Here is a 60,948-nt window from a genome sequence, read left to right as displayed (position 1 = left end):
TCACTCGAAGCGCTCGCGCTTGTTAAAGAGTGGCGTGCTGTCATAGCAACCATGTTACGTTCCGTTTGTCCTACGAAGGCCGTCTAGTTTAAACGAGATTTGTTTAAAGGAGGACACTCGGTATACTGCAGCCTTCAAAGGACGCTTCCTACCTAGCATGCAGCCTTCCGATCGAGACTCGCAGAGTTCTTTGACTTTTACCGGAAATGGCGCCTTATGGGCGTAGACATCCTGGTGCCAGCCTTACAATGTCATCCCACCCACCCATATTATGTTACAAAATCACAGGTCAGCTTGAGCAACCATCTGCTTAAAGGCGAAGACAGTTGAGTTTTCGTTCTCCTTTCGCCCCACGACAAGAAAGAGCGAACAGCCTGCATTTGCAATATTCAACTTAGATTGAAAAGGTATTTATGGTAATTGCATGCACTGCTATTAAAACTCCCTTGTTTTGCACGATGAATGCATAACTCTCGATCATTCAGTTGCGCACTTTTGCTTACGAAGTGTTTTTGTTATTTGAACAAACTGTAACGGGGTGTTTCGACATTGTGGTAGCCGAGCTGAATCTGTGCATGCATTAACTTAACCTTTGCACTCTCTGCATTGCAGGTTGTCAATTACTATATGTACTATATGGCGTCGATTTGCATGCATGAAGGATCATAAAAGTAAAAAATATTCCTAACATGCACTGACGTTGACCTTATTTTTCCTCAAACTTTTTGTATTTGCAGCAGTAACACAATTTCAAGACAAGCAACCGTAAACAGTCTTGAGAATATGGTTAAAAAAATAAATAAAACAAAAGGGCAAGTTAATGAATTTGAAAAGCAGTTTTCACAAGTCTTGGTTTTCATATTGTCATATTCGAAAGGGTTTTAGTAGTACATCTTAAGATTATGCACTTACTTAACAGGTTCCCATCCAGAACAAAATGGCCCAGAAACTGCTTCTGTCCCTGCCCGAGTTTCAGAACCTATCAACTGGTACTTTTGTGGTGAAGGAGCCACTGAATTTCTGGGGAGGAGCGAGAGTGAAGCCGAAAGATAAGAAGAACTCCGAGCCAGTATACGAACCTGCAACGGGTATGATAATAGAATAAATAATACTTTTTCCATGCATACTAATATTTGAATATATTTGGTGATGTCCAGTGTTGGGTGTAATTGGCTTACAAAAGTAATTAGTTACTGTAATCTAATTACTTTTAGGCACAAATGTAGTGTAACTGATTACATTTTAAATTCTTGTAATCAGATTGTAGTTACTGACTTTCAATGAAAGTAATTACTTTTCAGTACATTACTTGGGTTACAAATATTTATAAAAAATATTATTATGTGTAATAAATAATCACAAATATGTGACAGCTGAAGGGTGTGACAATGAACAAGGAGAAAATAGACATTATTTAGAATTTGTTGAGCAGAAAAACAAAAATTGTTGTGACAAGTGTTTTAGAAAGTAACTTAAATGTAAAGTAATACGTAATGTGATTACTTATATTTCATTGGAAAAAGTAATCTGATTGTAATTTTGGAGAAGTAGTTGGTAATTTCTAGTGGATTACTTTTTTATTTTTTATACTTAATTTTACCACTGGTGTTGTCATCATAACTAAATGCACCCCTATTAATCTTGTTCCACCTTTAACCGTATTTCAGTGCCCTGGTTTTACAAGTTGTGCAAGTTATTGATTTACTAGAATTACCCTGCAGACTATTGCTTCACATCTCATTTAAAAGATTATAAAAACATGGAAGCAAGTATTTTAAGTCTAAACACTTTTAATTTAATTTTGGGACTTAAAACGAGGATGTGCTCAGAAATGAGCCTTCCTCCTTGTAACATGTCAAATGCTTGTACTTCACTCTTGGTTATGTTCAAAGGTCGTGTGTTGTGTGACATGATTCCCTGCGGAGAGGAGGAGGTTGACCAGGCCATTAAAAGTGCTCATTCTGCATATCTCAAGTGGCGTAAACTATCTGGTATGGAGCGGGCCAGGATCATGCTTGAGGCTGCCAGAATTATTAGGGTAAAAACCGTTATAATGCATAATGCTGCTTTTAAAGATAATTTAATAAATTGAGAATCTTATAGATACTGAATCACTGCATTCACACTGACCGTGTGTGACCGTGCATTTTTGTTGCATGTATCGCTTTTAACTCAACAGAGAATACGGCAAAAAATACACTACAAACATATTTAACCACAAAATCTTTTGCAATATAGCCATGTATGAAACAATGTTAAAAACTGGAGCTAACTATTCAGTCATTGTTTGAAACTACACATCTGTTGAACTTGCTTGTTCCACACACACTGACAGGTACACAAACAAAATCTCTGTTCAGTAAGACTGAATTAATCCAGATGACTTAAGCAGTTTATAGTTACACTTTTGTTTTGATTATTCAACATTTGCATGTAATGTGATCCCCTCTAATGTAAATAAGATTTCACAACGATCAAGTTCATAAAAATGTTCAATGGCCAACTCGTAATCATTTTCAAAATGAATGGCTGTTATTGAAGGAATATGTAATATATTTAACCACTTTATTCTATGTATAGATCTGCAGCTCTTTCACAAAAAAGTTTATTATTAGTTATTTAATGAACATTTCTCAGTTACTTTACAATTATAGATTCAGCCTAACATGAGGTTTTGCCCAAACTTGTTTGTTGTACAAATCTTTTAACAACTTGGCTGTGACCACCTCAACTATCTCAAGCAAACATTAAAGGTACACTTAGTATTTTGTTTCTTCTCAAAGGTTTTACACACAAAGAACTGAATATTACTTTTGACAAATACATTAATAATGATGTACACCTTATAATTCGTAACCCACCAGTTCTGGGATGTTTTTGCTTGCATTTTTGAATAAATCATCATTGCTGACCGTGAATAGGGTATTTCCACAATTGCATTGGTAATTGAAAACCTTTGCGGGGCCGATTTCTCTTCCCAGTCAGCATAAGGTCTAGGGATGGGCGATACCACTTATTTTCTTTTTGATCCGATACCAGTAATTTCATGTCCATTATTGTCGATACCGATACCAATAAGATACTTCTATTAAATAGATTTTTTGTGATTTCTTGGGATAAATTGGGCAATTGAAAATATTATTTGTAGTCATAATTTGTCATTATTATTTTTTTAAATGTTTTTTATATTTTGTACAATTGTGAGCCTAAACAGAAAATTATTAGACTACTGTTTTGTTTACCCTTACAAAAATTAACCATGGTTTCACTAAAGTAACTATAGTGTAACCATGGTATTTAGTTAAAACATAGTCACCACACAGTGAACCACTACTACAATATTACTCTAGCAAAACCATGGTTTCAGCACTGATCCTTCTTGTTTGAACAAGCCTTGTGACGGTGCAAGCGCTTGTCTGTTGTGTCTTTCAGCATGCATGTTAAGATGAGCGGAAGAAGAAATAGTTCCCATCCTGCACAATTTGCTAATGTAGCCTAATCCTTTTTATTTAACTTAGAAGCTTATGATTATTGTTCATGGTCATGGTAACCAAATAATAATATCCCTAGTTCAAAAAATTTTTTTAGAATCGATATTTTTGTGTGAGGATCGATATTTTTGATACAACATCAGTATCGGAAGTATCGATACTTTTAAGATCGATCCGCTCATCCCTAATAAGGGATCGTATCGAGTTAAACGTGGACAAAAAATACTGAATGCACCTTTTAAAATGTAACTACCAATTATTGAACTTATCTGTCATCATGTATAGGAGCGCAGAGAGGAAATTGCTAGAGTGGAAGTGATCAACAATGGCAAATCCATTTTTGAAGCTGTAATGGATATTGACATTGCTTGGCAGTGTATTGAGTACTACGCTGGCATCGCACCTACACTGACAGGTAGGCTTTTTTCAATCTGAATATTTGGAACTGGGTTTGTTACCTTTGCAGGTCCATAGCTAGTGGGATGAAAAGTGGTAACAATTCTAGTGGCCCACAACAAATTAGAAACCTTTTTTGTTTTTATGGGAAAGAGGCCCAGAGCAATTCACAGTACAGTCAGGGGGCTCTTAATACCTTGCTACAGCAGAATTTATGTATAAATACTGGTTGATAAACTTTATGAAAAAAGTAGTGGTAGTTGATATTCTCAAATCTGATTGGAAATATTTTATACATTATATCTAATAATGGATTTTGTGTTCTCAGGCCAGCATATACAGCTTCCAGGGGGCTCTTTTGCCTACACCCGAAGGGAGCCACTGGGTGTGTGTGTCGGCATAGGAGCCTGGAACTACCCCTTCCAGATAGCTGCTTGGAAGTCAGCCCCAGCAATGGCCTGCGGTACGTGAAGAATGCTTTATTTATCTGTAATTTAGTGTCTGGATTGTTATACATGCTATTCTTTTTTTCTTCTTTAAGTGGAGTAGTTATTAAGAATCTTGTTTCTATTCGTCTTTTGTTTCTCTCTTTTTTTTTTTCTATCATTTCCCTTACTCCCCATTTCTTTCACAGAGGTTCTGATCCTCTTTTTTTTTTTTTTTCTCAACATTCTTATAAAACCATTGAAATGCATTATCTCTCCCTCTTAGGCAATGCCATGGTGTTTAAACCATCACCCATGACCCCAGTGACAGCAGTCATTTTGGCAGAGATCTATAAAGAGGCAGGTGTTCCAGATGGACTCTTTAACGTGGTACAAGGAGGAGCTGAGACTGGCGGACTGCTGTGTCACCATCCCATGGTGGCCAAAGTGTCCTTCACTGGCAGTGTTCCCACTGGAAAGAAGGTATTGCATGAAAAGAAAGTCAACCTGAAAACAGTTACATTAATGAAAGGTAGCTAACAAGAAAATCCCACATCAGCCACCTTTGTTGAGGTTCCATGTCCTCACTCTAATTTAAATAAACATAGTTCTCTTACTAACATTCGCCTCTGGAAGCAGTGACACCACGTCTCCCAGCCGACAGACCAATCACAGCAGTGATAAATGAGCCCCACCTCCCTATCTAAGACACCGTTCTTGGAAAGGAGGATGCTGGGGCCGGCTTGACAAAACACGTAGACATTTATTGTTGCACTTTTCAGTCACGCACATTAAGGCCGCTTTTCAGTAGTACACAAAAGGTTTGCTTTTCAGCTTCACTACACATAACTCCGTTGGCTTTTCAGCTCAACACTACACATAAACGGCTTCGTTGAGTTTCTCTCTATCCCTGTGTCTCTCCCCGACTGCAGCTCTCGGCGGGTTTATCTTTCGCCCGTTAACGCTGTAATCAGCCACAGCTGCGAGATAATCCACTGCAGGTGTCCAACCCGGCCTCACTCTTCACAGTCACCGCTCGGCCTGCCCCGCTCTCCCCACACCGCCACAGGTCTCTTCTTCATTCTAGTTCTCTTCCCTGTGAAGATTATTGGAAGTTATCCTCAGCAGGACTCGCAAGGTGTGGTCGCTAAACAGTTCGTTAGACGAGTTGTTCAGGTACATCGCAGAGCTCTGCTTTTTTTCTTTTGCAAATATATTCACTCCGGGCGTAAACAGTGCGTCAAGGCAGGTTTACATATTTTTTCGGTAGAGTTAAAAGCGGTTATAGCTTCTACCCTCTCCTGCATGTTGTGGTGGTGTGGCAGATCGGCTGGTTTTATCACATTAAGGAGAGATCTGGGGATTAACACAGAATCGAGTAGAATGTTTTTGTGAACTGGATCTGTGTTCTTAAGCTCAGGTTTCTGTAATGGCGACTGCAAGCTCACGGAGCGGTGGAGCAAAGGGGAAGGATCCCTCCCGTCCATGCGCGTGTTGATCTATGATCTCGCCCAAGGATTCCCACCCGCTCTGTATCGCCTGTCTCAGGGTCAAACATGTGCAGGTTGCACTCGCTAATCCTGAGTGTTGCCCGAACAGTGCAGGTCGCGGTGTTGAATAATGGGGATCCCTGTGAAAGACCCCCCCCCCCCCCGTCCCAGCCGCAAGGACAGCACAGCTGGGGTGATTTTAATGGATGATGTTTCCACCCATCTGCCTCCCATCTTTGAATATGCCCCTTTGGCTGGAGACAGGGAAGATGAGGAAGAGGATTAAGACAGTGATGGCCTTTTGGAGGACAGTGGCGATGAGCGGGGAGAATAGCATCATCCTCATTCTCAACCAGGCAGCGTGATGGATGTGTCCCCCTCTCCTGTCCAGGGAGAGCTGGATCTGGTTGAAATGTGTAGATGGGTGGCAGCCATCAACAGGCGGTCACAGCAGGTGGGCCAGGGTGCAGAGAAAGACCTGAATGACAGTAAATGGCTGCCGTCTCGTGCTGCCCCAGTAAAACAATTGATTCTTGCCGTCCAAGTGTGCATCACGGAGATGCATCGGCTTATTTTGGGACAAGCCGTTTTCTCGCAGAGTGCCTGTTAAAGGTTTCTCTAGGCTGGATGAGCACGGGATGGATGATCTAGGGATGTCCAGCCCCCCTCCGGTCGAGGCATCGGTGGAGAAACACCTCCACCCCAATCATCGGGGGCATTTTCGTCTGCTGCCCCTTCATTGCTGGGAAGGACGGAGAGATTATCGGCCTCCATTTATCAGAAGATCTACCAATCTTCAGCCTTAGCCGTAAGGGCTCTTAATGCCTCCTTGATGCTGGGGCACCAGACGCGGCATTGTGGGAGGAGATCTGCGTCATTGCACTGTTTTGTGAAATGAACGTCTCTCGAACAGACATTCAAAAATCATAATTTTTCATATGAATCTATCAAGGAGGTCTATAATACCTAAAAAATCTATCTAATAATATTTGCGATTTTAAATGTTGCTTGCAATAAATTTTTTGTTTCGTCAGGATACACGGTTGGGCTGCATTCCATTCAAGTTGGATGTGGGATATTACTACTTGATATCTCCGACCATGAATGCATTCCATTCTCCGATATTTGGAAGATGACGTTTAAGGAAACAAAAATGCAACACTCCCGTTAGCTTAGCAGGGGTTTGACTCTCATTAGAGATGTCTCCTAGCAACCCGACTGATAAACAATGCTGCAGCGCGAGCATTTGTGCTTCAGGTGTTCGATTATCAAAAGAGATTATAATGTTTTATACACCTGTTTCTGCAGGCATTTGTTAAGCTTTAATATCATGTAATGTGGAAACGAACTAATTTATCTCCCTGAGTGTCGACATGTTTGTGTGACATCATGCCCCTGCATCTCGGCGAAATCGGAGTTGAGAATTTCTGCATGAGCCTACAAGTTGTAATTCTGACTTCAAGATGCATTCCATTGCACTTTTCCTAGTAGGAAGTTGGAAAATCCGACTTTCCGAGTTGAATGAATGCAGCACTACTTTTCAAAACTTGATCCGACACTGAATGCTCCAGCAGCCTAATTTACATTTAGAAAACTCCTGATGTTGCTATAAGGATCTCTTTCTCAATGGCAATACCAGCAGTGATGACAGCCGACTCGTCAGACAGCTTGATTTTACGCTTTTCGCTCTTGAAGCTTAAAGCATGATTGCATCACTCAAGGCCAGCTAGAAGGCCTCGACCGGGACATATCCTAAAGATCACACTCACCAAGAACAAATAAATCAATCTGATTGGCTGATGAATCTGACAGTCTGACTTTAGTTGCTCATTCATTTGCACTGTTGAGGGATTCTGAAGAAATTCTGAAGGCCTGATGGGGTGGAGCTCAGACTCACGCACTGCTTCGGGCATGCGATTTGTGAAACAGTTGTCACACTTTGCTTGTAAGCATCAAGGCATAAATTCTGACTGGATAAACTTTTCGTTTCTCTCTATTTTTTTGTAGATTAAGAGTGGAAAGCGATTTAAAAAAAATACATGGGCAAAAAGGTGATTGAGAATGAAAGGATTAAAAATATGTTTTTATTTGGCATGTTAGGCCAGCAGAGAAGGCTTTGCTGGCCCTGAGAATTCGCCACTGTCTATGACTGTGCTCAGCTTGTGCAGGGTTCCCAGAAAGCTAGCGAAATAGAGGCTGCCATCTTTGCTCATGGGTGCTCAGTTCCGGGATCGGGTGTCACGTGACTGATCACTCATCAGTGGGAATAGATAAGGAAATTTTTTTTTTTATCAATTTCATGCTTTTAAGAGCCTTTCAAAAACAGTCCATCACCGGATGATGATGTGCCATAATGTAATGAAATAATTTACATTGAAATGGTTCTTGGATTTATTTCATCATAAAACACTGCTTCTTTTGAATGACTGTCTATGGGGAAACATGCTTTTTGCCATCGGGTGGTGTAGTTCCAGCATCTACCAGCAGGTGCTAACAGGGACCTGCTAACCAGCCAATTCCTGACCCCCTGCTCTGCTCACACAAAGTTGGGACATGGTCCACCCCTGGGTTTTATTTACAATAGAATGGGGTTATCGCCTGCAATTCACTGTAAAACCACCTTTCTTCAACAGTGTTAATGTCAACAGCGGAGGGGGAGTCAGCTCAGATTTTGGAGGAAGAAATAGCCAATTTGCTGAGCAAAAGAGCTATAAGGGTGGTGGTGGCGGCGGAGGACAGCCTTCAGGGTTTTTACTCCAGGTATTTCATCATCCCCAAGAGAGGGGGAGGTCTCCGTCCCATTCTGGATTTGTGGAACCTCAACAAACACCTGGTAAAAATTCAAAATGCTCGCGCTCGAAACCCTCTTTCAATTTGTTCGTCCCAGAAACTGGTTTGCCTCAGTCGATCTGAAAGATGCATATTTTCACCTTGGCGTTTACCTGTCACACAGAAAATTCCTAATATTTGCTTATCGGGGAGTAGCCTATGAATTTTTGACGGTGCCTTTCGGACTGTCATTAACACAGTGTTCAGCAAGTGTGTGGAAGCAGTGCTAATGCTGGGTCTCAGAGTGTCTGCTTACCTAGACGATCCACTGCTCTGTGCTCCATCGCAGCAGCAAGCAGAGATACTGTAGATAAGAGAGTGCTGGTGTCTCATTTAGAGAACATGGGTTTCAAAATAAACAAGACAGAGCTGTCTGGTGCCCTCGCAGGAAATAATATATCTGGGTCTCAGATTAAACTCTCATCATCTAATCATTTCTATCATCGAATCGATTCGCAGCTGTTTGTCCCTTTTTCAGAGAGGGGAAAAAGTCTTATTCACACTGTGTCTACGCCTATTGAGTCGTCTGGCCTCGATGGCGTCAGTCATTCCTTTGGTACTATTGCGAAATGAGAGTTTCAGCTCTGGATAGCAGCGCAGCTCTTGTGTCCTCGCAGTCACTGAAATTGCAGGGGGACAGTGACATCAGAGGGGGAATCCCCGCTTTCCTTCACATGGGAATCTCTTTGGGGGCGGTCTCGCTGAGGAAAGTGGTGATGACAGACGCGTCACTCACAAGTTGGGGCGCGGTGTGCAAAGGCAGAATTGTGAATAGGGTTTGGCCCGCATCACTATGCAAAGTGCACAAACTTTCTGGAGTTACTGACAGTGTTTCTAGCATTGAAGCACTTTTGCACTTTGTTCTTTCAAAGCCACAATTTCCTAGTCAGATCGGACAACAGTGGCATACATAAACAGTCAAGGGGTCACACGTTCACAGCGACTTAGCAGCGTTGTGTGGAACAGTGCGTGCTGTCTCATTGCGGGTGACGCACGTTCCGGGAGTGCTGAGTACGGGGGCGGATCTCCTGTCCAGGGGGATTCCTTTGTACGGAGAGTGGAAGCTTCACCCTCAGGTTGTGAGTCAGCTGTGGGAGAGATACGGACGAGCTGCTGCAGATCTCTTCGCATCACACGAAAACACTCATTGCCCTCTGTTCTTCTCTCTGGTGAGAGAAGTTGCTCCTATGGGTGTGGATGCTCTAGCGCAGGGGTGTCAAACTCTGAGTTTAGCTCAAACCTTAATTAAACCCACCTGAAGCAGCTAATCAAGGTCTTCAGGAGTGCTTGAAGATTACAAGGAGGCATTTTAGAGCAGGGCTGGAACTACACTCTGCAGGGCTGCGGCCCTCCTGGAACTGAGTTTGACACCCCTGCTATAGCGCATCCGTGGCCATACGTGCTACTTTACGCTTTTCCCACATTGAGTTTAATCATTCCAACTCTTATTAGTGTAAGAGAATGCGGTCACTTAGTCATACCGATTGCCCCGTACTGCCCAGGCAAACTGTGGCTGGCAGAAATAATAACTCTTGTTTGGCCAGCCTTGGACCCTCCCGCTGCGCAGGGACTTGCTGTCGCAAGCATGGGGTGAAAAATTTCACCCCGACCCGGACCAAGTAGCTTTTGGGCTTGGCCAGTGAGAGGCTAAATTTGAGTGTCACGGGTTTACCCCCGAGGGTGATTGAAATGATTCAGAGCACGAGGGCTGCCTCAACGCGCTCTGCATACCATCAGAAATGGAGTGTGTTTGAGCAGTGGTGTGCACACAGACACATTGTTCCATTTTTATGTTCGGTGGCAAACGTTTTGTGTTTTCTTCAGGAACTGTCAAGTGGGAATTGACTCAAGTACAATAGGTCAACACCCGCTTGTTTGCAGGTTTATGAGGGCCGCTCAGGGTTTGAACGGTGTATCAAAACCGCTAGTTCCGTCATGGGATCTGTCAGTGGTTCTGAACGTGCTTTCACAGCCTCCCTTTGAGCCAGTTGAAAGTATGGAATTGAAGCTCCTTTCGCTAAAGGCAGATTTGTTAATCACCCCGAAGTGAGTTAGAGAACTCCATGATTTGTCGGTACATCACTCTTGTATGCGTTTTGCAGTGGATTTGTCCAGAGTGTCTCTTAAAACGATCCAGCCTTTGTGCCTAAAGTGAGTGACCCCACGCTCAGCTGTAAGCCAGTGGACTTGCTGGCTTTTCACTGCCGTTTTCTTCGGAGTACAAGTGACTTAATTGGGTGTGTCTGTTCGTACTCTGTCTCATTATGTAGTGGAAGCTATTATAATAAGTTATAATAGTCTGAGGTTGTGACCTCCAGAGAGCTTGAGAGCTCAGTCTACCAGAGGCATTGCTACCTCGTGGGTGCTGTTTAAGGGCATATCAGTCCAGGACATTTTGTGTGGCTGCAAATTGGGCGTCGCCTCACACTTTTGTCTGATTTTACAGACTGGATGTTACAGCCGTCATTGGCTCCTTCAGTCCTTGGTGTGGGTAGTCAATATGCCGATGTGTAAACCCTCCCCCCAATCTTTGCAAGTTGGTCAGGTGGGTGTACATTGGACACTTCAAATCGGTTGATGGTCTGCTTCGGACAGCATATCTGCAATACGGGAGTTGGCTGTATCCCATAGTGAGATACCAAACGAATGTTAGAGAACTTTTGGTTACTCAATTAACCCTGGTTCTCTGATAAGGGGAGTGAGGTATCTCACCACACTTCCCTCCTTGCAGTTGCATGGAGAAGAGATATGCAGAGAATGAAGAAGAGACCTGTGGCAGTGTCTTATATAGGGAGATGGGGCTCCCTTATCACTGCTGTGATTGGTCTGTCACCTGACAGATGTGGTGTCATTGCATCCAGTGTCGGATACTCCTGAGGCGAATTCCCATAGTAAAACCTCACTCCTGTTATCGGAGAACTGGGGGTTACATGATTAATCTAAAGATTTGTCTCTAGAAATGCAAGGGTTTTAAATAATGTTTAAATGGATATTTACAAAACTCATAAATAAACATTTTGTTATTATTTACTCACCCTCATGTTGTTCCAATCCAGCATGCTTTTTTTTCTGGGAAAACATAAATTTGAGTTTTTTTTTTGTTTTTTATATATATAATTTTTTCACAGTTCTTTCCATGAACTCCTGTTGTATAGTGACCATATCAGTCAAGCTTCAAAAACACCATAATAGTATTCTTAAATTAGTCCATATGACTTGTGTGCTGTATTACAAATCTTCTGAAGCCATATGATTGCTTTGTGTGAGGAACAGACCAAAATTCATAATTCCGTGATAATCTTCTTTTCTGCAGAAGCTCGCATCTAGCCCACATTCATTTACAAAGTTAGCAGACATATCACCTTATAGCTCAAGACTGGTTGCCCACAGAAGCAAAGCAGGGTTGAGCCTGGTCAGTACCTGGATGGGAGACCTAAAACTAGAAAAAAACTAAGAAAACTAATTAATAACTAACAAATAACCATACATTAATTGGCTCTATATCTGTACTCTCTCCTCTCCACCAATAGCTGGTGTGTGGTGAGCGTACTGGCACACTATGGCTGCCTTCGCATAATCCAGATGGATGCTGCACACTGGTGATGGTTGAGGAGAGTCCCCTGTCCAATGTGTAAAGTGCTTTTGAGTGTAGTGTCAGAAAAGTGCTATATAAATGTAACATTCATTCATTCATTCATTCATAAAAATAAAAAAAGAATATAATGTTTGGTTCTCGCTTGTGTAGTAACCAATGTAATTTTGGTGTCGGTGACGTCAACGCACCATTTTTTTTTTAATCTAAATGTGAAGGCATGTTAGATGCAATCTTCGGTGGCAATAAAGATTATCAGTAAATAACAATTTTGGTTTATTCCTCACCAAAGCTTTCAAATGGCTTAAGGAGACTTGCATTATAGTTCATGAGTTGTACGAACTACTTTTATTGTGATTTTATGGTGTCTTTGTCCTTTTTGGAGCTTGTCAGATATGGTTGCAATGACCTGTTGTTGTAAGAAAAGAGCTGCGTAAAGATTCTTTAAAAATATCTACTTTTGTGTTCCACTGAAAAAATAATGGCACAGGTTTTGAAAGACATGAGGGTGGGGAAAATAATAATAGAATTTAAATTTTGCGGTAAAATATCCCTTAAAAATGCATGCTTGTTTTATTTTATTAACATTTTTAACATGGATTGATATACCTTTCCAATAAAGGTTATGGAGATGGCAGCGAAGGGTGTAAAACAGGTCACTCTAGAGCTTGGAGGCAAGTCACCATTGCTCATCTTTAAGGACTGTGACCTGGAGAATGCAATCAAAGGGGCCCTCATGGCCAACTTCCTCACCCAAGGACAGGTGTGTACTAGGTTATATGTGAATTTACAAAATTGTCAAGCTAGTGGCCTAGCCCATTAGCTCCTGCTGGTAGATGCAATAACTACTCCATAATGCTGCCAAAAAGCCAGTTTTTCTTGAACTGATAAATTCAAAAGCAGCCATGTATTGATTGCAAATATTTCATTATATTATATTGGAGGTTTTGCCAGTCTATTTAAATACAAGATATTAATATTGCTATACATTTCCCTAGGTGTGCTGCAATGGAACACGGGTGTTTGTGCAGAGAGAGATCATGCCACAGTTCCTGGAAGAAGTGGTAAAGAGGACCAAAGCCATCCCTTTGGGAGATCCAATGCTTGACGGGACACGCATGGGTGCTCTTATTAGTAAACCGCAAATGGAAAAAGTGTTAGGCTTCATCAACCAAGCTAAAGAACAGGTATTGCAGTACAGCTAGCTATTAAAAGTGATAGTTTACCCAAAATGGGAAACTCTGTCCTCATTTATTCACCCTCAAATAAATGTCAGGCAGAATGACAGCCACATTCACCATTCACTTTCTTTGTATGGAAGAAATTTTTTTGTAATGAATGTGAATGGTGACCAAGGCTAAGTTATAATTGTTTGGAACAACATGAGGGTGAGTGAATGATGACCAAATTCGTTTTTGGGTGAACCATCCCTTTTAACTTCTTTTTCAACTTTATATTTATGACTGTTTGTGAACATAAAACTTGTTGTCATTGGCTTTAGGGTGCAAAGGTGTTGTGTGGAGGAGAACGATTTGTTCCCAGTGATTCCAAACTGAAAGAAGGATACTTCTTGTCCCCATGTGTGCTTGGTGAGAGGAACCTTATTGTTTGTGTCCTCTTCTTTCTGTTCCTCTTTGTTTTGAACAAATGTTAAACTTATTCTCAAAGTTTGCTTCATTCTAATCCTCCTTTTCTGCATCTATACTCTTTCTTCTACTGATATACACACAGACAACTGCAGGGATGACATGACCTGTGTAAAGGAGGAGATCTTTGGCCCTGTGATGTCTGTTTTGCCTTTTGACACAGAGGAAGAGGTTCTTCAAAGAGCTAACAACACAACATTTGGCCTGGCATCTGGAGTATTCACCAGGTAGCTCTGCCATCACTTATATCATTATTGTATGACTTTGACCTGACTTGTAATAGGTTAATTTTCTCAACTGTAAACACTGTGACTTTGTAGCACTTTAAAAAAATCTCTGTTTTGAGCGACCTGTCCAGCTCTGACAACAACATTGACTCAACCAATGGTGTGAGTTTGGGGAAGGACTCACTTCATCTTTAAAAATATCTGTATTTCTACATATACATCTGTTTACTATTTCAGATTTCTTTGCTTTAACTCCACTAAAACATTTAATATGAGGTTCTCTTACAAGTTGACTTGGATTAGATTTAACATTCTGCTGTACTTTTTGTATTTAGAGATATAGCTCGTGCCCACAGAGTGGCTGAAAACCTTCAGGCCGGAACATGCTTCATCAACAACTACAATGTCAGCCCTGTTGAGGTTCCTTTTGGAGGCTACAAGATGTCAGGTACTCAAAACTTATTGTTACTGTATATCTTTTCTGCCAAGTGTACCAGTTCACATACATACAAGAGAGATCTAACATCTTCCTCTTTCCTTTTAGGCTTTGGAAGAGAGAATGGCCAAGTGACCATTGAGTACTACTCTCAGCTCAAGACTGTAGTGGTGGAAATGGGAGATGTGGAAAGCGTCTTTTAGACAATTGTTGGGCTATCCATCAGCATTCCTTACGGCAATGTGATTTTTGCAGTGTGTTCAGATCTTTAGCTCTTTCTGTGAAGTTTGGGACCTAGCATATTTAAAGTACATTTTGAATTGGGACAACTAATGGGCCTTTACTAGTGTAGCCATTTTAAAATGGCTTTAAAACAAGGATACACCTACAGTATATGCTCATGTTTGAACTGCTAAGCTTAAGAGCTAACTCTTTAGGCAAGAACTTCATTTTTGTAGCAATTGTAGAATGTCATTTTTAATGTTAGCAGTCCCTGTAACCATCCATATTTCTGTCCCTTTCCAGTTCGAGAATGCCATAAACTGAGTTGGTAGATTTCCAATATGTGAGGTTATTTGAATAGGCTTCGCTGTTGTTATCTATGTATGTTTTTCAGTGTTGTGAAACATTTGTGTTTGACAAATGGTGTCACAGATCTATCAGCTAATAAGTGCCTTCCAGTATCTTCCTACAGATAATTACATCTTATGATAGAACACTTTGATGGTTGACAAATTTATAGCATTTCAAATTAAAGTGCCTTGGTTTCCAAGTTGAAAATTGTATTATTTTACTTTTATGTTACGATTGTGTTGTCTACTAGGTGAAATGTTCCAGATGTTTTTGGCATCACAGGCATGAATAACTTAGATATTTTATAATATTAAGAAGTATGCTTATATTATTTGCTTCTCAGCAAAATTGGGATATTAAAACTGAATCCCACATGATGATATTCTTATTAAACATATTCTTCTCCGCCGTCCACATGCTACTTCAGCAGTGGTCTGGGCAATAATTTGCAACAGAATCATGATGGGACACCTTGAAGATCTTGAATGGGATTATGATTATTGAGACCCATCTGCTAAAACCTGTCCATTTTATGTGCACGTGTCCCTATTCAAAAATCAACTCCATAATTCTGTTTGGTTCATGCTTTTGTAAAGTATGAATATAGATTGTGATTCACATAGTTATGCTGAAAAGGCTCTTCCCTCATTTCTGATGCAGGATTAACAAAGAAAGATTTCAGAGTGGCTGTTTAGTCATTTGTTGCACAGAATTGACACAATGTGACAGTTTCTTGTCTGACTCGAGTTTATATATAATCCAAAAATCCTTGACTCTGAAGGCTTATGCTTTCACTGCAAAAAATAATTTTCTTAATTAGTAGATTACTATTTAAATATAGCTGCAAGCAGCGATGATGGGCCCAAGCACTACGGCGCCATCACCACCTGGTGGCTTTAGCAAAACAAAGCATGGTGGCCGCATGTATTTGAGAGGGTAAATATAAGAGGACTTTTTCAAAGTCATACAAAGTGTCACACTTCCTGTTGTCAGTTGGTGGTGCTATGGCTGTGACCCATAATAGCCATATAAATATGATCAGCCCCCATTACCAAACATACAGCTGAATTTTCATTAAAATCATATAATTCACACAGAAGATATAAAGAAATTCCTGTTTCACATTTTTACCCTTAATTTATTGTCACCAAGGCAAAACTGTTCAATATATCAAAAATCCGTTTGCAATTTAGCATCTTCAATGTCTTTGCATAATACTGCCTAAATTTGGTAACAGTCACATGATTCCCCTTGGAGGAGTATTCGAAAGTTCAGGGCCTGCAATTTTCAAAAAATTCACATTCAATCCAAAATGGCCGATTTTCTGTTGGGCAGAGCTAATGACTGTAATTTTGAAAGTTGTGCTGCTTGATGAGAACAATATATGTAGCAAGTTTGGTGATCGTAGAAGAAACTGACCCATACAACTTTTGTCAAAAGGTGGTGCTACAGAGCTCCCCAGCCACACCCATGTGTTAACTTTTTCCCAGGCCTAATGGCTGACAACTCTGATATGTGTGCAAAATATCATGAAAATTCAAGCATGCTAAGTTCCTCAACATGTGAATATACATAAAAAGGAATAATGACATTTAATACATTGCCATGGCAACACTATTTAAGATATCAAGAATACCTTCAGAATTTTAAATCTGCACTGTCTTGACGTTATTCTAAAAATTCTAAAAGCAATTCAGGTTAATATAATAGGGATATTTCAAAGTCTGTTAAAAGTGACACACTTCCTTCCGCCAGTTGGTGGCGCTATGGCCGTGACCCACAATAGCCACATCAATGTGATCAGCCCGCAAGGACAAATATTTGGCTCAATTTTTATGTAAAATCACACCATGCATGCAGAAGATATGACACATTTCCTTATTCCATTTTTTTGACGTTATTTTATCGCTTCACCATGGCAACATTGTTCGATATATCAAAAATCCCTTCGCAATTTAGCATCATCAATGTCTTGGTGTGATGTCACCCACATTTGGTATCTGTAACATGAAATCCCTGGGAGGAGTATATCAAACTCCAGAGCATGCATTTTTCAAACAATCCAAAATGGCCAACTTACTTTTGGGCAGAGCTTATGACTGTCAGAGTGAAAGTTGTCCGGCTTGATGAGATATGCGTACAAAGTTTGGTGACTAGCTCAAAACAAAACAAAAAAGCTGCAGCACCACCTAGAACATGCCTGTCCATGCCATGTTTTTCAAGATACACTACTGTTCTATTTGCGTGTACTAGTTGCACATTAAAATCTCTATCATCAGCAGAACAAAAGTGCTTTTACATCCATAGAGTTATATGCAGTACATGTATAGACATCTATGCAATATTTAGTTTAATCCAGTTAAAAAAAAAAAAAAAAAAGTCCATGACTAACTTAATTGAAAACAATTTGTCTAATTGACTGAAATATTTCAAGCAAGCACATTTAGCCATTGTTTACTACAGGGCATCCAGAATTCACAATGACCCCCCAGGGCAAGGTCCTAAAATATTTTCTTTTTGCTAAGCAAATGCAACAGCCTTAATTCCTCTTTGGTATTTTTTATATAAATTTGGTACTTTCAAATTTGTTTATCAGTACAATCAAGTCTTAAACATATTTCCAGTATGGTTTATTTGTTACACTGTTGTTCAGCAAAATACACCTGAAACATACATTTCGCCCCTTAATCACACACATGCTCAATGTCAGCAGTTCATCGGTTCTCAGTATGTCGGACACCTCCGAAAGAGGCGATTCTCAGTGTCAGTGTACTGTTGACTCGAGAATAGCTGTCCTGGGATCAGTGTGCTGCATGTTGACCCGAGAACTTCTGCGAACGACTCATTGTACTGTTGACTCGAGAGCTGTTGCGACCCGAGCGTTCAGTCCGACTTGTGAACTAGTTGAAGCGGTTAATTGCAAAGAAGAATTGGCAAAAGCAGACATCACCAGTTCTAGGATCATATTGCTCCCTGTTATCGGTCTCATTTCCATTAGGAGTGTCAAGCACATCCGAGAGACAGGTTAAGATAGAGTAACTTGTGGATCAGTGTTGACTCGAGACGCGAACTGTTTCAAAAGATTCAGTCCGATTTGGTGAACTAGTTCAAATCGTTCACTAAAAAGAACCGGTTCTAAAGAACGATTCGTTCACGAGGTGGGCATCACTAATCGCTATGTTTCCCCTTTGTCGAAGTCTGTTCCCCCCTATGTGTAATGTTTTTACGGGGAACACTAACCGGAGAAACATAGGGGAAACAGACTTCGACCCAACATCGGCTCTGCGGATGTAACTGCCCCCACCCCCGTGCAGCGGAAGTGACCGTGCATAGACGCCATTACCTAAATCAAGCGTTCCTAAGTCAACTGTGGTGTCGTGTTTGGACTTGCGACTTTTGATAGCGCTGTCTGACAGGGCAAAATCCAAACTGTTGTCTGTGACTGGTGCCACAGCAATACGGTCGGTGAGTTTGTTTCTCAGACTAGCAACACAGGTTTTAGAGGCGTGTGTTCAACATAGCGAATATAGTAAGTGGTTCGTTGTAGGCCTTATCTTGTCTTTTTATACGTTGCAATGTCATTATACTTCATTTCTGCACGTTTGGCGACGCTAATAGTTATGAATTTGCTTGAAAGTAGAGATTGTCGCATTAGATATATAAGCCTGGATCATTGGTGCGATCTTTCGAATTCTAATGTTGTTTGTAATAATGCAATATACAGGTGCATCTCAATAAATTAGAATGTCGTGGAAAAGTTCATTTATTTCAGTAATTCAACTCAAATTGTGAAACTCGTGTATTAAATAAATTCAATGCACACAGACTGAAGTAGTTTAAGTCTTTGGTTCTTTTAATTGTGATGATTTTGGCTCACATTTAACAAAAACCCACCAATTCACTATCTCAAAAAATTAGAATATGGTGACATGCTAATCAGCTAATCAACTCAAAACACCTGCAAAGGTTTCCTGAGCCTTCAAAATGGTCTCTCAGTTTGGTTCACTAGGCTACACAATCATGGGGAAGACTGCTGATCTGACAGTTGTCCAGAACACAATCATTGACACCCTTCACAAGGAGGGTAAGCCACAAACATTCATTGCCAAAGAAGCTGTCTGTTCACAGAGTGCTGTATCCAAGCATGTTAACAGAAAGTTGAGTGGAAGGAAAAAGTGTGGAAGAAAAAGATGCACAACCAACCGAGAGAACCGCAGCCTTATGATTGTCAAGCAAAATCGATTCAATAATTTGGGTGAACTTCACAAGGAATGGACTGAGGCTGGGATCAAGGCATCAAGAGCCACCACACACAGACGTGTCAAGGAATTTGGCTACAGTTGTCGTATTCCTCTTGTTAAGCCACTCCTGAACCACAGACAACGTCAGAGGCGTCTTACCTGGGCTAAGGAGAAGAAGAACTGGACTGTTGCCCAGTGGTCCAAAGTCCTCTTTTCAGATGAGAGCAAGTTTTGTATTTCATTTGGAAACCAAGGTCCTAGAGTCTGGAGGAAGGGTGGAGAAGCTCATAGCCCAAGTTGCTTGAAGTCCAGTGTTAAGTTTCCACAGTCTGTGATGATTTGGGGTGCAATGTCATCTGCTGGTGTTGATCCATTGTGTTTTTTGAAAACCAAAGTCACTGCACCCGTTTACCAAGAAATTTTGGAGCATTTCAGGCTTCCTTCTGCTGACCAGCTTTTTAAAGATGCTGATTTCATTTTCCAGCAGGATTTGGCACCTGCCCACACTGCCAAAAGCACCAAAAGTTGGTTAAATGACCATGGTGTTGGTGTGCTTGACTGGCCAGCAAACTCACCAGACCTGAACCCCATAGAGAATCTATGGGGTATTGTCAAGAGGAAAATGAGAAACAAGAGACCAAAAAATGCAGATGAGCTGAAGGCCACTGTCAAAGAAACCTGGGCTTCCATACCACCTCAGCAGTGCCACAAACTGATCACCTCCATGCCACGCCGAATTGAGGCAGTAATTAAAGCAAAAGGAGCCCCTACCAAGTATTGAGTACATATACAGTAAATGAACATACTTTCCAGAAGGCCAACAATTCACTAAAAATGTTTTTGTTTATTGGCCTTATAATGTATTCTAATTTTTTGAGATAGTGAATTGGTGGGTTTTTGTTAAATGTGAGCCAAAATTAAATCATCACAATTAAAAGAACCAAAGACTTAAACTACTTCAGTCTGTGTGCACTGAATTTATTTAATACACAAGTTTCACAATTTGAGTTGAATTACTGAAATAAATTAACTTTTCCACGACATTCTAATTTATTGAGATGCACCTGTACTTTTCACCAGGGCACTGATGGTTTAGAGTGCTGTTTGTGTTTACTTTCAGGTCCATCTCAGATGCCCTGCTACACACCACAGGAAGCATAAGAGCTATGGCAGAGATAAAAGTCGACAGTGGTAATAATCCGAAAATGCTTTCTTTTTCTCGTTTTTGTGTTTATGGCTCGCCTTCTATAGTACGTAATTTCTATTATTTCTTAAACTTTCTTTCACAGACAGAAACAAGGATGCTCTTTTAACAACCGTTCAGAGTGCAGAAGGCAGTTCAGACGAGGAAATGCATGAACATGACTCCTCCCTTACAGTTAATGGTAATTATATCACTTGTGATATTATAATATCGTGATCCATGCTTCATGGGTATTGTTCAGTGTTAATATAGATGGAGAAAGGATGATGGTTTATGTAGAATAAGGTCATAATTTTATTTTTGAGACCAATACAGATATAATGTTTATTGAAATGCATTGTAGCTGTGTTTTCACATAACACCATAGACATTTTCTTGTCTGGCAAACAGAGAGGACTCAAGAGCCTATTGACACCCCTCTAAAAAATTGCCCGCATGGGGATGCCCCTCACTCTCACACAAACACAAGAACAGTGGATGATGGAGAGAAGGACAGTGAACAGGGAGAGAAAAAAGAAGGTATTTTCCCAAGACAAAATAGTAATATTGCATTTGTTTGCTTATATAAGCAGTGCTGAGACTGAAATGAGGTGAGAGGAAGTAGAAGCAGCACAAACTACTTAACAACAGCACAATTATCTTAATTTTAACAGCCATCCTCAATAAAATAGCTAAAACTAATCTTCACTTTTTTCAGATGCAAATACAGACTCTACAGCGATTGGGCCATCTGGTGATTCTTTGTCAAGTAAAGAAAAAAAAAGAGAGGATGGTATGTGTAGTATGCATGACTTCAAACTTTTGTTGATTTATTTACAATTAATAATAATCTTACAATTAAATTTACAGAATGATTTGTTCCAGTCCTGGGTGCTGGTTGGTCAATAGCCGTGCTTTATTCATAATAAAGCCAACTCTAACCAAGTTTCAATCCACGTTTTTGGTTTTGTTATCGACAAAGTGGAAATGCATAAAAATAATTTTGCCAAATTTGCTGTCTCCTACGCGTTTTCATTCAAATGGCTTTTGACCAGTAAAATGGTGTGCATCATGAAGTAATTCTTAAAAATAAAAAGCACACTTTGTGGCATACGTTTTGGTTTAGCGCTAAAGAAATCTGCCCTTGAGCCGTTTCTATGCAGAATTTTGTGTATATCACAAATTGTGTACCTTTCGCATTTCAGATTTACCTACATTTGTGTAAAATGGAGAGAGTATTGAGCGCGTTTTTTCTCATTGACCAGCATCCACTTCATACAGTCTGAGAACTTTAACAACCATAAATAATAGACTTATAGGTTGAAGAAGTGCAGATTCACTGTTTTTTACCAGCATGTCATTCGCATGGGATTAGTATAACCTGGGGTTATTTTTACTGGCTGTTTTGGTAAAAGATGCAGTTAAAAGCTTGAAAAACTTCCATCAAGAATAAAGGTAATGTCGTTGTTTTTAATGAAACTGAGGAAAACTCGAGTCTCCTCATCACTCCAAGTGTTCCTCTCTGCTGTGGTGTTTGATGTGAGGACAGATGTGATGTAAATTCATGTGACATTACTTTTGTTGCGTCCCATTTTTCTCAACAAAAAGTGTTTCCAAACTAGTTTTTCATGACATTTGTGGTAACGGAAGAATGACATTTGATAATTTTATTAGAAATCATTTGGGCCCTTAAAATTTTTATTATATGGTAACTATTTTATTAAAGCAAAAAGGCACTCGAGGCTGTGCCATATTGCAAATATAGTCACCGGTGTAACCGTGACTTATTTTACAATGTAGCACGGCCTGTCAAACCTTACTTAAATATTTAATGTAAGATATTTTAATTGTATATTTATTAGTATATACATTTTTTGTAGTTTACACAATATACTTCTCCCTTGTTTGATCAAATGATTACCTTTGTTTGCTTTCCATATTGTCACCCTGAGCTAAAAAGCTAAAACTGCTTTTCCTTCTTTGCATTTGCTGGTGGCCTATCTGGTGATTCTTTGCCAGATCACACTTTCCTAGAAAATAAGGGAGAGGATGGGATGTGTGGCATGAAGTTATGACCATCCTTTCTTTGATTCATAACAGAATTCATTTTTGTCCTGATGGTTTTAGGTGTGATAAAATTAATTATGAATAGAAGGGGTTGAAAAATTGAAACATTTACACAACAATTGCTCTTTCCATCATTGCAGATACAGGATTAACAAAGACAGGCTTGACAATGGCCGACCCAACTGGTGATTTCTTGTCAAGTAGCAAAAGTAAAAGAGAGCACGGTAAGTTTAGCATGCATTAAGTCTTGTATTGTTATGATGATCATAGTTAATGTTTGTTAAAATTATTAATAGTTTTTTTTTACAATCTGTGATTGCACAGAATTGACACAAATTATTATTTTTTTTTCTGGTCTAACACAGAAACAAATCAAGATATTAAAGAGACCCCTCCAGACATTAAACAGCATGGGGACGGCTCTCTTTCTGAGCCAAACTCAAATAATGAAGTGGGCAGAAAGACTGAAAATGAACATGAGAAGAAAAAACAAGGTATTTTCCCCAGAATTTTTTTTATTATTATTATATTTATCAGCCACCCTCAACTAAAACATTTAAACTGCTCTCCACTATTTGCAGATGCAGAGTTAACAAAGGGAGTCTTTATAGCAGTTAATCCATCTCCTGATTCTTTATCAAGTAACAAAAATAGAAGAGAGAATAGTAAGGGTAGCATACATGAAGTTGAATGTGTAATTAATAAAAATATTATTGTTGATGCAATATTTCTTCCTTGACAGACACAGAGAAGACTGAAGAGAGTCCAGATAGACTGCCAGATTCCAAGCAGCACAGTGACATCCTTCCCTCTGAGCCAACCACTGGAACAGAAGAAGACAAAAAGAAGAACAGTGAACACAGAGAGAGTAAAGAAGGTCTTTTTCTCATAAATCATATTATTGCCTGTTTGCTTTCTTGTATATAAGCAGTTTTGAGGTTGGAATCAGGTTGGAGCACAATGCTTTTCAGCAAAGTGAGAGATTTATTAGCCCCACTCAACTAAAAAGCTGAAACTGCTCTTTCTTCTTTGCATTTGCTGGTGAGTTTACAGAAGCTGGCCTATCTGGTGATTCTTTGCCAGATCACACTTTCCTAGAAAATAAGGGAGAGGATGGGATGTGTGGCATGAAGTTATGACCATCCTTTCTTTGATTCATAACAAATTTCATTTTTGTCATGATGGTTTTAGGAGTGATAAAATTAATTATGAATAGAAGGGGTTGAGAAATTGAAACATTTACACAACAATTGCTCTTTCCCCTCATTGCAGATACAGGATTAACAAAGACAGGCTTGACAATGGCCGACCCAACTGGTGATTTCTTGTCAAGTAGCAAAAGTAAAAGAGAGCACGGTAAGTTTAGCATGCATTAAGTCTTGTATTGTTATGATGATCATAGTTAATGTTTGTTAAAATGATTAATAGGGTTGTTTACAATCTGTGATTGCACAGAATTGACACAAATTACTTTTTTTTTTTTTTTTTTTTCTGGTCTAACACAGAAACAAATCAAGATATTAAAGAGACCCCTCCAGACATTAAACAGCATGGGGACGGCTCTCTTTCTGAGCCAAACTCAAATACAGAAGTGGGCGGAAAGACAAAAAAACAAGGTATTTTCCCCAGAAAAAATTATATTATTATATTTATCAGCCACCCTCAACTAAAAAGTTTAAACTGCTCTCCACTATTTGCAGATGCAGAGTTAACAAAGGGAGTCTTTATAGCAGTTAATCCATCTCCTGATTCTTTATCAAGTAACAAAAATAGAAGAGAGAATAGTAAGGGTAACATACATGAAGTTGAATATGTAATTAATAAAAACGATATTGTTGACGCAATATACTTCTTCCATGACAGACACAGAGAAGACTGAAGAGAGTCCAGATAGACTGCCAGATTCCAAGCAGCACAGTGACATCCTTCCCTCTGAGCCAACCACTGGAACAGAAGAAGACAAAAAGAAGAACAGTGAACACAGAGAGAGTAAAGAAGGTCTTTTTCTCATAAATCATATTATTGCCTGTTTGCGTTCTTGTATATAAGCAGTTCTGAGGTTGGAATCAGGTTAGAGTACAATGCTTTTCAGCAAAGTGAGATATTTATTAGCCCCAACTCAAAAGTTAAAACTGCTCTTCACATTTGCATTAAGGCACAGACAGAGGTAGTGACAGAAATAATGTTTTTTTTATTATTGTTTAACCCTTAAATGCAAATTAATTTCACACTCTTACATATTCGGGTCTTTTGAACGGGAATCTTTACTTTCACCACCTTGAGTAAGAAATAGCATGCATAGTATGTATGTGTACACACATATGGCATACTGATAATTCATCGTTGATAATTCATTGTTGCACAGAAAATCAATGTGAAATAGTATTTATTTGTATGAATATAGTACTCATTTCTGTTGTAATAAACAAAGAAATAGATATCCTGTGATGATAAACTTAGATGGATATGAACTAATAAAAAATATATAAAATGTTAAATATATATATATATATATACTTAAAAAAATGTAAGTCTAAAAACAAAACAAAAAACTACATTCTTGGGTAATTAATGACCGTATACACTAAAGCCATAATAATGTACTAAAGCCATAATAACTTGGTACTAAAGTCATAATAGTAATAATAATAATAATTTTTTTATAATATTTGTTTTTGCAATTTTGGCATTTTTTGGGTGTTACACTAAGGACCCTTATTTCGTTTGTGAAGTGGAAGTTGTCATAGTTGGGTCGAGCAGAAAGAACAGTAATAAACGGTGCCACTACAGTGTTGCTATTTTCACAAATTCTGAAAGAAAATGTCCTGATTTCTGTTTCCATGAATTTCCAAAAGAAGCTGAACTTTATACGAGCCCGTTGATTTAATTATGTGCCTGCTGATTTAACGGACTACAGTAATAAAACATTTTTTCGACTTCCCTTTCGTATTCGTGCAGATAACCCTCGAAAAACAACTTGTAACCTTTAAGTTTAGATTTAACTGTTGATGGATGATGCGTTCAACGTTTCAAAACGTAAATGCAGGCAAAACTTTTAAGGACTGTGAAAACGCATACACCTCGGGAGCCAATGCTTCGCAAACACATAATTGTGAAAAGGGTCCATTTATATGAGTGAGATTGAGGAATACTAAAGAGGTGTGGGCACAACTTCAAAAAATGGATTAGGAACAGGGGATGAAATGAGGTCCCGGGTCACTAAAGAACCAAGGTATGCATTTAATGCATTTTAGGGTTAAAAGTTTTGTTTGCAATTTTTTTATTTTTATTTTTATTTTTTTTATCTTGTTGTAATTTGAAGTTTTTAATAGCTGTTTCACTTTCATATTTTAAAAGATATTAACTTTTTTTTTTTTTACATTTAGAGCCACTAAAGGATACTGCCGCCTCTGGACTTCAAGAAAAACAAACACAGAGAACTGTCCCAAAGAATGACAGTTAGTAGTTCTCCTCTCCATTCTGACCATAACTGTATAAACTAAACAAATTACTTGTCATAAAGCAGTCTTTATCATTATGTTTTACAGGGATGATTGTAATGATTTTTTTCAGCGAAGCAGCCAACAACTTTAATTTATTTTCTTACAGAACCCTTATGGATCTATGCTACCTTTGGGGCCCTTCTGCTATCTGTAGTTTGTGCTGTGTTACATCAGTACAATCTTGATTTAACTCCACCTGTACAAAAAGAGTTTGATGTGGTGGATGTGTTCAATAAGGAGATGGAAAAAGTCAAGTCTAGCTTTCCAAATCAGCGCTCAGAGCTCTGGAGAAGGAGTCTTATTCATCTCAGACGCCATCTAAAGTCTGCCCACCACACTGAGCCTGTCAGCCTGATTTTAACATCTGGTTATGGGGCTGAAAGGACACTTGGGTGCCTAGCTCAACGCTTGGCTAAAGCATTTTCCACTGCCCTTAACTCTTCATACCAGGAAATTAATGGAAAAGGCACAGCGTCACAAGACAGTGATCAGGTCAAGCTGGAAGTTGATAGTGAACTGAGAGAAGCCTTTGAGAAAAACAAGAAAGCTGCGGTTATCCACCGCTTTGAGGAGTTTCCTCCTGGATCCACTCTCATCTTTTACCGTTATTGTGACCATGAAAATGCAGCATATAAAAATGTCTTCCTGGCCTTTACTGTTATGCTTGATGCAGAACTGGAAGTCCTAGCCGATGCCTGCCTAGGAAAAGTGGAGGACATGGTACATGAGCAAATAAAACAGAGGTTTATCTCCTCGGACAAGTCAGCTCTGTTTAATCAAATGGATGTAGACAAACTGAGTGGGCTCTGGAGCAGAATCTCTCACCTTATTTTGCCAGTGGCTGCAGAAGAGAAAATTGAACAGCAGGGCTGTGCTGAGAGGCTCAAGGGTGAATCGTTATGAAAGTAGTTTAAGGACAGTGAGACTTTCTGCGCAAGTTATTACTTGGAAATATTAAGCGCTTGCTTTGCCTCTCAAATGAGGGCTCTGTACTTTAAATTAATATGAATATAGGTGAGTATCCAGGTGTGTTACTGTACGAATAATGGGCCTTGCAGTTTTGCGCTCAAAACATCCTCCTGTCACAATTTTTAATCAGGACATGTACCTTTTCTTATATGAATCTGAGCACTTTAAAAAAAAAAATTTAATTTAAATGTGATTGTCATTATTAATCTTGAATAAAAATCGTTCTTAATGTATTCATTTTGTTTGTCAGGGATTATTACATGGTAAACATGTAGGCGATCCATGGTGTACTTTTCTACATTATAGCTTTAATAGAGAAAAAAGGTGCCTTAATAAATACATCTGCTCTACTCCGTTTCCTTTATCGTGTCTTTTTTGGATAACTAAGAAATTTGCGCAATTAAGTCTTTATAAAAGTGAAACTAAAATGTGTTATTGTGAACTGTTTCCGGGAGAGTGTTCCACTAAAAGCGTTCCCCGAGAGACATAATCGGAAGTTCCGTTTTCCGGGTTCAGAAGCGACTGAAAGAAAAGTTTGATAAGAAGTGGCATGGTTTAAAACAAAACAAATGGAATCGGGTGACTCTGAAGAAGATGCATCGCACACTAGGAGAAGTACCAGACAATCGTCCAAGACAGGTTTGTTCAAGTAAAATTTCTTTATATCTTCGTTGAAGTACTAGCTAACTGGACTGAACCGAAACTCACTGGTTAGCTTGAGCATTAGAGCTAAACTGTCAAATTTCGTCCTTAGTAAATGTTACTCATGAAATTATTCACAGTTAATAGTTACCATATCTCATTTAACTGACAGTGATCCTATTAAACCATTCAATCTGCTTAATTCAATCAAGTTATGATCAAGATGCTTTTGTTTTTGCTAGGTAAAACTAACGATATGTAAAGTAATTATTTACTACGTCGTCCTTAGTTTTATTTTATGCAGATCTTAAACCCAGACCCCCCTTGAAAAGAACCAGAAAAGCGAGGGAAGATGATGCGGCATCCAGAGCTGTCAATGGATCCAAAGAGCCCAAGAGCCCCGCAAAGGGAGATGATGATGGTGGTGGGATGTGAAATGAGTGAAAATTTACCTAAAAATCAAAAACAATATCTTGGCTGTGCTTTTGTCCTCATTATCTTGTTATTGCATCAACACAGAATCCCCTGTTAAGATCCAAAAGCTTCAAGAAGCAGAGGGTGGAAAGGAGAGTGGCGATGGATTTAATCACACAGACGAAGCAGATGTGGAAATGGATGAGAATGTAGACCAGGATGAAGATATGAACTCTGAGGAGGAGGCAGAGCAGGACCATGGGCTCAGTGTGAAACGTAAGATCCTGTTTGAGGAAGGAAATGGGTGTTGATCTGTACTACAGAAGTGGTGTATTACTTAAAGGGATAGTTCACCCATAAATGAAAATTCTCTCATCATTTACTCACCCTCATGTCATCTCAGATGTGTATGACTTTCTTCTGCTGAACACAAAGAAGAAATAGAAGAATATCTCAGCTCTGTAGGCCCATACAATGCAAGTGAATGGGAACCAACATTTTGAAGCTCCAAAATACACACAAAGACAGCATAAAATTAATCCATAAGACTCCAGTGGTTAAATCCATATGTTCTGAAGTGATATGATAGGTGTGGGTGAGAAACAGATCAATATTTAAGTCCTTTTTTTATTATCAATCTCCACTTTCACACACTTTTTTTGTTTTTGGCAATTTGCATTCTTCGTACATATCAGCTCCTATCAGGCAGGGATGAGAATTTATGGCAAAAACAAATTTAAAGATTGATCTGTTTCTTACCCACACTTATCATATCGCTTCTGGAAAACATGACCATTCACATTAAAATGAAGACAATCCAGTCATATCAATAACATTATAAAAGCTGTTTTATTGTACATGGAGAGGGTCTGCACATGGGGGCTGCCATGTTAGAATCACATGACCAGCCTAATACTACTCTCTTAATCTCTATAACTGTCCTGTTATTGGACACTAATAAACACTGATTAAAGTAATCATGGCTGACTGTGAATACAACATTTCTACAATGGTATCTGAAACTGAAAACTATTGATTTTAAATTATGCTGTATCCAAGCTGCTATGTGTCAGTGTAAGTCCAAGAAGAGACAAAGACAAAAGATGCTGACTGCACCTTTAACCACTGGAGTCTTTTGGATTACTTTTATGCTGCCTTTATGTCCTTTTTGGAGCTTCAAGGTTCTGGCCACCATTCACTTGCATTGAATGGACCAACAGAGCTGAGATATTCTTCTAAAAATCTTTGTTTTTGTTCAGCAGAAGAAAGCAAATCATACACATCTGGGGTGATATTACGGTGAGTAAATGATGAGAGACTTTTCATTTTTGGGTGAACTTTCCCTTTAAGATGTTTTCTCCATTGGTTCCTCAGCTGGGCCTGTGATAGATGAAAAGCACGCAACCAATGTATGGCAAGTAAATCCGGAAATAAAGCTGATTTTGAGGAGCCGAAGATCCATTCACCCTAAGACTGTTGACCCTGAGCTATACAAACCCAAAACGCAAGCAAATTACAGTTCAAAACCCCCATTTAAAGGTTTGTTATCACTGCTGAAGTCTTCCAGTTTCCGAATAATAATGATTCATAGTGAAATAAATCAAAATACCAGTTTATTTCACTAACATGTAGCTGTCCTTGCAGATCTCAGTAGTTTGGCTGCTGTACCTGTTCAACTCGAATCACTGGAAAACCAGCAAGAGGTCTTGCAAAAGAGGATAGACATAAAATATCAGGATCACAAGGAGGAAAAAGCCAGAGGTTTGCAAAATCTTGTAATTATATGTTACAGTAGTTGTCATTTTACTGATAGAACAACACTTTAAGGTGCTCTTTTTCAAATGTTCCTGTTACATATTTATATTAAATAATTATTTAATAGCATGTTGCATATTTTACATGCATTTTGGTGTTACTTTGAAAAAGTTTATGTCCCATTACTATAGATGCGCTTAGAGTTCCGCTTCTCAGGAGTTCGAACAGGTACCCACCACCATCTGAACCCCACAGCATTCATGGTTACCAAACAAATAACCTTCTTATCAGAAAACAACCCCCATATCCCAAAACTCAAGGTGAGAAAAATATCTAATTTTGTATTCCTACACATGTAAAATAACCCCGGAAACTGATCATTTGGCATCATCACGCTTATTACATGACTACTTATCAAATAAATAAAGAACTGAACATGAAATGATATGAGTGAAATTATTTTAAATGTGAAAAGAAACCACATTAATTGATTTGAGAAGAAACCACAAAGTGATGTGAAACTAGCAGTGTTTGAGATTGGTTGCCAGGGCAATGGTTAATTCCAAAAGTTAGTGATCATTATACAAAAATATTTGATTACAGAATACCACGATTGACCAGTCAGAGTCACGGTAAATATTCCATGTGGGCTGTGATATAGAAATTGGTGGATTGTAATTCCTGCTCTTTCTTTGTCTCTTTTTGAAGAATTAAAGAAACCAGTCATCATCTCAAAAGCAAGTCCAGCTTCCACCTCTAGAGGTATTTTTAATCCCACACCCCATACCACATAATTAAAAATATAGATAAGATGTTAATTTAGAAAATTATGTCCTTTCTAGGGCGTGCATGGTACATTCGCAAGTCGCTTCAGTGGTCTCTGATAGTAATATTATTGTTGGCTTTGGGCTTGCTGGGCTATCAGAAGTTTCAAGACTCCCTTTTGCCTACAACTGATGAGGTCCAAGCTGCTACACTGGAGAAGTTTGAATTGGAGCTAGCTGCACTACAGCTCCTTTTTCCCAGTCAGTGCTCAGTGTTCTGGACAAGGAGTAGAAAACATCTCAAGCGCCACCTGCAGACACTCAACCCCACTGAACCGGTCAGCTTAATTTTGACCTCTGGCTTTAAGGCTGAAAGGACATTGGGCTGCCTTGCTCGAAGGTTAGCCGCAGTTTATTCCACTTCCCTTAATTCCTCGATCATTGAAATCGATGGGACCACCAAAACAGCACAAGACAGTGACCAAGTCAAGCTGGACATTGATACAGTTCTGAGGGTAGCATTTGGAGGTAATAAATCTGCGGCCGTCATCCACCGTTTTGAGGAACTACCTCCTGGATCTACTCTCATTTTCTATCGTTACTGTGACCACGAGAATGCAGCTTACAAGAACGTTTCCTTGGTCTTCACTGTAATGCTCTCTGTGGATACAATAGAGCCAGAGGCCAGTCTGAGTGTTGTGGAAGATATGATATATGAGAAAATAAAAGGCAAGTTTGTCTTAGAAAAGACAGCTCAGTTTAATCAAATGGATGTGGACAAACTGAGCGGCCTCTGGAGCAGAATTTCTCACCTCATCCTGCCAGTGGCAGCAGAGGAGAAGTTTGAACAGCAGGGTTGTGAGGGCTAACCTGATTGGCCTTTACCGAAAACATGAGATTGCGTCACTGTAATGAGCTTTTTTGACTTAAACTGGTCTAGTTATAATGGTTTGATTTGTGGGCCACATAAGTGTACAGAGAGAATCTTTATTCCAAAGAGGTTTTTAAAAGACAAGTGTATTAATATTTGTTTCTAATGTTTTAAATTAAAGAAATGTTTTTGCATTCGTCTCAGTTTTTGTTCTTTCGGTTGTTTTGTTGTTGTTTTGTTAATGTAATATGTACATGTTGTGTGTGAAGGTGAACATTTGATAATATGATAGTAATGCAGAGGCATTTGGCATGCAACATAAATCAGCTTAATCATTTTTTCTTCCCATGTCCAGGTGCGATTAATGACTGATAAGTTTGGCACTGAGTGTTTTTTAAGTTCTCTACTTCTAAGCTTGGCTGCTTTACAAGTCCAAATTCTGTTTTTGGTTCTTTATTGTATCTTTGTGTGACTAAAAATATAAAAATTAAAAGCGAGTCTATATTTGTGAATGAATTTTCAATTAATAGTCCTCTGGTTTGGGCAGTTTTGTCATAAATAGATTATGTCCACAAGCTCTTTAATCTTTCTTGAGGGCTTTGAGTGCCATAATAAATGATATGGCTTACACATTTTCTGTCACAGATGTTTTGTTTAAAATATTGTCTAAGTTTATACCTAGTGAGTATTTGTGTAACGAATTATGTGTAATGACAATTGAAGGAAGTTTTCTTGCTGCAGCTTGTTGCTATAATAAAACGATCTGGTTACAGATTTGTTTTTTCCTTCTAGACTGTGACTGGGAATCAACAGCTGATTGCAAGAAACTCTTTAGGTTAAGATGGAATCTGTGGATTTTTTTTCTCGTATTATCTGTGCTGACTATGGAGTTAATCGGCGGATTTGTGTGGAATGTATTTGAATATGGTAAGATGTGTTAAAGGTGCACTCAGATTTTTATTTTTTTTTTCCTCAAAAAGTTTTACTCATGAAGAAATTAGAATGTATAAAATTATGAGATGAAGACAATAGTCATATCTTATAAAAGCAGTTAGAGTGGGTCCCCTTATGGAGGCAGCCATGTAAGGATCACATGACCAGTCGAATTTACTCAATTTCAGTAACCACCCTGTTGTTAAACACTTTCACTCATGGATTAAAGTAATTATGGCTGACTGTGAGTAGTGAATTTCTAGAATGGCATCAGTAACTGAAAACTATTGATTTTTGAATGATACTACATCCACATCGCTAGGTGTCACTGTAAGTTGAAGATGACGACAAAAAAAAGTAGTTACTGAGTGCACCTTTAAACAGAACTGAGAATACCTCATATTTATGTGTAGTTGAAAACAGTCAGATTAGCCAAAGTAAACAAACATGTAAGGGTAGTGGAATGTGTAGAACTGTGTGAATGATGGGTGTGAATTATGTGGAAATCTGTGGGTCCAAATTCCACGTGGAGTCTGCTCATGAGTCATCATATGACATGACTCGTGTATCTAAGCAATCTCATGAAAATTTCTCAAGTGCCCTAGGAGGAAGTGATCCATTACTAACAGGGGCACAGCAAGGAATTCTGTGCCCACTAACGGCATATTGGTCTGGGCCACTTTCATATTAAAAAATACAGTTTAAAATGTGTTGTTGGCCCCCCGGACCTGTGGACCCCGAGAATAGTTACCACCTCTCACCCCATTAGCTATGGCCCTGATCACCAGACATCTACAGGTTCCAAGTGCTTTCAACAACAATAGCATTGTTTTATTTAAACTGAGTCTTGACAGTAACAGTGAAAACAGGCAGGTAAACAGAGTCTTTTTGCCATAGCAACACAATTTGATAATTGATCTGATAAGAGACACACAAGGAAGTCACATTCAGTAGTACTGAGGTTGTTTTGTATTGTTCTCATGTCAAAACATTGCAGAACCTAGCAGAAAAATTATAGTGGTAAACTTGGTAAGTTTATGTAATTTTTAATGTACTTAATTTACTTATGTGCCACTTACTCATTTGAAAGATGCTCAGTGGGTGTTCAGTTAAATTGATCTACATTTTAATGCTAACTCTGCGTATTAAATGAAATCAGTTCTGAAAAGTTTAGATCCGTTATACAGTAGGCAGGTAAGAGTTTTTAGATCTTGCTAAAAAAGTACTAAGCAGGTTGTTTGGATGGCAACATTGAAAAACATGAACTTGCACACAACCCCCCTAAGGAGGCAGATGCTTTGGGAGAGGTGATTGCAGCTTTTGGAATAGGTCATGAGGCATCGGTGTACTATTCCCCGTTAATTCAGAGTCTGGGGAATGGAGCCTTAACTTCTCTCAAGAGAGTATGGGAGAAAGATTTCAACTTGGCATTGGAGGAAGGAGTGTGGGCTAAAATTCTTAAAAATGTTACGTCTGCATCTAGAGATGCAAGGGTGCGTCTTATACAATTCAACATTTTGCATAGATTTTATTGGACCCCCTCTAGAATGTATAGGCTTGGTCTTAAAGACAAACCCACCTGCTGGAGATGACAGTTGGAGGATGGAGACATGGGCCATGTTTTTTGGTGGTTTGTCGAGATTCAGAAATTCTGGTCGAAAAAAACATGAACTTGATGGAAGACGTGTTCCTTTTGGCAGTCCTCCAAAAACATCAATGACAACCAACTGACTGATAATGACTATGTTAGTGGGCCAAAACAAACTAAAACAAACAAAAAAATATCTTTTTCAGGACTCTGTATTTTAAAGATAATTTTGTAAAAATCCAAATAACTTTACAGATCTTTATTGTAAAGGGTTTATACATTGTTTTCCATGCTTGTTCAATGAATCATAAACAAGTAATGACATGCACCTGTGGAACGGTCGTCGCGGTTTTGTCTCACCAAGGGTGATGGTCGGACTCGTGTTTATCATAGAAGGAATGAGTGTTACACCGAGGCCTGTACTCTGGAGCGGGATCGATTTGGAGGTGGAGGGTCACAGAATCATCGGACTGAGCTTGTTGTCATTGCAGGCAATCTCAACGATGTGCGTTACAGGGAAGACATCCTCCTCCCTCATGTGGTACCCTTCATGCAGACTCATCCTGACATGATCCTCCAGCACGACAATGCCACCAGCCATACTGCTCGTTCTGTGTGTGATTTCCTGCAAGACAGGAATGTCAGTGTTCTGCCATGGCCAGCGAAGTGCCCGGATCTCAATCCCATTGAGCACGTCTGGGACCTGTTGGATCGGAGGGTGAGGGCTAGGGCCATTCCCCCCAGAAATGTCCAGGAACTTGCAAGTGCCTTGGTGGAAGAGTGGGGTAACATCTCACAGCAAGAACTGGCAAATCTGGTGCAGTCCACGAGGAGCAGATGCACTGCAGTACTTAATGCAGCTGGTGGCCACACCAGATACTGACTGTTACTTTTGATTTTGACCCCACCTTTGTTCAGGGACACATTATTCCATTTCTGTTAGTCATGTCTGTGAAACTTGTTCAGTTTATGTCTTAGTTGTTGAATCTTTACTTTAATACAAATATTTACACATGTTAAGTTTGCTGAAAATAAAAGCAGTTGAAAGTGAGAGGACGTTTCTTTTTTGCTGAGTTTAGTTTGCAAATTACATTTCCTCTCACAAAACTTTATTCAAAGGAATACTCACAAGTTTAGCTCAATTGACCGCATTTGTGGCATAATGTTTGATTACCACAAAAATTAATTTTGACTCGCCCCCAATTTTCTTTAAACGCAAAAATTGAGGTGACAGTGAGGCACTTACAATGGACATGGATGGGGGCCAATTTTTAAACGTTAAAGTACTCACCGTTTCAAAAGTATAGACACAAGACATAAACAATATACATGTTAACAAGATTTTAGTGTGATAAAATCACAACCTTTTCTATGTAAAGTTATAGCCAATTTTACAACTTTGTTACCATGACGATGTAATGTCAATGAACCATAAAATGTCTGAAATTACAATTTAATCACTTTCCAGCTCAAATAATACATGAGTTTTTACAGAAGAATTAATGTAAGTGCTTTTATAAAATTATAAGCCTCACATTTACGCCTTTAAACCCTCAACATTTTTTGCCCCATTCACTTCCATTGTAAGTGCCTCACTAACTTTGATATCTGCAGTTTTTTTGTTTGTTTGTTTGTTTTTTTCAAGAAAAAGAGGGACAAGTCAAAATAGTTTTTTTGTGGTAATCAACATTATGCCACAAATGCTGTCGATTGAGCTTAACTTGTTCTTAATCTTACCACCACAGACAGACTCTAAAAATGCTGTTAAAAGCTCGACTATTAGTTTACAAGATCACTGATGTGGATATCTCCACATATCGTAAAGGCTGCAATGACATATGAAAATGAAAAACTGCCAAATCATTCATCATCTTTCTGAGACATGTTATTTTCTGCAAAAATCTCCTGCTCCAACTCTGACACTTAAAAATTTTAAATTAACCAAGACTCTGTAGAATCAAGATGAAGTTTATTATTTACAGATTTTTTACTTTTGATAACATTTTGAAATGATACACGTCTGTTTGCCAGTTTTGCAGTCACACAACTCACAGGTTTTAAAGAAAAGAGAAGGAAATCCCTTTTAAATACTTCAGTTTTCTTTTAAAATACACTATATAAACTTGCAAAAATAAAAAATCCCTCTAAATAAACGCATTTAAACAACACATTTATCTTGTGCAATGAAAAAAGTTAATGTGTAATAAAAAGGCAATAAAGGTCCAGATAAGAAATTGCAAGTAATCTGACAACAAAAACAATGCTAAAACACACAGAATGCTATCATTTTACAAATCTAAAGTATTTCGATCAGCACATTATCATTCTTTCCGAAGAGACTCCTGTAATAAGTGCAATTGTAAACATTAAACTAAGCATGGAGAAGATGATAAACAAAATGATCCATGGGGATATCTGCAAGTTAAAAGACAAGAGATTTGAAGTGTTATGCGTTTAAGGAAGTAAGATGGAACAGTTGAAATTGTTGAGCGAGTCTATGTCTTTGGCCTTATAAATCAACTGATTAAATGTTTGAGGTCAACCCCCTGTGTGGTTATGAAGGGCATTAGGCCATGCAGAGACACCCTGGGGTGTTTGATCATTTAAAGTGTATAATACAGATCTAGGTGCAATGATCTTACATAATCGTGGATTCTGAGAATAGCAGGTTTGGCATGCTGTCTTTCAGTTATTGGTATAAATAAACAAATGTAAAGTTCACTTACCCTCATTTCCAGAATCCGATTTTCTGCAGAGGAAAAAAAAAAATGCAATCAAATAAGACTGTATGGCAGTTAACAGGAAGATTACTGGATCAAATCCAAGCGTTCAGATATCAAAATGTAAAGTAATTAATCATACCTCTCTTTATATTATTTTGTGTAAATGTGAAAATGAAATCTGGGACATGCATGAGGAATTACACAAGACTATTTGTCTTGGTGTGCCTCATTACAGATAGCATTCTTTAAAGTCTGTAGTGTACAATTACAGTATGTGGTTTGTTGGGAATATCTCACTAGTGGCAGTACAACGGTCTTTACCTCTTTTTTTTCTTATCTGGTATTTTTCCATCTGGTCACAGCAAAGTGAGCTGAAGTAAAGCATAATCTCCCAAATGAAATAAACTACCATTAAAATTAACAGCCAGTGCTCTTGAAAGCACCGCAGTCCAACAAATATTGCAACCGCTAAAAGAGAGTATAGGGATGAGAGAAGACAGGATACAAAGAGATGGGGGACATAGAGAGTTATCAACTAAAATTTAGCTTAATTGGGTAGTTTTGGTAGTTAACTCAGAAATAGTTTTCAATAGGAAAAGAATCGTTATAATATAAATTGAATGTACAGTGTGAAAACTGAACCCTTACTTGTAATGCAAGTATTTAGTAGGTCCACAGTTATGAGACTGCACAGCCAGTACTTCCTTCTGTGTGTCAACATTTTCAGACAGTTAAATACAAAAACAGAGGTGCTGTGTAACTCTAAAGTTCAAGTTTCAATTCAAACTTTTTTTTTTTATTTATTTTTGCAATCACATATTGATTTGAAGGTACTTTCAGCCATTTCTGAAAGAAAATAGTTTCTTGATATTTCTAACTAGCATCCTTTTTGTTGGGTGTAGTTAGAATGCCTAATGAAATGTATTTTGCTTCACCTACTCAGTTGTAGATTAACATGTGTTTATGATCATTGCCATGCTACATGATAAACATTCTTACAAACTTCAGTTCATGGATGGGCACCCTGACATTATAATGCATAATTAATTTAGGTCAGAATAGTGAGATTGTAACAGTCTCCTCAAGAAAGATTGTTTATCTTCAATGAGTGTGATTAATTAGGCTTGTAAGTTACAAGTTGTCCAGGTTTATTTGGACTTCAGTGCATGTGCATGTGCATGTGCATTAGTGCATGATTATAGCTAATTCAATTGCAAATGTTCCCTGCTGAAAAGAGCAGCTTTGACAAGCATGTATTTCCTAGCTGGTGAAGCTAGTTTACCGCACAGTCTTTGTGGTGAAGCTGGCTGACCAAGGCAGCCTAGCTAGTTATCTAATCCAGCAAGTTAAGAAACCATGGTGCACAGGGTTTGAATAGTAACGGAAAACATTTCACGGGATTACGTACTTACAATACAAAATATTAGTAACTGTATTCCACTACAGTTACAATTTAAATCATTGGTAATTAGAATACAGTTACATTCAAAAAGTATTTTTATTAAGGAAGAGATTACTTTGAATTTTATTGTCATTTGTTTCATTTAATATTTAGTCTCCTCAGCTGGAAAACATTTATACATATAATGATGCAAAGAGCATTTGAGCAGCGGTGAAACACTTTCTTAAGATGTGTTGTAGACAGAGGAGTAAGTTTAAAGAATGGTGTTGGCGTAGTGGGGTAAAGCACCTAACTGGTAATCAGAATGTTGCTGGTTCAATCCCCACAGCCATCACCATTGTGTCCTAGTGCAAGGCACTTAACTCCAGGTTGCTCCAGGGGGATTGTCCCTATAATAAGTGCACTGTAAGTCGCTTTGGATAAAAGCATCTGCCAAACGCATAAATGTAAAGTAAGTTTGGAGCAGCAGAAATAGAAATAAACCTTGTGTAAATTGTCATGTGACATTTAGCTTTATGCTTAGCTAAAATGCTATTTCTAGCCAATTTACATGCATCTGTTACCAGGCACGATCTTCATTTTTAATCAAGAAAATCCACGTTAGATCATGTATTTTTTTCTTTACTAAGACCTTTGATATTAAGGCAAAAATCTTATTCTTGATGATAATTTTTTAATTGTTTTTCTGTACAAATAAAAAAATCCTTAAAAAAATTGAAAAAAATCCATTTGCTTTATCTTGTTTTAGAAGCAACACTGCATAAGATATTTAGGCTTTTTTTCTGAGAATTTATTTTTAACGTGTATTTTGTCTTACTGTACTGGCAGATTTTTTATAGTCAGAACAAGTGGAAAAAAATCTACCAGTGCTGAAGAAGTAATCCAAAGTATTTAGAATACGTTACTGACCTTGAGTAATCTAACGGAATACGTTACGAATTACATTTTACAGCATTTATTCTGTAATCTGTAGTGGAATACATTTTAAAAGTAACCCTCCCAACCCTGCTGGTGCAGACATACCAGCACACCAGCATCCAAACCACCAGCATCCAAACTACAAGATATACTGGTCTTTTCAGCAGGGTTTTGAAAATGTATTTGCACCTATACTCATCAAGCAAGCAGTTGTGTAATATCTGAAGATATTTTAACACTCACAGCTCATGGCTTGGTCCACAGTGAAGGAAAACAGTGATGGTGTGCAGCAAGCTTGTTACCATTGCAATCACTGTCAAAGTAGGCAATGCAACCTCCAAACCAGCACAATCACACACACACACATACTAACAAAGAATTATAAACAGCAAAACTAGTGACCACTTTGACTTTTCTCCAATACAATAACAAAAACAGATACTATTTTTTTTTTTTTTACCACAATGACACAAAAATAGGAAACAGTATGAACATGAAAAGGAGAAGACTGATATGTTTGATGTAAATGAGTGTTTGTTTGAGATGTTGTAGTGTAAGTGACTGGCTTCTTTTTATGATTCTGCTTTGCACGTCATGGCATTTACTATTTCAGATAAACCAACTTACTAATAGAATCTAAGATCATATAGCAAACAGTAATATAGTGAAAATAAATCATCCTTACTTGAATTGCTCTTATCAGTACAAAGATGACAGCAATAATTTTGAATGCTAGTTCAAAGACAGAGCCAATCATGGTGACCTGTGAAGAGAGACATTAATGGCCATCTCTAATAGTAACCTAAATTAATTGAAAGACAAGAAAGTAATGTAAATCATGCAGTCATGATAACAGATTTTTGATACTACTCTATGTGACTGATTATGCTATTGGATTGTTGATAAAAAATAATAATAATAATAATTAAAAAAAACATAAGTCTTTAAAAAGAATCCTGGTAAATTATGTTGTTTTTTTGAGCCACTTACCATTTTTAAAACTGGCCTGATGATTATCAGGAGAGAGGAGTCAAGAAAACACAGACGACTGACAAGTGACAGTGCTAAAACACATCTCTGACGTGCACATACAGTACAAACACATACACACAAATAGACACAAACATCCAAATTTAGAATGGAGGCATTCAAATATGCATATTTTAATCATCAGATATGAATGTATTTGCTTGAAAAAGGTCAGAGACAGGCAAAACATCAGGGAGAGAGGGCAAAAAAGCTATGCAAGACTGCAAGGCAAATTATATGTGCAGCATGAACAGTATACACATGCATACACACCACATAATCCACACACTGAGGAGGCAATGTTGATGGAACTGCAGATAAATTCAAACAAATGTGTTATCATCAAATAAATTTAACAGCTGTCATATTGTGTCCTGCTTAAAGAAATATATAATAAAGGTTATATTAAGTCAAAGAGTTTTCACCTTGAAAACAACTATTTTAAGTATTTCAACATGATACTAAATAGGATACTATGAGAGCAAAACAAGTGTAATATCATGTCCTGCTTTTGCAATTGTCAGGGCATTTTACCTGGGGCAGAGTTGGTATTTGAAGTTGGAGGCAATGTTGATGGGACTGCAGGTAAAGTAAAACAAAAAGGTTATTGCTATTATCAAATAAATTTAACACAGCTTTCTTGTTGTGTCCTAACCAAAGAAATACTGTATATAAAAGGTTACAATTATAAAGTCAATATTAATAGACAGTTTTCACCTAATATTCAAATATTTAAAGCATTCCATACAATATGATATACAGTAGGATATCATGAGAGCAGAATTTGTTTTACTTTTTCTTTTTTTTTTTTTTATCACATACCGCTATTGGTATTGTCAGGGAAATTGTATATGCAATCCAGCAACATAAGAGTAATTTTACATATAAAGATGTTTCATGTGTCTATGTACTCTACAATATATAATAACAGATGAGAATTAAAATTAGTCTAACAAATTAGCATCAATAAATATTTTAGGTAACATGGGATGTTTGGTCACAAGACAATTCTTGACATCTAACCTGCACCATAATCATTATATTTATGTAACTGCATGCGTAGATAGATATATATATATATACACTGCCGGTCAAAAGTTTTGAAATACTTAACTGAAATGTTTCTCATGATCTTAAAATTCTTTTGATCTGAAGGCGTATGCTTAAATGTTTGAAATTAGTTTTGTAGACAAAAATATAATTGTGCCAACCTATTAATTTAATTATAAAACTAAAATTTAATTTAAAAAGTTTTTGAAATTGATGACTTGGACCAAATAATAAAGAAAAGCAGCCAATAAGTGCCCAACATAGGTGGGAACTCCTTCAATACTGTTTAAAAAGCATCCCAGGGTGATACCTCAAGAAGTTGGTTGAGAAAATGTCAAGAGTACATGTCTGCAGATTCTAGGCAAAGGGTGACTACTTTGAAGATGCTAAAATATAACACAATTTTGATTTATTTTGGATTTTGTTTAGTCACAACATAATTCCCATAGTTCCATTTATGTTATTCCATAGTTTTAATGACTTTACTATTATTCTAAAATGTGAAAGAAAGTTATAATAAAGAATGAGTAAGTGTTTCAAAACTTTTGACCGGTGGTGTATGTATAAATTATTTTGTGTTCCATGGAAGAAAGACCAAGTCCACACTAATAAGCTCTCATTTGAAAACGCATTGATTTTGCCACGTTTACACCTCTCTTCCATATTAAAACAGCACTTTAGTGTTAGCACTTCTTGTTACATGAACCATAATTTCATCCAAACAGCCATTGGATTCAAAATGTTTAATGCATGAAGTAAAAGTTGTGTTATGAAAAAGTATGTTTTCCACAGTTTTCACTATATGAAAACAAGGAAGAATGATAATTAATCTTTTTAATTTATATTTACTCATATACAATGATACATAGGAGTCTAATTAAAAGCATTATTTACCTATATACTGTATTTCTACCAAAAATTTTTTTTTGGTAATAATACTGAATAATTTTTGTGAGATCCAGTCAAGTTGATTGCTAAACAGATGAACAGAGGCACAGGTACCTGTAATAACCTGCGCATACAATAAGAACATAAATTGAATTAGATTTGTTTTATACAATAATCATATTTATTCCACCTCAAGGTTTTATTTTGGTGGAATACTGAAAGTTCATTGCAGTGTCAGTGTGCATTTGACAGTTTACAGTGTTCTTCATTACAAATCTGGTGAAATACTGTCGTCTCCTTTTTCTGTGATCCTGTGTCGCATTTTCAGATTTGTGTAACAACTTGTAGCAGTTACAAATGTTTGTTACAAATATATGAACCTGAGGCACTTCACGTGATCCGTTCTGAGAGCGCTTAAAACACTGTCATGTGCCCTGTGCATGCAGAAAGAACAGCATGTCACTCGTTCATTCCGTACTAGCATACAAAGACCATGTACTCATTTAATTTAAAGGTCAATCAGTAATTTTTTCTTCATTAAAAAATTCATGACTCCAAAAGTTCCCCTATGAAAAGTTAACCTTTATGCAATGTTCTTACCATTTTTCATCAACATGTGACCCTTTACTGATAAGGTGTGTTTTGAATAACTTTATACAAGTTGTATATCAGTGATTATGCCTTTTTTCCAAATATATACATTTCATTTCTATTATGTTACAATTATGTTATATTATGTAGATAATTATATTGGGAGTAAAAGGGATTGAAGCGGAGTTAATGTCAATTCACAAAGTCACAGAAATGTTGTTTATATGTGACATATAAATCTGAAAAAAGGGATCAACCTAAAAATATAATAATTGATAAGCTTGAATTGTGGTTCTCAAAAATAATTCCAGAAAATGAATGAGATTTAAAATAAGATCTAAAACTGACATGGGGTTTTCACAAAATGTAGAGAGCTACAACAACTAAAGCATTTCTTATATTTCAGCTAAAAAAACATAAAGAAAAAAAGAAGATCATTCAAACTAAAAAGACCTGTTTGGCTTGTAGTGGGTTTTACAGTGGTGGTCACAGTTGTAGGTGCAGTCGTCGGAAGTATTATTGGCTTTCTTCGCCAAAACGTGAAGTAGTCCTTAGTGAATGCAGCTCTGAAAATAAAGTTGAAGATAAAATGTAAATGCAAGAATAGAAAAATGATACAAATAGGTTATTCTATTTAATTTCCTCTTATCAATACACAGCGGAACTACCTGAAGTAGAATGTTCCATTCTCAGGAACAACCCATTGCACTGTGATGGATCTTTTATCTAGATTATTAGTGTGACTCACAGCCCTGCTCTGAAAAATAGCAGTATGGTACACACGTTATTTCATGAATTCAATGTATATTTTAAGAGAATGATTTAAAGAGCCTAAGAACATAGGCAGTGGACTTACATCACAGATCAGGAGTGTGCTGCTAGAGTCAACCAAACTAAAAGTACCAGCAGGTGGACAGCTATCACACTTACGAGCCTCCAACATAAAACCATTAAATGAAACTGAACTGATAGCCGTAAGTGACACTGTGATAAAAAGAGAGATACTTATGCACACTTATTTTTCATGTCAATAAAGCACATTAAACTGAAAGAGAAAGAGAGAGAATCTACACTGTTAAAATGTTTTGTCAGGTAACTTTAAAAAAAAATGTGCCTCATGTGGTAACATCTAAATTAACTGGTTTTATTCAATATTTAGCTTACACCAACGTAAACACAGTTTGTGGATTAGATCAAGTACCAATAAATCCTGGAGGTAACAATAGCAGTTTACTACTTTTTGCAGTATAGCCTACCAGTAATGGTGGACCCTATTTGAGAATAGTTGAAGGTTTGCACTTCTGGTATGACATTAAAAGGAGCTTCCGTGTTTTGTGCTGGTATTTCTACATCAGATTCATCCACATGATTAATGTTCATTCCTTGACACTGGTCGTCCAATAAACTTCCATCACTGTAACAGGTGATGAACTGAAACATGGAAACTCCCCATAACAGATAAAGGAGACAGCTCGTAGTATTCATCTGAAAATGACAACAGTTTGATCAAAATCATACGGGAAATAAATTGCTCCAGTAAAACGTTTATCCGGTCCCTTCCACCAGATATGTCACCTAGTTTTTCAAGAATTATTCTACAAGAATAAAAGCAAAAACTTACAGTCTCTTTATGTAGTCCACAATAATGAAGATTTATGAAATCTTGTTTGATATGCCGTGCGCAAGACCTGTTTGTTGATCAAAGTTAAGAAAGAGAAAAGTGAACTGAACTAAAAGCGTCGATTCTTCGGTTTCATCATTCCCTCATATCATGCTTCCGATCAAACAGGTTTATTTATCCCTTATGAAATCTTACTAAGTGTATCTGATGCCCTCTTTTGGTTAACTCGATTATTAGCTCACACTAAGAAAGTGGTATGATTACAGCTAATAAAGTGCAACATTTGGAATGGAGCTCATAAATGTAGGCTATTAAATTTTTTGCAGATTGCTAAGACACATCTCATGAAACAATTCACAGTTTTCTCAAAACAATAAACACAATCTCAAAGCTACACTCCAATTTGTACAAACCTCAAACTTCCATGTCAAAATCAAATATTTCAATCAAAAACATATTATCTTCTGTCAAAATTAAACATTGACTAATTATAATGATGCAAATGCTGAAGTTCTGAATTCAGTTCAGTTTTCTCCCAAAAAAAAGCATAACTAATTTCTGCTATTCTCCAGCTGTGATCCTTGGAGATTCTTTGAGATTTATGTCTCTGCAGAACAAAAATGGGCTTTTCCCAATCAGTGGGTGTTTTCAAACCATTGAGATTCCCTACTTTCATTAGACTGTTTAGAAACGCCCATCCCGGTTTGAAAATGCCCACAGATTTGAAAACACCTGTTACTGTTCCGCAGAGACATATAATGTGTTCAAAATGGCATACTACCCATACTACTCTTACTACTTCTGCCATATGTGTCTATGGCAGAAATAGTAAGAGTATACATGGTAGTATCCAATTCCAAACACAGCACAATACTTGTTGACCCCTCTCCAAACATGTCACAACCATAAGCGGTCATAAAGCTCTATTTTGGTCTCGTCACTCCAAATTACAGTGTGCCAGAAGCTGTGCGGCGTGTCAAGGTGTTGTTGGGCATATTGTAACCGGGCTTTTTTGTGGCATTGGCTTCTTTCTGGCAACACGACCATGCAGCTCATATTTGTTCAAGTATCGTCGTATTGTGCTCCTTGAAACAACCACACCATCTTTTTCCAGAGCAGCCTGTATTTCTCTTGAGGTTACCTGTGGGTTTTTCCTTGTATCCCCAACAATTCTTCTGGCAGTTGTGGCTGAAATCTTTCTTGGTCTACCTGACCTTGGCTTGGTATCAAGAGATCCCTGAATTTTCCACTTCTTAATAAGTGATTGAACAGTACTGACTGGCATTTTCAAGGCTTTGGATATCTTTTTATATCCTTTTCCATCTTTATAAAGTTCCCTTTACCTTGTTACGCAGGTCTTTTGACCGTTCTTTTCTGCTCCCCATGGCTCAGTATCTAGCCTGCTCAGTGCATCCACGTGAGAGCTAACAAACTCATTGACTATTTATACACAGACACTAATTGCAATTTAAAAAGCCACATGTGTGGGAAATTAACCTTTAATTGCCATTTAAACCTGTGTGTGTCACCTTGTGTGTCTGTCACAAGGCCAAACATTCAAGGGTATGTAAACTTTTGATCAGGGCCATTTGGGTGATTTCTGTTATTATTATGATTTAAAAAGGAGCCAAACAACTATGTGATAATAAATGGCTTCATATGATCACTATCCTTAAATAAACAGTTTTTTTGCATGATCAGTCATATTCAAAATCAATGCCAAAATTTAACAATTTCTGCCAGGGTATGCAAAATTTTGAACACAACTGTATGTACATACACTATATTGCCAAAAGTATTCGCTCACCCATCCAAATAATTGAATTCAGGTGTTCCAATCACTTCCATGGCCACAGGTGTATAAAATGAAGCACCTAGGCATGCAGACTGCTTCTAGAAACATTTGTGAAAGAATGGGCCGCTCTCAGGAGTTCAGTGAATTCCAGCGTGGTACTGTGATAGGATGCCACCTGTGCAACAAGTCCAGTCGTGAAATTTCCTCGCTACTAAATATTCCACAGTCAACTGTCAGTGGTATTATAAGAAAGTGGAAGCGACTGGGAATGACAGCAACTCAGCCAGGAAGTGGTAGGCCATATAAAATGACAGAGCGGGGTCAGCGGATGCTGAGGCGCATAGTGCGCAGAGGTCGCCAACTTTCTGCAGAGTCAATCGCTACAGACCTGCAAAGTTCATGTGGCCTTCAGATTAGCTCAAGAACAGTGCGTAGAGAGCTTCATGGAATGGGTTTCCATGGCCGAGCAGCTGCATCCAAGCCATACATCACCAAGTGCAATGCAAAGCGTCGGATGCAGTGGTGTAAAGCACGCCGCCATTGGACTCTAGAGCAGTGGAGACGCGTTCTCTGGAGTGACGAATCACACTTCTCCATCTGGCAATCTGATGGACGAGTCTGGGTTTGGCGGTTGCCAGGAGAACGGCGCTTGTCTGACTGCATTGTGCCAACTGTGAAGTTTGGTGGAGGGGGGATTATGGTGTGGGGTTGTTTTTTAGGAGCTGGGCTTGGCCCCTTAGTTCCAGTGAAAGGAACTCTGAATGCTTCAACATACCAAGAGATTTTGGACAATTCCATGCTCCCAACTTTGTGGGAACAGTTTGGGGATGGCCCCTTCCTGTTCCAACATGACTGCGCACCAGTGCACAAAGCAAGGTCCATAAAGACATGGATGAGCGAGTTTGGTGTGGAAGAACTTGACTGGCCTGCACAGAGTTCTGACCTCAACCCGATAGAGCACCTTTGGGATGAATTAGAGCGAAGACTGCAAGCCAGGCCTTCTCGTCCAACATCAGTGTCTGACCTCACAAATGTGCTTCTGGAAGAATGGTCAAAAATTCCCATAAACACACTCCTAAACCTTGTGGAAAGCCTTCCCAGAAGAGTTGAAGCTGTTATAGCTGCAAAGGGTGAGCCGACGTCATATTAAACCCTATGGATTAAGAATGGGATGTCACTTAAGTTCATATGCGTCTAAAGGCAGATGAGCGAATACTTTTGGCAATATAGTGTATATATATATATATATATATATATATATATATATATATATATATATATATATATATATATATATACACACACACATACATACATACACACATACACATACGTAGTGCAAACCGGTTATGTACAGTGCAAGGGAATGTAATGGCAGAAGAGGTTGGATGTGTTGGATAATATAAAAGACTAAGCTGTGTATTGCACATAATTATTGCACAAAGGGGCAGTTTTAACTGTTCATGGGATGGATAGCCTGGGGGAAAAAACTGTTCCTGTACCTGACAGTTCTGGTGCTCAGAGCTCTGAAGCGTCGGCCAGAAGGCAACAGTTCAAAAACATAGTGGGCAGGGTTAGTGTGGTCCAGAGTGATTTTTCCAGCCTTTTTCCTCACTCTGGAAGCGTATAGTTCTTGAAGGGAGGGCAGGGGGCAACCAATAATCCTCTCAGTGGTCCGAACTGTCCTTTCTAGTCTTCTGATATCCGATTTGGTATCTGAACCAAACCAGACAGATATTGAAGTGCAGAGGACAGACTCAGTGACTGCTGAGTAGAACTGTATCAGCAGCACCTGTGGCAGGTTGAACTTCCTCAACTGGCGAAGGAAGTACAACCCCTGCTGGGCCTTTTTGGACACATTATAGAGTCTATAGAGTCTAGAGACTGTTGTGTGTGAAAATCCCAGAAGATCAGCAGTTACAGAAATACTCAACCTGTATCTGCATGATTTTATGCATTGCATTGCTGCCACACAACTGGCTGAATAGATAATCGCATTAATAAGTAGGTGTACAGGTCTTCCTAATAAAGTGCTCGGTGAGTGTATAAGTCTATACTGTATTACTGTATTAATACAGGGATGTCACTAGAGATTAATGGATGGGAGGCTAAGCCTCTTTTAGGGCGGTCTGGACATACTCCCCCAGGATTTTTTAAAGCCCCCAAAACACCATTTCATTATGTATTTTTAGAGTAACAACGGGTGCAAAATCTATCGAAATATGGTTATTTTTGGATTGTTAACACAGTCTGGGATATGTCAATTGTTAGCAACAACATTGATTTTGATATATTATTATTTTTTGTGCAGTGTCAGATTAAAAAAAAAAATAAAAAATCACACACACACACACACACCTCAGGACCTTAGAGGACAAAAATGTCCACATCAAAAAACTGCCATAAAAATATTATATATTCATATTATTTTCAGTCAGTCCTGATCATAACTACCAAATATTCATTAATTTTCAGGATTTTAACCCTTTAAATGCCAGTTTGTTTACATAATGCCACTGTTGTTTTTTACCCTCACAAATTTCTCAGTACACATACAAAATACACTCTGACATCCATACCAACACACCCACACAATTTTAGCTGCGTCATTTATTCATTTGGCCTGCAGTGCTCTATAATACAGCAAACAGAAAATAGGAAAAAAGCATGTATTTGCTCCATATGCTAAACATGAGAAAAATGGCGCCATCTGAGAGTAACTATTTTGTGTACACAGTTGTGTACGGTTGACAAAAAAACAAACAAACAAACAAACAAACAAAAAAACAAAAAACAAAACAAAAACAAAAAAACACAGAGAAAATATATTGACTGATAGTTTGATTTATATATATTTTCTTGTCCCACCTGGTAATCCATGATTGATTCTAACGATTTGATTTATGATTTAGTTAACTTTTTATATTTTATAACATCTCCATAGCAACACTGAGTGGAAATATTTTTGTTGTTATGAAATCAGATTTTTGACAGCTTCATACAGTGCGGGGAGAGTGAGGCACAAACTAACACGTTTTGGTTTTCTTAAGTTTGTGTAAATGTACTTGGGGTTCTATGTATTTTTCTTTTTTCACATTAATTTCACACGTGTCTATTACACATATGTGGTCTTGTTTCATGAATACAGCGTATACTTTTTTCGCCATCTACCTCGAAAAAAAGAAAGTGAAACAGGCGGGGCACGTTGTAACAGGTGAGGGGTACATTGTAACAGGACCATATAACAGCTTAAAACCCCCCTCCAACAACTGTATCTGATCTAATTAAAAATCCTAGAAGATCAACTAAATTTTCATGTCAATAAAAGCCATTTATTAACTTTGTCATATATAATATAGCAATAAGTTTGACACTTGACAATAAATACACAACAAAGTCACAGCATTGACCGAAATAATGCATGGATTGATGACAAAACACACACACACACACACACACACACTCCCGCGCACACACATGCATGCATTAAGGGGAATTCTGTAAATTACATATCTGATTGCATGGAATTGCATATATTTTTTTGTTTTTTTTTGTTTTTGTAACGCAGTGTTACAGTGCAACTGGGATTTAAACCTGACTGGTCACTTCTGCTGGCTATCTGAGAATTAAAAGACTATGTAAGATGCTAGCTAAAAGATTAGAGATTGAAATGATACAAAGTTTGCCTCATTTGAAATAAACAGTAAAAACAGAGATGAAAATTTACTTTCATGTGTATTTTTAGTTTTGCTACTTTAAAATGAACTTTTGTCGATATCTTCCAAAGTTTTTTTTTAATTTTTCTTTTAAAATTTCTTTTTCTTTTTTTATTTTTTTATCTACACAGTTTTGATATGGCAATAAGTAAATAAATGAAGTTTCGTCTTTCCAGCTTGTGGAAACGTTTAAACCACGTGTGTGACAACAAACCCCGCGTTAGTTTGTACCTCACGCTCCCCTGCATGTTGTTGAAGAGATGGTAAGTCTATTTCTCACAGCCTCGTTTTTATTCCAGTCAAAAACACGTGAAACCACTTGTATTTATGTCTGTCTACAGTCAGGTCACAGTCTGACTTTATGATGAGTGAAAGATGTCACCGGCAGAACATGAGATAAGGGTACAAACAACCGAAAAATTCAATACATTCGAACAGATTTGCAAAGCCTGTACCAAAAAGTGTCAATGAATTGTGCAACGGCAAGTAATGATGCACCAAGTTAGGAAAAAAGGATGGCGCAAAAGTAATGGTTCGTAGAACAAAAGAAAATTGAACTGAAAACAACTAGACACTGAATGTAAAGTTGGACACCAGCGTCACTGGACACAAATTGTCGTCATTTGTGTGACAACCAGTACACTCGGTCTAAATGGGTTTTACATAAAAATACTATATAGCTACTTTTATATATAAGGAAGTGGGCCTCATGCAAAAGGGTCATCATATTTAGAAGTAAATGTTCTGATAAAGACCAGTGGGGGCAGCATCATCTGTGAAATTCGGAAATCAAACCGAGGCGAAGAAACTTCTCCCGCTTATTTTGACTGTACTGTTTCTTTTCTGAGATTTGGATGCAGCAGTTCGTTCATATTAAAATCTAATAAAAGATGTCGAGTCTCAGCCATGAGTTAAAGCGTTGGGCTGTTGAGGAACTTGATCTGCCAGTAGACAGACTCCCTGATGACGGATATATAAAGACGTACGTTTGTTGTTGAGAATCATAATATTAATTTCTCACCAAAGGTTTTAGAGTGTTATTTTAGATATGTTTGCATTTTTGTTTAGGTTGTGCGTTGGTCCTGGAGCTTCAATTTGGAAATATATCACGCAGCATGTTTATAAAGAGAGGTGAGGTCTCAAGAGTTCACACAATAATTTCTATTGATGATAGTTTTGATGCAGAATTTGTGTGTGTGTCAAACAGTGATTGATATGCTATCCTTCATCTTCAATTATTTTAAACCATTTTTATATAATTTTTGTATAACTTAGCCTACATATAGTTTTTATTACCTTATATTATTTGTGACACCAGGAATATTTATACTTAAAAAAATATATTTTTTCGGGGGCCTGGGAAGCTCAAGCGAGTATTGACCCTGACTACCACCCCTGGAGTCGTGAGTTCGAATCCAGGGTGTGCTGAGTGACTCCAGCCAGGTCTCCTAAGAAACCAAATTGGCCTGGTTGCTAGGGAGGGTAGAGTCACATGGGGTAACCTCCTCGTGGTCGGGATTAAGTGGTTCTCACTCTCAGTGGTGCACGTGGTAAGTTGTGCATGGATCGCGGAGAGTAGCATGAGCCTCCACATGCTGTGAGTCTCCGCTGTGTCATGCACAACAAGCCACGTGATAAGATGCTCGGATTGATTGTCTCAGAAGCGGAGGCAACTGAGACTTGTCCTCTGCCACCCGGATTGAGGTGAGTAACTGCGCCACCACGAGAACCTACTAAATAGTGGGAATTGGGCATTCCAAATTGGGGAGAAATGGAGATAAAATAAATAATTTATTATTAAAAATAATTATATATAATTTATTTTTTCATACCGCTGGACTATTTAAGTGAAAAGAAAAATAGCAAAAAGGTGATTTAAAATGAAATAATGGAAAAAGAACGAAAGAAATGTCAACCAATTACGGTACTTAAAATATATGTTATTTGTCAACTACCCCTTTCATGTAAGCAACTTCTAAATACTCTTTTTAGGAATGTTCGGGTCATGCGGGGGAATCTTCGGTGGTATCCTTTTATTTTTCTGTTAGCCTGTTAATATGCATAAATGCATATTGTATGGCACGTAAAACAATATATATGTGAGATAAAGGTAATCATAAGACCCAACATTGCCCTTGCATTAATACTGCAGTGTCAAAATGTCCCAGATCAAGTTGTTAAAGGAATATTCCGGGTTCAATACAAGTTAAGCTTTATCGACAGCATTTGTGGCATAATATTGAATACCACAAAAATTTATTTTGACTTGCCCCTCCTTTTCTTTAAAGAAAGCAAAAATTTGGGTTCCAGTGAGGCACTTACAATGGAAGTGAATGGGGCCAATCGTTAAATGTTACAATACTCACTGTTTCAAAAGTATAGCCACAAGACATAAACAATATGTGTGTTATCATGATTTTAGTGGGATAAAATCGCTTAATAACCTTTTCTGTGTAAAGTTATAGCCAATATTTCAACTTGCATGCCATGATGATGTAATGTCAGCAAACCCTAAAATGACTAAAATTGATGATTTAAACAACTTTACATCTTAAATAATACATTTACAAGAGTTAATGTAAGTGCTTTTATAAAAGTATAAGCTTCACATTTCTGCCTTTTTTTTTCTCCCAATTTGGAATGCCAAATTCCCAATGTGCTTATAAGTCCTTGTGGTCGCGTAGTGATTTGCCTCAGTCCGGGTGGCAGAGGACGAATCCCAGTTGCCTCCGTGTCTGAGACCGTCAACCCGCGCATCTTATCACGTGGCTTGTTGAGCGCGTTGCCACGGAGACATAGCACGTGTGGAGGCTTCATGCCATCCACCGCGGCAACCACGCTCAACTCACCACACGCCCCACTGAGAACGAACCACATTATAGCGACCACGAGGAGGTTACCCCATTTTACCCCATGTGACTCTACCCTCCCTAGCAACTGGGCCCATATGGTTGCTTAGGAGACCTGGCTGGAGTCACTCAGCACGTCCTGGGATTTGAACTAGCAAGCTAACGAATTTTCTGTAACTTCAATTTTTGCTTTTTTTAAAGAAAAGGACGGATGAGTCGAAATATTGTTTTGTGGTCATCAACATTTCACCACAAATGCTGTCGATTGAGCTTAACTTGTATTGAACCCAGAAAATTCCTTTAATATCAGACTAGCATATGTGAGCTGTGGGAGTTTTATGGGAGCAAATATACAGTGTCATTTTCCTTGACAGTCTGAATCCTAAGGTACCAAGTTTTACAAGATGAAGAGGTAAGAAAGACTAGCTTAATTCCACTTTCCAAATTTAAAGTAGAAGGATTTATAATGTATGTGAAAGTTCTCATTAATTCTGTGTAGCTGAAACGGTTAACAAATCAGAATACAGAAGCAAGAAGGCTTGAGCTTCAGAGAGAGATTGCTGCCCTTCAGACTGAACTTGCTCAACTGGACACAAAGATCAGTCGGGTGGAGGATCAGCTTGCTGCTGAAGGTGAATGTTGTCTTTACTTTCTGTTTTTCTCTTCTGATTCCCTTCAATACTACATATAGGCTGTCAACATGAAATCAGAATTGACCCAATTTACTTTAAAGGTGCTTTCCATATTTTTTCCCTCATTAAAAAGTTTCAAAGGAATAATAATTGTGAATTTTTTTTTTAAATCATGTACATTTTTTTGATGAAGACTCCAGTTAATTTATACGGAGCTGGGTTGCCTCATGGGCATCACATGACCAGCTAACTGAACTGAAAATTATTGCTTTTGTGTGATGCGGCATCCAGGCCGCAGGATGTCAGTATAAGTCAAAGATGATTATATTGGCCAGCGCAACACAAACAAAAGGTTTCTAAGTTTCGCATTCCTGATCTTATTGTGCACAATTCATTGGCGAATGTTTTCATTAAACTGAAAATCTCCCTCCACCACTGAAACAACTTTCATTTTCTACAGAAGCCCTGAACCGCACCGTGAAAAAAAAAAAAATCAGTAGGTGACTTTTTTTTTTTAGGTGTCTAGTGCCTTCCTGAGCCTGTCCTACAAATTTTTTTCTCTAATTTTTTTTCTCAATTTTTTCCCCCGCTAAATTAAAAAAAGAAAAAATACTAATAATTTGTCCTCAAATTGTTTTCAGGTTACATATGTTTCATATGGCATTCGTTGTCAAGTGGGACAACGGGAGGTATTTCTGGTTGTTTGATGATATTCACCACCAGGAATATTGATGCTGCTATTGATAGTGCTTTTTTAAATTTGTTGGCCCATGTAAACATGTGCTGGATAGACGTCTTTGACCGTTGCGCCGCCTCTCGCTGTGTTTTCAGTGCTGTGATTAAAGGCATGACTCATGTTAGCGTTGCCCAAATCGATTAACTCTTTGGACAGCTGGAGATTGTTTGAACATGAAGCATACACCATTTCTTCAAGCAGCTCTGCATCTTCCTTTAACTCAACACGGTGCCATGGTACCGTTGAAGCTGATGCTTCACTCCAAAGAGTTAATAGATTTGGGCAACGCTAACGAGTCATCCCTTTAATCACAGCACTGAAAACACAGCGAGAGGCGGCACAATGGTCAAAGACATCTATTCAGCGCATGTTTACATGTGCCAACAAATTAAAAAAAGCACTATCAATAGCAGCATCAATATTCCTGGTGGTGAATGTCATCAAACAACCAGAAATAATTCCTGTTGTCCCACTTGACAATGAATGCCATATGAAACATATGTAACCTGAGGTATATTCTTTTAATTGTAGTATTTCATGTATTAGTAGACTCTCAAACATTATATACGTTTCTTTAATTGATTAAGATTTGCAAAACATACTTGTTAAGAGTATTATACAACTATAAATCCAAGTACCACAGCTGTCATCTGTCGCCTTGTAAGCATAAGGTTTCGTGCTTACTGATAGTGGCATGTGGTGGCCGAGGATGGTACCGCATGCTAATTGTTAGCTAGCAAGCAAAAAAACATTTCTCAATTGTGAGAGAAACATTTTTTGAGAGAGAGGACAAAATATTTAGAGAGAAAAAAACATTTAGAGGGAGAAAATACATTTGAGAGAAAAAAAGTTGTAGGACATAGGCTCAGGAGGCACTAGACACCTAAAAAAGAATTTTTCACAGTGCGATTCAGGGCTTCTGTAATTTTCAGCAGATGTCACCAAGCCCTTTCATTTAACATCCCCTCCAGCCACCTTTCATATTGAGACCACTTTTCATGATCCAATCAATTTCCGATTGATAAAATCAAGTATATGTTTGAAAATACACAAGGTTATGGAATTAAAATGAGTTCTGAATGGTATTTCAGGTTCACTGTAAAGGAAATCAGTCCCTAATATTGTTACTGTCTCTTCTTTCTGTTGGCTGCTGAGCAGAGCAGACTGTGAACAGGAACTGGGAGGAGTTTATGGAGAACAGGCGGAGAAGTTTCCTGTTGGATTCCTTCAGGCAACGCTGCACTGAGGAGAGAAACTTTGTTCTAGAGGACACACATATGATTGGCACCCAACACCATGCCCTGGAAGAGCTGTCCAAGTGAGAAAAGTGCCGCAGAAATTACAAACTGTAGCTTTAAAGCTGCAGACATGGTTCACATATGTTATTGATGTGAAAAGTGGTAAACTATGGTTTTACTACTTTAAAATAGTAACTCACAGACACAGCTACCGGTAAACTGTACATAATAAAATTAAAGATTGCAAAAATTGTTTATATTGCATAAAAGCAGCAAGTCAAAAGTTTTTATTTTTCTCATGTCCAGGAAAGCAGAAGTGAAGCTGGTGTTTGGGCCATCCGGCAATACAAACTGTGGAACTGGTGCAGATCCTTTGGTTTTAGTAAGAGAATGCTGTATTTAATTGGATTTGTGATGCACACTTTCATATTTTAAAAGCTGCCTTTGACTCCATGTCAGTTCTTTGTGCTAAGAGTGAAATGAAAGAATTATTGTTGCCTCTATTTGCTTTTATCATCTTCAGAATATGCTGAAGAGAAATTATCATAAACATTCCAAGCCTGCATCAGTTATGCATGTATGCATTCAGTATCAGTTAGACTGACAATGCTTATTGTATCTAGAATTAAAATCTTAACTTAAAGGAATAGTTCACCCAAGGATAAAAATTCTCTCATCATTTACTCACCCTCATGCCATCCCAGATGTTTATGACTTTCTTTATTCTGCAGAACACACATGAACATTTTTAGAAGAATATCTCAGCTCTCTAGGTCTACACAATGCAAGTGAATGGTGACCAAAACTTTGAAGCTCCAAAATCCCATAAAGGCAGCATAAAAGTAATCCATATGATTCCAGTGGTTTAATCCAGGTCTTCTGAAGTGATCCAATTAATTTTGGTTGAGAACAGACCAAAATGTAACTCCTTTTCTACTTTAAATCTTGACATCTGCAGTCTCCTTGGCGATCATGATTTCAAGCTCGATTACACTTCTGTGCGTCAAGCACTGGAAAGTGTAATCTAATTTGAAATCATGATCATGCCTAAAGACCGCAATGGCAGGATGTAAAGAAAAAAATGAGTTATATTTTGGTCTGTTCTCAACCAAAATTGTTTGGATCGCTTCAGAAGACATGGATTAATCCACAGGAGTCTGATGAATTACTTTTATTCTACCTTTGTGCTTTTTGAAACTTCAAAGTTTTGGTCACCATTCACTTGCATTGTATGGAGCAACAGAGCTGAGATATTCTGCTAAAAATCTTCATTTGTGTTCTGCAGAAGAAAATAAGTTATACACATCTAAGATGGCATGAGGGTGAATAAATGATGAGAGAATTAACATTTTTAGGTGAAATATTCCTTAAAATGTATTTCTATTTAATTTCAGAGAGATATCCAAGACCTCTGCAATGAAAGAGTTTTCTTTTTCCAATGCCTGCTAGAGAGTGAACTGAAAGCAAATTCATCGACTGAGTAAGAACCACTGGTCTCAGATCCTGACATCATAGATGATTTGCTTCTCATTTGACCATACTAATTCATTTCTTTGCATCCAGATTTACTCATGATCAAAGGAATGCTATGATCCAGCACTGGGTGAGTGCAGTGGAGGTATGTGTCTGTTTATGTTAATGTATGTATGTTGTTTTTTGTTTTGTTTTGTTTTTGTTTTTTTCTGCAAACTAATTAACACCCTACCATGCTGACCTCAACTTTTGTTCTTCAGAACATCCTGAACTCCCACCCTCCAAACCAAGTGCTCTCAGCTCTTCAAGCTCTGACATCCAGACAGCAGGTGGAATTAGAGGAGAAAATTGCATCTTTGGATGAAGAGCGTGACGGATCCCCTTTAGGGTAAACAATTACATCGCAATGTGTATTCTTAAAAACCACCATTTTCATCATTTTTAACTGCCTGTTACTCTGGCACTGTAGGTTTCATTACAAGAATGATCACCTTATAGATGTGTCAGCTGAGGAAGAGAAGTTACCACCTGTTAGAAGTCTATTACAGGTGATCATCACAAATAGTAGTCTCATTTTTTCTCAAATACATTGAATCATCCTGCAAATGGGGAACACAATAATGCATTTTCCACTTATTTTCAACCTGTCTCACATTTCTCGCTTTGTATTTTTGTACAGTCTGCCTGGGAAGAGGTGGAGCACAGTTATATTGAATTATCACAGACTCGCTGCAGACGTGGGCAGCTGGAAACTGATCTTAATGCTTTGATGAGAAAGGCAAAGGTTGGTGTGCTGGCACTGGAAACAGACCCACTAACCAGGTAAAACTTATCCAATCTGATTACCGTATATGTTCAAAATAAAACTTTTTTTATTTTTGTTTCATTGGATTATTTTTTCTTCATTGTAGACACCATATTTAAAGGAGTAGTTCACCCAGAAATGAAAATTGTGTTGTCATAATTTCCTCACACTCATCATTATTCCAACCCTTTATGACTTTACCCAAAAAGAAAACAAAATCTTGGGCAGAATGTAAGGGACTGTCAGCTTTAGTCACAATTAGTGCTGTGCGATATATTGCATTTATCAAAATATTGTACATTTACATATCGCAGTATGCATATCATAAAGGTTTGCGATAATACTTTAAAAAGTAACGTTTATGACGACGCAGATGGCCAAGAATAGACTGGGTGCAAGATTGTCACTTGGTGTGTGTGCGTGCAGTGTGTATATGTGCAGATCCAGAGCAAAAGATTTTCCCATTAATTTTCTCAATGTCATTTCAACACAATCAATTACAACAGATTGGCCGATTACATGAGAGTTGACACATTTTAGGAAGTTGTATTGTATTTTTCAACATACCCTCTGTTCATTCATGTTTTTCATGCGATAAGTCTTAGAAAGAGAGCGTTGCGTCTCGCTTCGTTTAAATGAGTAGGTACCACAATCTGTCACACATGGCATTAAAGAGCATCAAAACAACATTTATTGTTGAATTTTGATATTTACATACAGTGACAAGAAAAGGTATGTGAACCCTTTGGAATAACCTGCATTTATGTATAAATTTGTCTTAAAATCTGGTTTGATCTTCATCGAAGTTACAATAATGAACAAATAATCTGTTTTAACTAATGACACAAATTATTGTATTGTTCTTGTACATATTGAATACATCAAACATTCACAGTGTAGGTTGGAAAACGTATGTGAACCCCTAGGCTAATGATGTTACAAAAGCTAATTATATTCAGGAGTTGGCAAACCTGGCATTCAATTAATTCAACAAGATTGGAGTTGTGGATTAGAGCCACTTTGATTTTATAAAAAGTACTCAAACATTTTGAGTTTCTATTCACAAGAGCCATCTGCTAATGTGGAGCATGCCTCGCAAAAAAAAAGAGTCTCAGCAGACCTACGATCAAGAATTGTTACTTTGCATAAAGCTGGAAAGGGTTACAAAGTTACCTCGAAGAGCTTAGATATTCATCTCTTCACAGTTAGACAAATTGTCTATAAATGGAGACGATTTAGTACTGTGGCTACTCTCCCTAGAAGTGGCTGTCCAGCAAAGATGACTCAAAGGGCACACTGCAGAATGCTAAATGAGAAAAAAAATAAAATAAAAAAAACCCTAGAATGACAGTTAAAGACTTGAAGGAATAATTGGAACTGGTTAACATCTCTGTTCATGAGTCTACTATATGGAAAACCTTAAACAGACATGGTGTCCATAGGAGGATACCACGAAGGAAGCCACTGCTTTCCAACAAAAACATTGCTGTGTGCCTGAAGACCACCTTGACACTCCACAATGTTACCGGGAAAAAGTTTTGTGGACTGATAAAACTAAGGTTGAATTGTTTGGGAAGAGCACACAGCACTAGTATGTATGGCGTAAAAAGGTCACCCCATACCAACATGAAAACATCATCCCAATGGTGAAGTACAGTGGTGGGAGCATCATGATTTGCGGCTGCTTTACTGCTTCAGGGCCTGGACCGCTTGCCATTATTGAGGGAAAAAAACACTTTTTGGAGTGGCCCAGTCAGAGCTCAGACCTTAACCCAATAGAGATGCTGTGGAATGACCTCAAGAGAGCCGTTCACACAAGACATAAGATTGTGGCTTAGCTGAAGCAGTTCTGTAAGGAAGAATGGTCCAAAATTCCTTCTGAATGTTGTCTAATCTGCAGCTACCGGTTATTGCTGCCAAAGGAGAATCGACTAGTTATTAAATCCAAGGGTTCACTTACTTTTCCACTGCACTGTGAATGTTTGATGGGATATGTTCAGTAAAGACATGAAAGATTATAGTTGTTTGTGTGTTGTTAGTTTAAGCACATTGTGTTTATCTATACTTGTGATTGATGAAGATGAGATCACATTTTAAGACCAATTCATGCTGAAAATTAGCTAATTCCAAGGGGTTCACATACTTCTTCTTGCCACTGTAATTTGAAAGCTGAGACTAAAATAGTGCTGCTTCAAAAACTACTTCCGACTCAAATGATGGGAGCGCGTCACATTTGCATCTAATGGTTAAACCGAATATATTTTACATAGAATATCTGCAATTTGAATCAAAAGACAAATATGACTGTGATCTCTGGGATTTAAGTCATTTTTCCTTCCCAGTAAACGTCATTATATTTGGGTGGTGGGGGTTCCAATGTTCCTTGTACATTTGTATTCCACTGAAGAAAGTCTTGGGGGTTAGGAACAACATCAGGTTGAATAAATGATTGCAGAATTTTCATTTTTGGGAATGTATTTTGATGTATAGTCTGTTCAGTAGGTCTTAGTCAAAGGTCACATCTAATTTTCACATGTTCTAGAGTTTCTGTTGTCCAGATTTTTATAAAAATATATTTACAGTTTTTTTTTTTTTTTTTTTTTTTTTGTGTCAGCTGAACGATCGACATCCTGTACACAACTGTACAACCCATTGAACAGACTACATCTATTACTCACAGCCTTGTTTTATTTTGTGTCAAATTATATGTAGCTTCTATCCTGAGTCTGACTAAAGTCCATTCCTGCATAGTCTGTGTATTTTATGTTATAAAATAGAAATGACAGTTTAGCTCTGTCTCTAAACAGGTGTGTGTTTGAGTTGGAGATGGAGGGAGTGAAACAGGCAGGAGTTAGAGACAGCATCAGAGAGCAGTGTACTCAGCTACAGCTACGAGCAAGAGAAGGACAAGAGGCCATCAGGACCCTTCAGACACAGTGGCAAAGTGTCATGGACTTCAGACAGCTTGTGGTAGGTAACAAATGAGAGGTAATTGCTTACGAAAGTCTGCAAACTCATGGCATTTAATATGTTAACAAAGGAATATGATGTGACTGACAGTATGTGTTTTGTCTTTGTAGGACAGGAGACAAAAACAAATACAGAGCCTGATCAAGGGAAACTCCTCTGTGAAGACTGAATTAACCAGTGTCCATGCAGAGGTATCATCTCATTCTAGTACATTACTTGTTGTACCCAGAAATGCAGTCTACTGGGTTTTAAAGAGCACATTTTAAAGGAATAGTTCATCCAAAAAATAAAATTTACCCTCATGTTGTTCCAAGCCCATATGTCTGACTGACTTCTATGGAACACAACATAAGATACTTTGAATTTCTATAAACAATGTATATAATGATTTACAGTATCATTTAGGTACATTTATGTTTTTTTTTTTGTCTAATTTGGAGCTTGAATCCCCTGCATTTTTATTTTCTTATCTTATTT

General features: G+C 38.0%; 5 protein-coding genes across 20 annotated transcripts in view; 4 read left to right on the top strand and 1 right to left on the bottom strand.

The window, feature by feature from the left end:
- The first annotated feature begins 240 nt into the window (after positions 1-240).
- LOC127414608 (4-trimethylaminobutyraldehyde dehydrogenase A-like) lies at positions 241-15,312 on the top strand. Its single transcript, XM_051652770.1, has 12 exons — positions 241-407; positions 920-1,088; positions 1,893-2,038; positions 3,777-3,906; positions 4,216-4,350; positions 4,599-4,795; positions 12,846-12,986; positions 13,222-13,410; positions 13,725-13,812; positions 13,955-14,096; positions 14,432-14,544; positions 14,641-15,312. Exons 2-12 carry the CDS (start codon positions 938-940, stop codon positions 14,733-14,735), a joined length of 1,527 nt encoding a protein of 508 aa, XP_051508730.1. The 5' UTR covers positions 241-407; positions 920-937; the 3' UTR covers positions 14,736-15,312.
- A 2,351-nt stretch (positions 15,313-17,663) lies between these two features.
- On the top strand, positions 17,664-27,418 carry LOC127414605 (torsin-1A-interacting protein 2-like). 10 transcript variants are annotated; one of them, XM_051652758.1, is made up of 13 exons: positions 17,664-18,570; positions 20,467-20,537; positions 20,636-20,731; positions 20,941-21,069; positions 21,248-21,322; positions 22,737-22,820; positions 22,962-23,090; positions 23,339-23,473; positions 23,869-23,952; positions 24,102-24,212; positions 24,460-24,585; positions 25,983-26,054; positions 26,206-27,418. In XM_051652758.1, exons 2-13 carry the CDS (start codon positions 20,513-20,515, stop codon positions 27,000-27,002), a joined length of 1,863 nt encoding a protein of 620 aa, XP_051508718.1. In that variant the 5' UTR covers positions 17,664-18,570; positions 20,467-20,512; the 3' UTR covers positions 27,003-27,418. The 10 variants fall into 10 exon arrangements, with proteins under 10 accessions (XP_051508718.1, XP_051508717.1, XP_051508716.1 ...); XM_051652757.1 differs by having other exon boundaries at positions 17,666-18,570; positions 23,339-23,464; positions 24,460-24,594; XM_051652756.1 differs by having other exon boundaries at positions 17,666-18,634; positions 24,460-24,594.
- A 77-nt stretch (positions 27,419-27,495) lies between these two features.
- On the top strand, positions 27,496-32,144 carry LOC127414606 (torsin-1A-interacting protein 2-like). 4 transcript variants are annotated; one of them, XM_051652769.1, is made up of 8 exons: positions 27,496-27,707; positions 28,015-28,131; positions 28,230-28,400; positions 29,499-29,663; positions 29,769-29,885; positions 30,071-30,199; positions 30,588-30,641; positions 30,722-32,144. In XM_051652769.1, exons 1-8 carry the CDS (start codon positions 27,638-27,640, stop codon positions 31,510-31,512), a joined length of 1,614 nt encoding a protein of 537 aa, XP_051508729.1. In that variant the 5' UTR covers positions 27,496-27,637; the 3' UTR covers positions 31,513-32,144. The 4 variants fall into 4 exon arrangements, with proteins under 4 accessions (XP_051508729.1, XP_051508728.1, XP_051508727.1 ...); XM_051652768.1 differs by having other exon boundaries at positions 28,015-28,134; XM_051652767.1 differs by having other exon boundaries at positions 28,000-28,131.
- Positions 32,145-35,987: 3,843 nt separating this feature from the next.
- LOC127415169 (putative ferric-chelate reductase 1) lies at positions 35,988-44,428 on the bottom strand. 2 transcript variants are annotated; one of them, XM_051653786.1, is made up of 14 exons: positions 44,258-44,428; positions 43,893-44,121; positions 43,493-43,620; positions 43,305-43,393; positions 43,090-43,202; positions 40,642-40,686; positions 40,381-40,418; positions 40,069-40,155; positions 39,764-39,841; positions 39,322-39,446; positions 37,407-37,465; positions 37,080-37,226; positions 36,762-36,784; positions 35,988-36,450 (listed from the first exon to the last, which is right to left on the bottom strand). In XM_051653786.1, the coding sequence occupies exons 2-14, from the start codon at positions 44,119-44,121 to the stop codon at positions 36,346-36,348; spliced, it is 1,266 nt and encodes a 421-aa protein (XP_051509746.1). In that variant the 5' UTR covers positions 44,258-44,428; the 3' UTR covers positions 35,988-36,345. The 2 variants fall into 2 exon arrangements, with proteins under 2 accessions (XP_051509746.1, XP_051509747.1); XM_051653787.1 differs by lacking the exons at positions 37,080-37,226; positions 37,407-37,465.
- A 6,146-nt stretch (positions 44,429-50,574) lies between these two features.
- The window catches only part of LOC127415270 (HAUS augmin-like complex subunit 5), a 13,902-nt gene continuing 3,528 nt past the window's right edge, over positions 50,575-60,948 (top strand). The window contains exons 1-14 of one of the 3 annotated variants that reach the window (XM_051653956.1): positions 50,575-50,750; positions 50,837-50,899; positions 51,761-51,793; positions 53,005-53,029; positions 53,117-53,249; positions 55,144-55,303; positions 55,530-55,605; positions 56,618-56,703; positions 56,787-56,826; positions 56,957-57,084; positions 57,166-57,244; positions 57,376-57,518; positions 60,309-60,471; positions 60,582-60,662. In XM_051653956.1, coding sequence (XP_051509916.1) covers positions 50,659-50,750; positions 50,837-50,899; positions 51,761-51,793; positions 53,005-53,029; positions 53,117-53,249; positions 55,144-55,303; positions 55,530-55,605; positions 56,618-56,703; positions 56,787-56,826; positions 56,957-57,084; positions 57,166-57,244; positions 57,376-57,518; positions 60,309-60,471; positions 60,582-60,662 — 1,302 coding nt within the window. In that variant the 5' untranslated portion in view covers positions 50,575-50,658. Of the gene's footprint in view, positions 50,751-50,836; positions 50,900-51,760; positions 51,794-52,991; positions 53,030-53,116; positions 53,250-55,143; positions 55,304-55,529; positions 55,606-56,617; positions 56,704-56,786; positions 56,842-56,956; positions 57,085-57,165; positions 57,245-57,375; positions 57,519-60,308; positions 60,472-60,581; positions 60,663-60,948 lie in introns of those variants that run through there. The other 2 variants (XM_051653955.1, XM_051653957.1) reach the window with 2 other exon arrangements.

The sequence above is a fragment of the Myxocyprinus asiaticus genome, chromosome 24, assembly GCF_019703515.2.
Source record: "Myxocyprinus asiaticus isolate MX2 ecotype Aquarium Trade chromosome 24, UBuf_Myxa_2, whole genome shotgun sequence".
Lineage (NCBI taxonomy): Eukaryota > Metazoa > Chordata > Actinopteri > Cypriniformes > Catostomidae > Myxocyprinus > Myxocyprinus asiaticus.
This window is presented reverse-complemented; position numbering and strand designations above follow the sequence as displayed.

Bases quoted from the DNA above. Each gene is read 5' to 3' on its own strand.
- LOC127414608 (XM_051652770.1), top strand. From the start codon at position 938: ATGGCCCAGAAACTGCTTCTGTCCCTGCCCGAGTTTCAGAACCTATCA. The intron at 4,351-4,598 runs GTACGTGAAGAA...TCTCCCTCTTAG, and splicing joins AGCCCCAGCAATGGCCTGCG to GCAATGCCATGGTGTTTAAA. The intron at 4,796-12,845 runs GTATTGCATGAA...TTTCCAATAAAG, and splicing joins GTGTTCCCACTGGAAAGAAG to GTTATGGAGATGGCAGCGAA.
- LOC127414605 (XM_051652756.1), top strand. From the start codon at position 20,513: ATGGCAGAGATAAAAGTCGACAGTG. The intron at 21,070-21,247 runs GTATTTTCCCAA...CACTTTTTTCAG, and splicing joins ACAGGGAGAGAAAAAAGAAG to ATGCAAATACAGACTCTACA. The intron at 23,474-23,868 runs GTCTTTTTCTCA...CCCTCATTGCAG, and splicing joins ACACAGAGAGAGTAAAGAAG to ATACAGGATTAACAAAGACA.
- LOC127414606 (XM_051652766.1), top strand. From the start codon at position 27,638: ATGGAATCGGGTGACTCTGAAGAAGATGCATCGCACACTAGGAGAAGT. The intron at 28,135-28,229 runs GTGGGATGTGAA...GCATCAACACAG, and splicing joins AAAGGGAGATGATGATGGTG to AATCCCCTGTTAAGATCCAA. The intron at 30,200-30,587 runs GTGAGAAAAATA...CTCTTTTTGAAG, and splicing joins CCCATATCCCAAAACTCAAG to AATTAAAGAAACCAGTCATC.
- LOC127415169 (XM_051653786.1), bottom strand. From the start codon at position 44,121: ATGAATACTACGAGCTGTCTCCTTTATCTGTTATGGGGAGTTTCCATG. The intron at 43,394-43,492 runs GTAAGTCCACTG...GCTATTTTTCAG, and splicing joins GCACACTCCTGATCTGTGAT to AGCAGGGCTGTGAGTCACAC. The intron at 39,447-39,763 runs GTAAGGATGATT...ATTCTTTGTTAG, and splicing joins TACTGATAAGAGCAATTCAA to TATGTGTGTGTGTGTGATTG.